Source organism: Oncorhynchus masou, chromosome 1 (genome assembly GCF_036934945.1).
Source record: "Oncorhynchus masou masou isolate Uvic2021 chromosome 1, UVic_Omas_1.1, whole genome shotgun sequence".
NCBI classification, from domain to species: Eukaryota; Metazoa; Chordata; class Actinopteri; order Salmoniformes; family Salmonidae; genus Oncorhynchus; species Oncorhynchus masou.
This window is the reverse complement of record NC_088212.1, coordinates 37755915-37828003: the sequence shown is the minus strand read 5'-3', so window position 1 is coordinate 37828003 and position 72089 is coordinate 37755915. Positions and strand designations below refer to the sequence as shown.

Genomic DNA, 72089 nt, shown 5'->3' with positions numbered 1-72089 from the left:
TTGTGATGCTTTTCTGAGCCTCAGCCTCTTATATGGCTGGCGTGGAAATTCCCTGCTCTGACGTCACTCAGAGTGTGTGTGTGTGTGTGTGTGTGTGTGTGTGTGTGTGTGTGTGTGTGTGTGTGTGTGTGTGTGTGTGTGTGTGTGTGTGTGAGAGAGAGTGAGAGAGTGTGAGAGAGTGTGAGAGAGTGTGTGCATAAAGTGGTGTGTTTGTAGTAAGCGGTACAGCAAGAGTGGCTGCGCAGCGTGTTTGTGTTATGGGTGGCGACCGAGCAACGTCATTGTACCTGCCGGCGTGCTGTGGTTCCGTTGTGTGGCACGCCTAAATTACCGCTCCAACATGAGAGATACAAATATTTGAGATAAAGTCTGTTAGCCTGGACTCAGACACGCGACTCTAACGCCGGACGTTTGTGGACTCCTCTGCCTTGCGTAGTGTAGTATATATCTCCAACTCATCTCATAGTCAGCACTGACTGATCTGATTACACTGCACCTGGCCTCCCTCCCCATTTTCTCTCACACACACACACACACACACACACACACACACACGCACGCATGCATGCACGCAGGCACACACACTCACACACACACACACGCACGCACGCTCACACACACACTCACACACACGCACACGCACGCACACGCACGCACATACACACTCACACACACACGCACGCACGTTTGAGTCATTTAGCAGACGCTTTTATCCAGAGCGATTTACAGTTAGTGTATTCATCTCACAATATCTAAGTGGGAGAACCACATCTCAGTCATAGTAGATATATTTTCCATCAATAAATGTGCTATTGGCAAAGTCAGTGCTTGCACACACACACGCACACACACACACACACAAAATCCCATCTGCTCAATGACATTACTGTAATCCTGTTGTATAAATAACCTCCCCCAACTCAATCTCAGCTAATTTCCACGTACTCTGTATGTCAGTCTCCCTCACCCCCACAAATGACAGATAACTGTTCTGGTAACCAGCACGTCACCATCTCCCTTACAACTTTGGTTACAACAAATTGAACAAGTGAAGCAAGAATGAGTGGTGTTCAGTCTGGTGTAACCGGGCTACCAACTCGGCAACCCTCCAATATCCTCCTCACTCACCCAGACCTGTGACAACCCACTCCCACTCCCACTCCCCTCTAGACTAGGACAAGAATCAGGGGGAGGGAGACTAATTACAACCACTTTAACAATGAGTTGTAAAAATCAGCAACTCACAGTGATGAGCGTAGGGGGAGGAGTGGAAAGAGGTGGCCGGCTGTAATTATAACACTATTAACAGTATTAATTAACTAACACTCTGACTTCCCACAGCCGTCCCCTCTGTCCTTCTCCCCTCCTGTCCTCTACTCTCCTGTACTTCTCCCCTCCTGTCCTTCTCCCCTCCTGTCCTCTACTCTCCTGTCCTTCTCCCCTCCTGTCCTCTACTCTCCTGTCCTTCTCCTCTCCTGTCCTCTACTCTACTGTCCTTCTCCCCTCCTGTCCTTCTCCCCTCCTGTCCTGTCCTCTACTCTCCTGTCCTTCTCCCCTCCTGTCCTCTACTCTCCTGTCCTTCTCCTCTCCTCTACTCTCCTGTCCTCTACTCTACTGTCCTTCTCCCCTCCTGTCCTCTCCTGTCCTTCTCCCCTTCTGTCCTTCTCCTCTCCTGTCCTCTACTCTCCTGTCCTGTCCTTCTCCCCTCCTGTCCTCTATCTCACGTCCTTCTCCCCTCCATCCTCTCCTGTCCTGTCCTTCTCCCCTCCTGTCCTCTACTCTCTTGTCCTTCTCCCATCCTGTCCTCTATTCTCCTGTCCTCTAATCTCTTGTCCTTCTCCCCCCTGTCCTCTACTCTCCCCTCCTGTCCTCTACTCTCCTGTCCTTCTCCTCTCCTGTCCTTCTCCCCTGTCCTCTCCTGTCCTTCTCCTCTCCTGTCCTCTACTCTCCTGTCCTTCTCCCCTCCTGTCCTTCTCCTCTCCTGTCCTTCTCCCCTGTCCTCTCCTGTCCTTCTCCCCTCCTGTCCTCTCCTGTCCTTCTCCACTCCTGTCCTCTACTCTTCTGTCCTTCTCCTCTCCTGTCCTCTCCTGTCCTTCTCCACTCCTGTCCTCTACTCTTCTGTCCTTCTCCCCTCCGTCCTCTGCTGTCCTGTCCTTCTCACCTCCTGTCCTCTCCTGTCCTTCTCCTCTCCTGTCCTCTACTTTCCTGTTCTTCTCCCCTCCTGTCCTCTACTCTCCTGTCCTTCTCCCCTCCGTCCTCTCCTCTCCTGTCCTGTCCTTCTCCCCTCCTGTCCTTCTCCACTCCTGTCCTCTACTCTCCTGTGATGTCCTTGTCCTGTTCTCTCCACTCCTCATGTCCTCTCTAAATGACCTACCTGGCTGATTTAGCCTCAGGTTAAATAAAAGTGGCAATAGACATATAAACACCATATGCATCTTTAAGTGTAATGTACATAGGCTACACTAGTCTTGCATGGCCTTCCTTACGAATTATAAGCCTGGCCTCCTGTGACTAAGGCAATAGAGGTGTAAACACCATGAGATGTGTGGTCAGACCTCGTGTCTGGAGAGGAGCATAATAGATGGAGATGATGGGATGTGGTTGCCAAGGCAATGGGCACAGCTGGTGGACCCACACAGGGGCCAGAGAGGACAGAAGAGGAGAGGGGGATGTGAGGAGAGGGAGATGTTCAACCTCTGCTCAATATAGTTCACCTAAAGAGCACAGCTACAGCTTCCTCTCTCTGTCTATCCTACTTACTGCTGGCCTAACCAATACAATCCTACACTGTAAATACAGTTGAAGTTGGAAGTTTACATACACCTTAGCCAAAAACATTTAAACTCAGTTTTTCACAATTCCTGACAATTAATCCTAGTAAAAATTCCCTGTCTTAGGTCAGTTAGGATCACCACTTTATTTTAAGAATGTGAAATGTCAGAATAATAGTAGAGAGAATGATTTATTTTAGCTTTTGTTTCTTTCATCACATTCCCAGTGGGTCAGAAGTTTACATAGACTCAATTAGTATTTGGTAGCATTGCCTTTAAATTGTTTAACTTGGGTCAAACATTTCAGGTAGCCTTCCACAAGCTTCCCACAATAAGTTGGGTAAATTTTGGCCCATTCCTCCTGACAGAGCTGGTGTGACTGAGTCAGGTTTGTAGGCCTCCTTGCTCGCACACACTTTTACAGTTCTGCCCACAGAATGTCTATGAGATTGAGGTCAGGGCTTTGTGATGGCCACTCCAATACCTTGACTTTGTTGTCCTTAAGCCATTTTGCCACAACTTTGGAAGTATGCTTGGGGTCATTGTCCATTTGGAAGACCAATTTGCAACCAAGATTTAACTTCCTGACTGATGTCTTGAGAGTTCTGCCCACACATTTGCTATGGGATTGAGGTCAGGGCTTTGTGATGGGCACTACAATACCTTGACTTTGTTGTCCTTAAGCCATTTTGCCACAACTTTGGAAGTATGCTTGGGGTCATTGTCCATTTGGAAGACCCATTTGTGACCAAGCTTTAACTGTCTTGAGATGTTGCTTCAATATATCCACATCATTTTCCTCTCTCATGATGCCATCTATTTTATGAAGAGCACCAGTCCCTCCTGCAGCAAAGCACCCCCACAACATGATGCTGCCACCCCCCTGCTTCACGGTTGGGATGGTGTTCTTCGGCTTGCAAGCCTCCCCCTTTTTCCTCCAAACATAACGATGGTCATTATGGCCAAACAGTTCTATTTTTGTTTCATCAGACCAGAGGATATTTCTCCAAAAAGTACAATCTTTGTCCCCATGTGCAGTTGCAAACCATTGTCTGGCATTTTTATGGCGGTTTTGGAGCAGTGGCTTCTTCCTTGCTGAGCGGCCTTTCAGGTTATGTCTATATTGGACTCGTTTTACTGTGGATATAGATACTTTTGTACCTGTTTCCTCAAACATCTTCACACGGTCCTTTGCTGTTGTTCTGGGATTTGCACTTTTCGCACCAAAGTATCTCTAGGAAACAGAGCGCATCTCCTTCCTGAGCGGTATGATGGCTGCGTGGTCCCTTGTGGAGGTCTCCAATTTTTGGAGGTCTTGGCTGATTTATTTTGTTTTTCCCATGATGTCAAGCAAAGAGGCACTGAGTTTGAAGGTAGGCTTTGAAATACATCCACAGGTACACCTCCAATTGACTCAAATGATGTCAATTAGCCTATCAGAAGCTTCTAAAGACATTACATAATTTTCTGGAAGTTTCCATACTGTTTAAAGGCAGTCAACTTAGTGTATGTAAACGTCTGACCCACTGGAATTGTGATACAGTGAATTATAAGTTAAATAATCCATCTGTAAACAATTGTTGGAAAAATGACTTGTGTCATGCACAAAGTAGATGTCCTCACCGACTTGCCAAAACTACAGTTTGTTTACAAGAAATGTGCACCTAAGTGCATGTAAACCTCTGACTTCAACTGTATATACTGAACAGAAATATAAACACATCATGTAAAGTGTTGGTCCCATGTTTCATGAGCTGAAATAAAAGATCTCACAAATTGTCCATGCACACAAAAAGCCTATTTCTCTAAAATGTTGTGCACAAATTTGTTTACATGCCTATTAGTGAGCATTTCTCCTTTACCAAGATAATCCATACACCTGACAGGTGTGGCATATCAAGAAGCTGATTAAACAGCATCATCATTACACAGGTGCACTTTGTGCTGGGGACAATAAAAGGCCACTCTAAAATGTGCAGTTTCGACACACAAACACACAGATGTCTCAAGTTGAGGGAGTGAGCAATTAGCATGCTGACTGCAGGAATGTCCACCAGAGCTGTTTTCAGAGAATTGAATGTTAATTTCTCTATCATAATCCGCCTCCAACTTCATTATAAGGAATTTGGTAGTACGTCTAACCGCAGACCATGTGTAACCTCGCCAGACAGGGACCTCCACATCCGGCTTCTTAACGTGCAGGATCGTCTAAGACCAGACACCCGGACAGCTGATGAAACTATAGGATTGCACAACCGAAGAATTTCTGCACAGACTGTGAGAAACCATTTCAGGGAAGCTCATCTGTGTGCTCGTCATCCTCACCAGGATCTTGACCTGACTGCAGTTCGGTGTTGAAACTGACTTCAGCGGGCAAATACTCACCGTAAATGGCCACTGGCACGCTGGAGAGGTGTGCTCTTTACGGATGAATCCCGGTTTCAACTTTACTGATGGCAGACAGTGTGTATGGCTTCATGTGGGCGAGCGGTTTGCTGATGTCAACGTTGTGAACAGAGTGCCCCATGGTGGCGGTGGGGTTATGGTATGGGCAGGCATAAGCTACGAACAACAAACACAATTGTATTTTATCAATGGCAATTTAAATGAACAGAGATAACGTGACGAGATCCTGAGGCCCATTGTCGTCATATTCATCCACCACCATCATCACGTTTCAGCATGATAACGCACAGCCCCATGTCGCAAGGATCTGTACACAATTGCTGGAAGCTGAAAATGTCCCAGTTCTTCCATGGCCTGCATACTCACCAGACATGTCACCCATTGAGCATGTTTGGGATGGATTGACGTGTTCGATAGCGTGTTCCACTTCCTGTCAATATCCAGCAACTTCACACAGCCCTTGAATAGGAGAGAGACCACATTCCACAGGGCACAATAAACAGCCTGATCAACTCTATGCGAAGGAGATGTGTTGCTCTGCGTGAGGCAAATGGTGATCACACCAGATACTGACTGTTTTTCTGATCCACGCCCCTCCCTTTTTTATGGTATCTGTTACCAACAGATGCATATCTGTATTCCCAGTCATGTGAAATCCACAGATTAAGGCCTAATGAATTTATTTCAACTGATTGATTTCCCCATATGAACTGTAACTCATTAAAACCTTTGAAATTGTTGCATGCGTGTAGTTTGTGTTGTCAAGGCCTTATGGTCTAATGCTTAAACACATACAGTGCCTTGCGAAAGTATTCGGCCCCCTTGAACTTTGCGACCTTTTGCCACATTTCAGGCTTCAAACATAAAGATATAAAACTGTATTTTTTTGTGAAGAATCACACACAAACACACATGTACACATACATGTACGTGCATACAATCACCCACCCCCTTTCTCTGTGAGGGGATTGTCAGGTTCAGACAGACAAGACATTAGTCACATATCATCTCTCACTCTGATCTCTCTAATCACACTGTTACCAGGGTGCAATGGTCTGTTTCTATGAGAAAGTCACCATCAATATCATATACAGACGTGCTCAAATTTGTTGGTACCCCTCCACAAAAAAATGAAGAATGCACAATTTTCTCTGAAATAACTTGAAACTGACTAAAGTACTTGGCATCCACCATTGTTTATTCCATATTTAATAGAAATCAGACTTTGCTTTTGATTTTTTTATTCAACATAATATTGTAAATAATAAAACTAATGAAAATGGCATGGACAAAAATGAGACCATTAACCTAATATTTTGTTGCACAACCCTTAGAGGCAATCACTGCAATCAAATGTTTTCTGTGGCTCTCAATGAGACGTATGCACCTGTTAACAGGTAGTTTGGCCCACTCTTCCTGAACAAACCGCTCCAGCTGTCTGAGGTTTGACGGGTGCCAAGTTTCAGCTCTTTCAATAGATGTTTAATAGGACTCAGATAAGACCACTTCAGAATAGTCTAATGTTATGTTCTTATCCATTCTTGGGTGCTTTTAGCTGTGTCTTTTGAGTCATTATCCTGTTGGAGGACCCATGACTTGCAACTGAGAGCGTAACGTTGTGCGCTAAGAGTCGGGAAGCAAGTTCAGGGAGTGAGTGTTTTAATCAAATAAACGGAACATAATACACAACATGAAACACTAACAGCACACAGACATGAAACTGAAACACCTGGGGAAGGAACCAAAGAGAGTGACATATATAGGGAAGGTAATCAGGGAAGTGATAGAGTCCAGGTGAACGTTACGATGGTGACAGCTGTGCGCCATAACGCGCAGCCTGGTGACCTAGAGGCCGGAGAGGGAGCACACTTGACAGAGAGAGGGTTTTCTGACACTGGGCAGTACGTTTCACTCCAGAATGCCTTGATCGTCTTGAGATTTCATTGTGCCCTGCACAGATTCAAAGCACCCTGTGTCAGGCGCAGCAAAGCAGCCCCAAAACAGAACCCAGCCTCCATGTTTCACTGTAGGTATGGTGTTCTTTTCTTTGAAAGCTTCATCTTTTCCATCTGTGAACATAGAGCTGATGTGACTTGCCAAAAAGCTCCAGTTTTGACTCAGCATTTTAACAAATTCCAGTCTGGCTTTATGTTTTTCTTTCAAAAGGGGAGTCATCCTGGGTCTTCTTCCATGGAGGCCACTTTCGCTCAAAAAAGTGACGGATGGTACGATCAGAAACTGACGTACCTTCATCTCGGAGTTCAGCTCATATCTCTTTGGCAGTTATCCTTGGTTCTTTTTCTACCATTCGCACTCTCCTTCTGTTCAATCTGGGGTTGATTTTCCTCTTGTGGCCGCGCCCAGGGAGGTTGGCTACAGTTCCATGAACCTTAAACTTCCTAATAATATTTGCAACTGTTGTCACAGGAACATCAAGCTGCTTTGGAGATGGTCTTGTAGCCTTTACCTTTACTATGCTTGTCAATTATTGTCTTTCTGATCTCCTCAGACAAATCTCTTCTTTGATTTCTCTGATCCATGTTCAGTGTGGTGCACACAATGATACCAAACTGCACGGTGACTACCTTTCTCCTTTTAAATAGGCTGAATGACTGATTTACAAGATTGGAGATATGTGTGATACTAATTAAATAAACTAATGAGCTTGAAATATTACTATAATCCAATTGTTTATTATCTTTTCTAAGGGGTACCAACAAATGTGTCCAGGCCATTTTAGAATATATTTGTTGAATAGGCAATAATGCATCTCTTTTCACAGCTTCTTTGCTTTATTCTATGACATACCAAAGGCATGCAAGTATACATGACAATATAGCTTTAAATGTCATTTACATTTACATTTAAGTCATCACTTTCCAGGAAGAAATAAGCATTATTTCAATGAGCTGTAAGGGTACAAACTAATTTGAGCACGTCTGTATATGCTGTTTGTCTAACTTTTAACTAGACCTAAACTAAGCAAAAAAAAGAAACATCCCTTTTTCAGGACCCTGTCTTCAAAGATAATTCGTAAAAATCAAAATAAATTCACAGATCTTCATTGTAAAGGGTTTCAACACTGTTTCCCATGCTTGTTCAATGAACCATAAATAATTAATGAACATGCACCTGTGAAAAGGTCATTAAGGCACTAACAGCTTAAGGCAATTAGGTCACAGTTATGAAAACTTAGGACACTAAAGAGGCCTTTCAACTGACTCTGAGAAACACCAATGAAAGATGCCCAGGGTCCCTGCTCATCTGCGTAAACATGCCTTAGGCATGCTGCCATGAGGCATGAGGACTGCAGATGTGGCCAGGGCAATAAATTGCAATGTCTGTACTGTGAGACGCCTAAGTCAGCGCTACAGGGAGACAGGACTGACAGCTGATCGTCCTCGCAGTGGCAGACCACATGTAACAACACAGGCACAGGATCGGTACATCCGAACATCACACCTGCAGGACAGGTACAGGATGGCAACAACTGCCCGAATTACACCAGGAACGCACAATCCCTCCATCAGCGCTCAGACTGTCCGCAATAGACTGAGAGAGGTTGGACTGAGGGCTTGTAGGCCTGTTGTAAGGCAGGTCCTCCCCAGACATCACCGGCAACAACGTCGCCTATGGGCACAAACCCACTGTCGCTGGACCAGACAGGACTGGCAAAAAGTGCTCTTCACTGACGAGTCGCAGTTTTGTCTCACCAGGTGTGATGGTCGGATTCGCGTTTATCGTCGATGGAATGAGCGTTACACCGAGGCCTGTACTCTGGAGTGGGATCGATTTGGAGGTGGAGGGTCCGTCATGGTCTGGGGCGGTGTGTCACAGCATCATCGGACTGAGCTTGTTGTCTTTGCAGGCAATCTCAACGCTGTGCGTTACAGGGAAGACATCCTCCTCCCTCATGTGGTACCCTTCCTGCAGGCTCATCCTGACATGACCCTCCGGCATGACAATGCCACCAGCCATACTGCTCGTTCTATGCGTGATTTCCTGCAAGACAGGAATGTCAGTGTTCTGCCATGGCCAACGAAGAGCCCGGATCTCAATCCCATTGAGCACGTCTGGGGGATCAGAGGGTGAGGGCTAGGGCCATTCCCCCCAGAAATGTCCGGGAACTTGCAGGTGCCTTGATGGAAGAGTGGGGTAACATATCACAGCAAGAACTGGCAAATATGGTGCAGTCCATGAGGAGGAGATGCACTACAGTACTTAATGCAGCTGGTGGCCACACCAGATATTGACTGTTACTTTTGATTTTGACCCCCCCTAATTTGTTCAGGGACACATTATTCCATTTCTGTTAGTCACGTGTCTGTGGAACTTGTTCCGTTCATGTCTCAGTTGTTGAATCTTGTTATGTTCATACAAATATTTACACAAGTTAAGTTTGCTGAAAATAAATGCAGTTGACAGTGAGAGGACGTTTCTTTTTTTGCTGAGTTTACAAAGCTAAAAAGGCAGCTACAGTAAGAGACAGAAAGACAGCTACATGTCAGTGTTACTATTACTATGGTTGAGACCCTAGCTACTGAACAGCAGGTTGAATAGAGGAAGAGTTCCCCTAGAGTTCACTGGTATAATCTATGGTGGCCATAAACATTCTACTTTTAACAACAATGGGACTGAGTGAGAACCTCTGGAAGGTCATATATCCAATCCATAAACACTAGCTGGGCTGCTTCTGTATTCCTCTCTGAGACAGATAGAAGATGTCCTCATGAGTATCATGTTAGATATAGCTGGACATTTCTACAATGTTAGGCTATAAAAATGGTATAGTCCCTGAATATGCAGTTACTAAAAGTGAATGCAAGACAATAAGTTAGGATAAATCCATAAACGTTAAGTTATTCCCACTCAGGACTACTGAAAAGTCTGGGTTACAACTCCTCTCCAAGAACCTCATCTTCAACTATGACCACATGTGAGGTCTAGGTAACCAATCACAGATTGGGACAGCGAGTGTCTGAAAACAAAGGGGACAGAGTGGCCGAGCAGGGGAGGGCAGTCCAGGAGGGAAGCCAAGATTTCCTGTGATTGACTGAACCTGTTCCCCCCTCCTCAGACCTTTCCCTCTGTCCCCAAGGCTGCAGGCCACCATGTCCTAACTGTCATCCATGTCCCTGTCTACAGAGTCATCCCCAAATCCTAAAACACACACACAGAGAGAAAAAGGCCTTCCCTAGCCAGTTCAGAGTTGTTCCTGAGCCCTCCTCCTTTCCTCCTCACTGCTGACTATTTATTTACATTCTTCCTCTCCTCCTGCCTTTCAGCCCCATCCTGTGTACGCACCGCACACACTGTCCCCGTCCCCCTGCCTCCCCTCCTCCCTCCGTGGCCCTGGACCTTAGGTCAACCCCCAACCTCCCTATCCCTCCTCGGCCCTGACCCTAAGGTCAACCCCCACCCTGAGTGTCAGTGCGGGGCCTCAGGGGTCAGGGGAGAAAACGGAGAGGGCGCTGGAAGGAATTCTACACTGCTGCTGTTTGTTGACTGGAAGGAGAAACCAAACACGACCCTCATCTCAATTATTCCACAAATAGAGCTAACGGAGACAGTTCTGGTGTTGGCATAAAACCTCAGTCAAACCACTGTAGAATGTTATCAAATCTTCTGTAATACATGTATATCAAGTTGTCTATACCCACGCATGCACATAGCGCACATGAACATATACCCACACTTCAGTGGATATCTCACCTGTTTCCATTACTTTTAAACAGGCTGGAAATCTGCTGAGTAATAATTCCTCCAACGGATTTACAATGTCTGTTTGGTGCAAGGACTGGTCTTCTAGTTGCTCAACAACTTAGTCTGAGTCCATTCATGCTATTTGGAGCATACTAAAGGCTTCTTCTGCATGCTTCGGTTCGGCTGGGGCTCGGCCGTAATCGGCTAGGCGAACCGAACGAGTGTGCTCCCATACTCCCTTAAAAGACCTATGCTTGAAAATTTTGAAAAATGCGGCAATAGTACTGTTTGTCCATCTTGAGACGCCGTAGCCAAAACAGTCTGAATTAATCTAAGATAACTCAAGCAATATGTCATTAATTTTGACGTTTTTGTTGATCTTAGTCACACAATTTTACATCTAACTAATATGTTTGGTACAGTACTTCTCAAGTGAAAAAATGTGCATGAGAACGAGTCGGCTATCATTGAATGACAACGAACACTTCATTGAAGAATCCCTACTGTTGACCAATGACCGATGAAGGGGCGTAGACTTGTGCACGAACAGCCAATTAAACCCTTGCCAAAGACCAAAACAAACAAAAACATCACAAACTGTTAATACATGCACAAACTGTTCCGAACTGTTTCGGATGGGAAGCATGCGAACGCCTTCAGGGGTCCCTATCTCCACCATTGTTTGTTCCTAGGTCAACTTTAAGGTATAGGCAAGATTAGGTGTACTGTATGTGTAATTTGGGTGGACTGTTCATTTAACCAGGCCTTGGGGTGATGCATGTCCAGATATGACAACTAAAGGATGTTCAAGGGGATCCAGACAGGGGCTTTAACGTCAGCTTGTCATGACTTTGGTGGTCTGATGAAAACCTTCTAAGACAGCCAGCTGCATGCACTTTAAACGTTAGCTGTTTTTAAATGAATGTGATTCATCAGTTATCGAACCCAAATACAATCCTCCTCTGCTGTGGTATGTACACATATGGTCATTATCTGTATACAAACTAAACCTAGAAACCCTTTCATGTTTAAAATGTTAAACTTATATGGGTCATGACACTTACATTTTAGGGCCATATATCTTAGAGAGAGATTTTCTAGTAAACATTTTCAACTTCAATTTCCCTCAATCAGCTCTAAACAGTCTCACACTGAACTAGGAGAAATAGCCACTGGGAATCAGTCTCACACTGAGCTATGAGAAATAGCCACTGGGACTATATCATGAAAATGTGCGTTAGTTAGAAGTTTGGCCCGTCATTTCCACTCACCTCGCAGTCCTTTTGTCCCTTCTTCTTCAGCTGGTCACATTTACGCAGCTTACAGATCTGCTTCCCAATCTTACGGTTCATACAGTTGCTGCAGGTGCCACAATTCTCCTTCTGCATACAGGGTGCACACGCGCCGCACCGCCTCCTCTTCTTACCCTGAGGGGCAGCGTGGGGCACTCCATGGGCGGGGGGCCCGAGAGAGAAGAGACCGCCTTGCTGGTGCTCAGTCTGGATATATTCGGAGTGAGGGGACAGGGGCACCGCTGGGCCCTCCATGGCTACCCTCGGGCCCCGCAGAAAGATCTGGGCCCCGGTCTCGTCACCGTCCATGGAGAATTCATAGATGTCCTGGAAGGGTGGGGGGCCAGGCCCTCCCTTGGCCCTGTGCATTCTGAGAGACAGTCCAGCCTAAAGCCTAGCTGCACAGTCCTGGTAGCAATATGAGGGATAAAAACAGAACAGCAACAACACAGAGTAGTGTAGTCTAATGGGAGAGTTCTGGAGTTGGGAAGGTAGTTGTTGTAAGAGCTGAGAAGTGCTGAGACATACGCAACTTCTAGATGCTAGTCTAGTCCATCCTGTCCTGTCAGTCTCCTGGTTGGCCTGCTGGATGAGATTGGTCGTTGGGGATAGGGCATCTTTCCCAGCTACCCAGAGGGACAGATAGGGGTCAGCCATAACCACAGCAGGGGAGGAGGTGTGAGAGAAGACATGGTCTGGTCTTGCCAATCCAGCAGTAGCCTACCTGGTTGCTATCTGAAAGTGGGAATAGACAGCATGGAGAGAAATGTGGAAGAGAGAACAGTTACTTACAATGGACAACAGCAATGTGTGTGTTCCATGTAGGCCAATAAACAGAGAGAATATGAGAATACAAATTCACCTGTCACCCCCCCCCCCCCCCACACACACACACACACACACACACACACACAAATGTATCAATTACTGCTTTACAGGGAAATACATAAATCTCACATCAGGATAGGTATTAGTAGTCTAGACCTGTCATTAGAAATGGCTTTGTCTGGGGATGCCAGTCTATTTTAATATTGTCTGGGAGTCTTACACAGGCAGATGAAATGCACATGGGTCGATATGGGCCTACGTGCAAATTGAGAAAAATGCCGAGTTCTATAATGGCGATCCCTCCCCACGAGGAGGGGGCTTTGTTTGTCCTGTATGAATGAGAAAGGGAGTTTCGTTGATGCCCGCGACCGAGCTCTTTGTTCTGCAGTCAGACTCATTAAACTGAAATGTTTTAACTGAGTCGATACACCCGGTGTAGCTAAATTGTTTCTCCACGGCAGCAGGCCTACGCCGACGTTGAATCACGCTCACGTTGAATCACTGCGGTAGCATTTTGTTTCATATTTTGCATATACAAAGATAGGATACACTCAGAAATGTATAATTATTCTTTCTAATTGAACGTGCTTTGACGACTTATCAGCCCCCCTAATATTGTCAACGTGTCTGGAATTCGAATGACATGAAGAAGATGCTTTTCAGTTGTGCAAATCCGCAGATGAGGTGAAGACTTTATTTTTGCGATAGGCAACCCACTAGTTACTTTCTTACTTTAGTTTTGCAATGTTGTCAGTCGTCCCAAACATGGTTACAAAGTCGTTATTATTGCAACATTAGTCACAACCACTATTCAGACGGAGCAGTGTGTCATTACGAGAACTTGGGACTAAGGTTCTATCTGCATTTTTAATTTAAAAAGTGTTTTTGGCATAGCCTTGTTTTATTCAATGTGCTCTACCTATATAGTACTTTAAATAACCCAATTCATGTTAAGTTCAAAAGAATACAATATATTTAAAAAAATGCTGACACCATTCAAACCAATGAGGGTTCGGTAATGTAAAGCCAATTATATGAGAATCATCGTTTTGCAAAATGAACCTTTTAGTCCCAAGCTCTCTGATACAAACCAATCACATGAAGTTTGACTTCATTTATTAGGCACGATAGAGACCTAAAAGTCTGGATATTGGGTGTCAATCTTCTACATCCAAGCCGAGGCTTCATCAACCCCTATTGTTGTCCAACAAAAATAAATACATCTACAACCTTTTTAGGAAGCCTATGCGTCATCAATGCAAATATATAGATGCCAAATGAAGTGCCTATGGACAGGTGTAACCATGCATACTGAGCGTAAATACAAGGTGAATTGTGAAATATTCGTTTATTTTTTTGTCTAGTTTGGTTGTCTGCAAAAAACAATATGCAACAAAAAAAAAAGAAATTATGCTGGAATGGAAAAATCGTTAAGAAAAAGCCTAAATATAGGCTATCCAATGAGACCTGACATGCTCGCTAATATTGGCCAAGCCACACAATTAGACACTATTTGGCAACGGGTATTAATTAGGCTACTTTCCTGTGAAAGTCTTGTGCAGAATCAGATGCAATGGCACGTTGCCACAATGCAACACGCGCTCCACTACCCTACTTCCCAAATAAGCACATGGCTTATTCAGCAATTTATACCGGGTGCTTTAACTGGAGGCAAACTCCAGCGCTGTACAAGACTGGTACACAGTCCCATTATTATAACCAACGATGGTTTAACTCGTGTATTAAACACTTTGTCAATAGTTTATTGAAGTGTCAGTTAAAGGGGTTGGAGGGGAAAAAATTTCAAATCGACTTTTCAAATATCAGCCCCGGGAGCAAATAGACAAGAACAATGATCAAAGGATAAAAAGTGAGACAAACATCAGATAAAACAATACACAATTGGATGGTATCAAAACATTTACATAAACCTCAATACCTGTCAAACAGAACACATCTGTTAAGGCATGTGTGAAGTCGCACACATTAAATAATGGGAGTTTATCAGTGGGCCCAATGTGTATTTGACTAATTGCTTTACTGATGAGATACTCACTTTCATTTGGTGGAATACACATCCAGATTTATTTCGACAACAAGCTGTTAGGCTATTGGAAAGGCTGATGGCCACAGAAAGGAAAGAGAGAAATATCTCAAGAGATAGGATACATACCACGTTTGACGGGTGGGTCTTTAAATCCCTCGATTTTTTTTTTATACCTTAGATAAAGTTTATAAAAATAAAACAGCATAAACTCCCCCTTCAAAGGCAAAGCAAAAGTCTAGATATTATTATTGAAAAGTTGTTCGAAGGTGAATTGTGAGAAAAATTGTGCAAAAATTGCAGTGGAACAGTAACATAAAAAGCAACTCAACTCCCAGAATAAAAACAAAACGTAGCCAATAAACTTTGAGAAAATGCGCGATTCTTTTGCACAGTTTTTCACTTAGTGACTCGTTGAAGGTCCGAGGTCTGGTTAGAGTTAAAAGACGAAGAAAATAATAGCAGAAAACGTTGTGGAGCGGTTAAAGTGATCAGCAAATTACGGAGTGGAGTTCGATACACACAGTGGAACAACAGGGTTAACGCTTCTCCCTATGACGCCATTCTCATCTCAGACAGTACACATTTTTACGTTTTACACACAAACCCTCAAAATGATGAAAATTGGTATTTGCCATGATGTCATTTCCCACATAATAGTAACTGGTGTGGGCTATTTATCGAACTGTTAAGTTTGGAATATCTGTGGAATTCAAAGATCGAATCATTTGAGAGGAATGTTCATTGTAGCCTACCCATGATGTGGGATAGAAAAGAAGCACAACCCACAACGTGTGTTTACCATTTAGTTCATCAAACCAAAAACATTAAAAGTTCCCATACATCTTCATTAATGGCCTCTCATAACACTCAAGATATCATGACAGAAATGTGTTTGAAGTTACAGACATGTAGAAACATGTGGCTCTTGAAGTTGGTAACAGCCATATCGATCTACACCGACTACATTGTAGTCGTTACAAAGTATCCACTAACTGAGAGGACCCAAATTAACCCGATAATTCAGGGTATATCATATCAATTCTTAAATCTTTAATATCATACCATTGTAAAACTCAAAAGTTTGAATTAATTTGACAGACACACAAACAAAAGCTGCAAACACAAACCTTTAACATTCATGACAGGGCAACCCATCGTTATCAAACGGTAGTATGTCAGTCAGTATGGAGTAATAAAGATCAATCTGTGCTGCATTATATAATAGGGCTATATAGTATAGGCTTGTGCTTGGATCAGGATTCAGTCCCTGATCAATCATTGGTCAATAAATAATCATTTAAAAAAAAAAGGTCATCAAGAGTGATTAAGGTGGACAAAACTTCAGGTAGGCCACAGCAAAGTGCTCAACATGACACCTGACGTGATATAAAGAGAGAAAAGCAGTAACATATCACCCGCATAACACAACCGTTAGATTTGATATGGAAGGACATGGTTACACATACAGTATTAACTGATGATAAAACAATGAATATGGTTGTGCATAATTCAGGGGAAGGGATTTCATGTCACATTCTCAAACTCTAATGTGTTGACTTCAGTGTTGATGACAGACAGGCAAACAGACAAATCCATAAACATGGTTCAGAGGACTGAGAAGAAAAATTCAGGAAACAGGGAGTTTCGGGAATAAGTGAGGGTAGAAAATACCAAGGGGGCCGAGGAATAACATAGGAATGTAATAGAAGTAGCACCAGGAGTGTTTCCAGGCCATGTGACCTGACCAGAAGAAACTCTGGGCAATGTTGATGATAAGGAATAGATTGAAGCATGAGGAAAAAGGGTACTAGCAGTAGACTGTAGTGACACATGAGGGAAGCACAAACTGTTTTGCCTGCCATTCTCACTCAGAAGAGGAACTCAAAAGGATAGCAAAGAGATTGGAAAGAGAACCAGAAATGACAACAGATACCCATTTTAGGCCTGCTACAAAAGCAGTAGCTACGCTGAGACTGGTAACCTCATAACTAACACATTTGACAGTGCAAACAACTCCATTAAAAACAGGATTTTGTGTGTCGTGTCACACATTCTGCAGTAGTTCAGTTAGACAGCAGAGCCTCCAGTTTGTGAGGATAAATCCTGAAATGCATTTACACAGGGAATGCATCATAGCCACACACAACCCCCCCCTATCCCCCCTCCATCTGAAACCACCTCCTATCTGTTGTACAGTAGTGGTGCAGAGGCCAGAGAGTGACGAGTCAAGCCTCTATGTCCGGACCTGGAATTTGCCAGCTTTGGTCATGTACTTGATGCCTTTGAATGGCTTGTACTTCTCCCCGTACATATCCAACCGATTCACCTTCAGTCCTGGAGAAGAACAAGGAAATTAAAAAGGAGAAAAGGTGTCACATTGCTATTCAAAATGTATTTCTACAGAAAGTCACATAAAATCGTTGATTTGGTCACTGCAAGGGTCGCAAGATACACGTAACCCCCTTTTGGAAACAGATACAAACCTCTGAAGATCAGATAGATTAAATAGAGATTGAGTATGTTGTTTCCATCTAATGGGAAAAGGTGTCACTGTGAATGAGCTGTGTGGATGTCATGTGATTGTCTGCTGAGCATGCTTTGTAATATGGAGTTAGTAGATCGAATATTAATAAGATCTGATCTAGGGTTAGATATCTATTTAGTCCCTGAAATGATTATGGGTCAAGTAAACTGATACTAAATCAGCTGCTAAGTGGCAACGTCTACTCTAGAGTGTAATAAACAATTATGATAAAGGTGTGTGTATATTACCAATCATCTGTGGGGGTTCTTATATTAGTCTGTTAAACACAATTGTGTAATGTATTTTTGTTGTTGTTGCATATACCAACTTCCACTGAGACACCTGCGGGGAGCGGGGTCACGGCCAGGGTCACCATTGTACAGCCCCTCTGGAGCAATTAGGATTAAGTGCCTTGCTCAAGGGCAGAGCAAATTATTTTTTACCTTGTCAGCTCCAGTATTCGAACCAGCAACCTTTCGGTTACTGGCCCAACACTCTAACCTCGAAGCTACCTGTGTGTGTGTGTGTGTTTTACCAGAGAGGGCCGACTGTTGGATCTTGAACTGGATGTTGATGGTGGGGTTCTCGTCTGGCTTGGAGGCCCCTGCCTGCAGGCTCATAGAGCCTTTTAGACTCGGTAGTTTCTGAGGGTTGATCTTACCCACGTCCCACGACAGGAGCTGCATAGGGACAACACAATATCCTCACAATGTTATTACCCCACATAGGGAGAAGGGTATAATTATGAATACACAGAGGTGGGTGGGGGGAGAAATCAACCATTCCATGGAATGTATGACCACTGACCCTTGTAAGTTTACAGCATACACCACCACCTGGTCGGGTTAATCCATATCGGCACACACGCACGCATACATGCACTCCCTTCCCCACCACCTTACCTTAGTGACAGGGTCGAAGGTGTATGTCCCCTGGGTGGGGTTGAGGTTGGTGTTGAGAACTCCGCGGGGCAGCTGGCTGCTGACCAGAACAGCCTCTACTCCCTTCCCCATGGTCTGCTTGGGGCCCAGGGTCAGCTCAAAGCGGCCCTGAGAACTACCCTCCCTGAACGTGATGTTGTGCTTGACGTACACTGGGATGGCCACCAGACTGAGGGGCAGACACAGAGAGTGTCAGAATAACACAGGTAGGACAGACACCGAGACAAAAACATCCCAGAGCACACTGAACAAAATGTGCCAGTGACTAGGACTAAATTAAACAAGTGAATCATTTGCTGCTCAGATGTCAGTTTGTTATTACAACTTTTAAAAAAAAAAGTGAAACTTCTTACTAAAAATGTGGAAATACAAATGTAAACTATCAGGGTCATACTGGCGTTGGTGACAAATATCGCAAAAACCAGAAGAGATAATGATCCAATCTATACCAAGACACGTACAGTACTGCACTACATTCCTAAAAACTATACTACTTACATCTAATGCTTTGTCAAATGGATGTTTTGAGAATAAAAAGATCCATTTAATAATTCATGTAAACATTCAACCAAACACGGGTCTTCATCTAGCTAACACTTTGAAACAACTCTAGTTTTGGGTCGAGTCACAACTACAATGTCAATTTACTTTGAAATACCTTGCTGACCTTAATGGGTGGAGACTAAAATTAAGACAATGACAAGAAAAAGTAAACATTCAGAAAATGGGAAGCAAGCAGACGTGTGTGTTATGCCTTAAGCACATGCACAACATGGCCAAGACTATGTGGACACCCCTTCAAATTAGTGGATTTGTCTATTTCAGCCACACCAGATGCTGACAGGTATATAAAATTGAGCACACAGCAATGCAACGTCCCATGACAAACTTTGGCAGTAGAATGGCCCGTACTGAAGAGCTCAGAAACTTTCAATGTGGCACCATCATAGGATGCCAACTTTCCAACAAGTCAGTTTGACAAATTTATGCCCTGCTAGAGCTGCCCTGGTCAACTGTAAGTGCTGTTATTGTGTAGCGGAAACGTCTAGGAACAACAACGGCTCAGTCGCGAAGTGGTAGGGCACACAAGCTCACAGAATGAGAACGCCAAGTACTGAAACGCATAAAAATCATCTATCCTCAGTTGCAACACTCTCTACCGAGATCCAAATTGCCTCTGGAAGCAACAGCAGCACAATAACTGTTCATCAGGAGCTTCATGAAACGGGTTTCCATGGCCGTGCAGCCGCACATAAGCATAAGATAACCATGCGTAATGCCAAGCGTTGGTTGGAGTGGTGTAAAGCTCGCTGCTATTGGACTCTGGAGCAGTAGAAACGCTTCACCATCTGGCAGTCCGATGGACGAATCTGGGTTTGGTGGATGCCAGGAGAACGCTACCTGTTCGAATGCATAGTGCCAACTAAAGTTTAGCGGGGGAGGAATAATGGTCTGGGGCCGACTTTCATGGTTCGGGTTAGGCCCCTTAGTTCCAGTGAAGGGAAATCTTAGCGCTACTGCATACAATGACATTCTAGAAGCGAGGTCCATACAGAATTGGTTTGTTGAGATCGGTGTGGGACATGCAGAAAGACAATGATCCAAGACACAATCAAGTCAACATGAAAATGGTCCAAAAGCAACAAATTTGAAGTTTTGGAATGGCCTAGTCAAAGTCCAGACATAATCCCAATTAAGATGATGTGGCAGGACTTGAAACGAGCAGTTCATGCTTGAAAATCCACAAATGTCAATGAGTTAAAGAAGTTAACTCATTGACAAGAGTGGGCCAAAAGTCCTCCACAGCGATGTGAGACTGATCAACTTCTACAGGAGGCATTTGGTTGCAGTCATTGCAGCTAAAGGTGGCACAACCAGTTATTGAGTGTAAGGGGCAATTACTTTTTCACACAAGGGAATTGGATTTTGCATAACTTTGTTAAATAAGTATCTTTGTTTTGTTATTTGTAAACTTATGTTCCCTTTACCATTACCACATCTTTTTGGTTGAAGATCTGATAACATCCAGTATAAAAAAATATATACATAAATGGAGAAAATCAGAAAAAAACGGGACAAATACTAGTTAAGGCACTGTATGTGGTATAATATTTTAAAGCCAGTGTAAAGCCTGAGAAACAGAGCAGAAGACTAGAGGAGAACAGAGCTACTGACTTCTGGGAGCTGACGTGGTAGGAGAGCAGCCGGAAGTTTCCATCTGGGGGGATGAAGGAGAGGATCCTCTCCGCTTCCCAGCGCTTGAACCTCACACACGGGTGGAAGCTCACATCATCCAGCAGACGAGGGTTCTGTGACAGGATCAAACAGGGGTATCAAGACAGAGAGACAGAGAGTGGGAGTGACAGAAACTGATAGGACCATTTTGACACAGTTAACTTCAGTATGTCATACAGAGAGGCAGAGAGTGATTGGCTATTTGCAGGGGACAGGATTGGAGATAAACGATTGGCTACAGCGGATCCGGCTCGCCAGCCCATTCAATCTGTTCAGCAGGAGGTTTGAGTAAAAAAATGTATAATAAAAAAATTCTAATAAATAAAATAAATATATAGTACCAGTCAAAAGTTTGGACACACCTACTCATTGCTCAGCATATGTGGGAACTCCTTCAAGACTGTTGGAAAAGCATTTCTCATGAAGCTGGTTGAGAGAATGTCAAGAGTGTGCAAAGCTGTCATCAAGGCAAAGGGTGGCTACTTCAAAGTAGAATGTCAAATATTTTTGGGTTACTACATTACTCCGTGTTATTTCATAGTTTTGATGTCTTCACTATTATTCTACAATGTAGAAAATAGTCAAAATAAAGAAAAACCCTTGAATGAATAGGTCTCCCCAAACTTTTGACTGGTACTGTACATACATTCACACTCCTCTGCGTATTTATTTTGACTTCTACATTAATATGGATGCTACCATGATTACAGATATTCATGAACAAATCCTGAATAACTACGAGTGAGAAAGTTAGAGGCATAAACCCCCCCCCCAAAAAAAAATGCTAACCTCTGCTGTTATTGGCTGGTAATGGTAGGAGGTTTTAGGGGCATGATACACTATATATACACAAAAGTATAAAATCAAGCACACAGCCATGCAATCTCCATAGACAATCATTGACAGTAGAATTGCCTTACTGGAGAGCTCAATGACATTCAATGTGGCACAGTCATAGGATGCCACCTTTCCAACATGTCAGTTCTTAAAATGACTGCCCTGCTAGAGCTGCCGCAGTCAACTGTGTGTGCTGTTATTGTGAAGTGTGAAAGTCTAGGAGCAACAACGGCTCAGCTGTGAAGAGGTAGGCCACACAAGCTCACAGAACGGGACCGCAGAGTGCTGAAGCGCATAAAAATGGTCTGTCCTCAGTTGCAACACTAACTACAGAGTTCCAAACTGCCTCTGGAAGCAACGTCAGCACAAGAACTGTTCGTCGGGAGCTTCATGAAATTGGCTTCCATTTCCGAGCAGCCACACACAAGCCGAAGATCACCATGCGTAATGCCAAGCATTGTCTGGAGTGGTGTAAAGCTCGCCTCCATTGGACTCTGGAGCAGTGGAAACGTGTTCTCTGGAGTGATGAATCACGCTTCACCATCTGGCAGTCTGACAGACGAATCGAATTGGAACGCTGACTGCGAGCCTGGCCTAATCGCTCAAGATCAGTGCCCGACCTCACTAATGCTTTTGTGGCTGAATGGAAGCAAGTCCCTGCATTTAGTGGAAAGCCTTCCCAGAAGAGTGGAGGCTGTCATGGCAGCAACTCTATATTAAATGTCCATGATTTTGGAATGAGATGTTCAGGAAGCATTTTGTCATGTAGTATATTTGTGCATCTGTACTTTCCACTGATCATTAAACATGACTCATTCAGAATTATTCATAATCATGGTAGCATCAACATTAATGTAAAGTGTTCAGAAATAGATTCTAAATCAAATTTGTAATTACATTTTTTTTTATATTGACATACAAATTGGTGGTTACAGTCTTGTCCCATCGCTGCAACTCCCGTAAGGACTCAGGAGAGGCGAAGGTCGAGAGCCAATGCCTCCTCCAAAACACGACCCTGCCAAGCTGCACTGCTTCTTGACACAATGCTCACTTAACCCAGAAGCCAGCCGCTCCGATGTGTCAGAGGAAACACAGTACAACTGGCAACCGTGTCAGCGTGCATGAGCCCGGGCCGGCCACAGGAGTCCCATCGCGCTTTAGCGATAAGGACATCCCGGCTGGCCAAATCCTCCCCTAACCCGGATGATGCTAGGCCAATTGTGCACCCCATCATGGGTCTCCTGGTCGTGGCCGGCCTCGACACAGCCCGGGGTCGAACCCGGGTCTGCAGTGACTCCTCAATACCACTGCGCCCAAGATATTCTATTCATATTTACAATAAAAGTGACTACAAAATGACAATATATAATTGACCACTCATTTCTATTGGGCCCAATATATCCCAAAAGTTCTAAAAAAAATAAGTGAATTTGTCCAAATACTTATAACATCCTCAAAAATGGGGACTAGATACAAAATGCATTCATATCTAAAATGGTAAAACAGGTATGAAAATAGCACTACAAAAAGAAGGTGACATTCTGTACTGTCGCCTCATAAATAATTTGATCTCAAATACAAAATTATGGTGTGTAGAGACACATTTAAATATTATTTGTGATTAAAAAAATTAAAATAAACACTCTTGAACATCTTAAATTATACTGAACAAAAACGCAACAATTTCAACAATTTTACTGAGTTACAGTTCATATAAGGAAATCAGTCAACAGAAATCAATTCATTAGGCCCTCATCTATGGATTTCACATGACTGGGCAGGGGCGCTGCCATGGGTAGGGCTGGGAGGGCATAGGCCCACCCACTTGGGAGCCAGGCCCAGCTAATCAGAATGAGCTTTTCCCCACAAAAATGGATTTCTTACAGACAGAAATACTCCTCAGTTTCATCAGCTGCCGGGTGGCTGGTCTCAGACAATCCCGCAGGTGAAGAAGCCGGGTGTGGAGGTCCTGGGCTGGCGTGGTTACCCGTGGTCTGCGGTTGTGAGGTTGGTTGGACGTACTGCCAAATTCTCTAAAATGATGTTGGAGGCGGCTTATGGTAGAGAAATTACCAATTATCTGGGAACAGCTCTGGTGGTCATTCCTGCAGTCAGCATGCCAATTGCATAGTCCCTCAAAACTTGAGACATCTGTGGCATTGTGTTGGGTGACAGAATGCCCGTAATGCATTTGACGAAACAAATTGCCCCCCCCCCCCAAAATACGGAATTTCAAAATCACGATGTGGCCCTCGAGACAAAATGACTGCCCGCCCCTGGGCTAGAGAGACTGAGCGCAAGAGAGGACTCACCATGAACGAGAGAGTGAGGTCAGGCATGCCTGTTAATTTCACACAGGCATCAATCACCCCCTGGATCTCTGCTGTGATAGTGGAGCCTAACAGTGTGTGAGAGAAACAGAGAGATGGAGAGAGAGAACGACTCAATCAGAAAGTCATATTCTGTGTAGGTTATTTTTAAACGGGTCAGGATAGATTTACAGGAGAGCGTGATGGGGCATTATCCCTACCATACCTGATTTATCGATTATGGCATCAATCTCCTCCACTACATCAAAGTAGGCCTCGTTGTTTGTGTACTTCACTCCAGTGCGTCGCCATGGCACCACGGACAACTGGCCAGTAGGGAGCTGCTCCCCTACATTGGTACTGCCTACAAAACAACAGTCAAATATAATGACACACAAACAGGACGCACACATTCAGATAGTTGTGAGCAGTGACATGGGTCTAGATGCAAAGTTTAAAAACAAATCATAGCCAACTCCCACTGCCAATAATCTGTAAATAAATAGAACTATTGATGAACACATATCTCATGACTAGGGGCCAGAGTTTTTCCTGGTCAAGTTGCGTGGTGTAATACTAGGGTGTTGAGGTTGTTATTGTCAGGAAAAAGTGACGACATAGTGACTGTGCAGAGGCAAACTTGGTCATCTTCAGGTACCTGTGATGGTGTTGACCACTGTGCGCAGGATGGTGGGCGGCTTGATGAGCTCTTTGAGGATATTGGACTCTGTGGCCAGGGGGAAACCATTGTCCAGCATCTCCTCTAGTAGCTCATATACTACCACCACATTGTCCTTGATCGCTGCCTCCGTGCACACCCCAAAGTAGTCCTGACAACAGGGAGGGAGGGAGTGAGAGGCCAGGGGAGGGAGGGATCAGTTGAGGGAATGGAGAGTGAGAAGAGATTTTTAACAAAATGAATTACAACATTTTAAAAAGTAACACTTTAACTTAACAATAAGACAATCAGTAACTCAAAGAAACAGTTGGATTACATTGCAAGGTAGACTTAGGGTGCATTCGTAAATTCCCTCTGGCCATCTACTCCGAATTCAAAGCACTCTCGTTTGAGTGTGCCAGAGCGCAGAATAACTGATGCATTTACGAACGCTCAACACCCGTTGAATATATGGCCGGTGTCAGTAAACGTCAGCAAAAAGCGTAATTAAATTGTTGCCAGCAGCACAGTTAGTCACCAAAGCTCTGGATAACATGAAAACAGACTAACCAGCTCTGCTAGGGTGAAAGAACTGGTCAGAGTGAGGTGTTCTCTCATTTATGTCTGGAAGTAGCTAGCTAACTTTAGTCAGTTAAAACCTCTACGGGATTAGTGTCCCTAACCCAGGACAGTTGTTGCTCAATTTGCGATAATGTGACTAGAATGACTTTGTAAACAGCTAATTCCGGGACATAGACATGTCTATGGGCAGAAAGAGCAAAAAAATGCCATGCTATTGTTTGAGGATAGTGCACAACAAAACACTTATCACGACAACTGGTTTGATACATTCACCTCTGAAGTTAAATAATGTACTTGCATTCTTGCTCTGATTTGTCATCCTGAGGGTCCCAGAGATAAAAAAATTAAACAGTTTTGCTTGATAAAATTGATTTTTATATTTAAATGTAGGAACTGGGTTCTACAGTTTGACCCCACTCCCCAAAACCTTTTGCACACACACTCTTGTGAACAACACCTAAATTACACCTAGAATGCTATCCCAATGCATGGCCTTTCTCTAGCATGTCAAAGATGATTGAACAAAAACAAAAAATATATAAAAAAATGTTTTTTGTTTGTTTGTATTATCTTTTACCAGATCTAATGTGCTATATTCTACTACATAAATTTCACATTTTCACAGGTGTTTCCTTCCACAAGTGTTTCCTTTCAAATGGTATCAAGCATATGCTTATCCTTGCTTCAGGTACTGAGCTACCGACAGAGTTGGGAATGTCATTTTATGCGAAAATTGAAAAAAAAAAAAGTGTGAGAGCAAAAGGCTCTGAATTTATGAACTGACAATCTGACAACTCTCTGAATTTACAAACGCCCTGAGCACATGGAGCGCACTTGGCACTCTAGAGTGAATTTAGGAACGCACCAAGGTGATTAACAACCTGAACATGTGAAAGTGAATGGACGAAAAGTAAGTATACCAAGTCCAAGTACAAACCTGGAATGTATCAACCACCCTGTGTAAGAACTCAATGACAAAGAGCGGCGGCACCTCGCTCTGAATAACTGCCACAAAGTAAATACGGTGCCTTAGCACACTGATGAGGTAGTGGTGGGGGGTCGGGATGACTGGGGGCACGTTCTCCGGCTCGCTGGCGCGCTCTTGCGCCTCGAAAAAGTAGTCGCACACCGAGCGGCTCACAACGCTCTTCCAGTGCTTCTCCAGGAAAATGTCCCCCGAGGAGTTCACGAGGAACAGGCTGTGGATCATTTTGGCTGGAGGGTGAGACAGAAAAATAACAAATATTTAGCTAGCGACTCAAACGATTCTAGCCATACCATCCTTGCAGTTGGAATACAATATAAATTTGAGTTACATAGCGCTTGTGGTACTCTCAATATAGACATACATCTATGATGAGTGACAATTTAACTTGTGATGTGGAGAAAGGGATAGGACAGGTCACAGGCGACACCGTTTCATTAAATATTCGGCTGTACTATCAGGTTCCGCCGTGGACGGCCGTAATATCAGTAGGCCTGCACACGAACCTGTGAAATAAGATGACTACAGAGGATTGTGATATATGGTGTTTTACTGGAAGATATGCTTGCCTCTGTATTCTTACAACATCCCCTCCTCACCGTTGTCTTGTGACAGCAGGCGAGCGCCGTCATACAGCGATGATGAAAACGGAATTATTCATGGCTTGCGCTCAATATTTTAGTGCTATTCCTTATATTTATAACGTGTAATTACTTACCGGTGTCAATCTATTTGTGTTTTCGTCTCGCTTTCGTCTTTTTTCAATGAAAGATTTAGAGAAGGCCGTCGCTTGTTCTCAGTTAGCTGGCCTGAATGACGAGAAATCTGACACCAGAAAGGACCAATCGGAGACGAAACAAAGCAAGAATGCCCTCCTCTTCCAAATAGTGATTGGTCCATAGTGCGGCTGTTCGTGCCTGTCAGTACCACTTGGAACTCAATTGTAATTGGACAACGCCCAGTACACACAGGCTGAACATGCACCTTGATTGGCTAAACGGCACCGTCGTGTCTGACATTTTGTGTCAAGACATCGTCCACGGATCATATCAGATTTCATTTTGTGGGTACATTTTGTGGATACAAAATATATATATTTCCAATTAATAAAATGTAATGGAAAATAATTTACTTGGTTACACTGAAACCACCATGTATCTAATCTATCAAACCCATAGGAGGGGTAAAATCTATATATTTTTTTAAGTGTAGGCTTTTTGAATATACATGTATATATAATTTACATCATTGGCACTTACGTACTGTATGTGAAATGGAGATAAATTGGCCTACTGTTAAATCAGAATATAATTGGTCCCTTTGGTAGTGTTTTCCATATGTGAGTCTGTAAATATGATACATTGGATAATGGACTCACTCATATTGAAGATGTCTTATCAAGTAGATAGCTGTTTATGGGGGTGATTGGCAATTTTCTTCAAATTGATCCTTTAAATGGATGCCAAATATGTATTTGCATTCAGTCTGACCTTTTGCAGTCACAGACTGGCAAGTCAGTTAAGAACAAATTCTTATTTACAATAATAGCCTACCCCGCCAAACCCGGACGGTGGGACTCCCAATCACGCCCGGATGTGATGCAGCCTGGATTCAAACCAGGTACTGCAGTGATGCCTCTTGCACTGAGATGCAGTGTCTTAGATCACTGCACCACTTTGGAGCCTAACATGTAAAGTGTTGGTCCCATGTTACATGAGCTGAAATAAAAGATCCCATGTGTTTCATATACACAAAAAAAGCTTATTTCTCTCAAATGTTGTGCACAAATTTGTTTACATCCCTGTTAGTGAGCATTTCTCCTTTGCCAAGATAATACATCCACCTGACAGGTGTAGCTTCTTCTTCAGTGGTGTTTATCGCCACCCTATGAGACTCCCAACCACGGCCGGTTATAATACAGCCTGGATTCGAATCAGGGTGTCTGTAGTGACGCCTCCAGCACTGAGATGCAGTGCCTAAGACCACTGCGCCACAAAATCCTGCCAGCCTGTCCCGTTTCTCTTAAAAAAGATAAAATATTCGAGACTGTCTAATGACGTTCTACTCAATATACTCTTTACACTCATTTCCTGTATCCCCTTCTCCCTCATACTAGATCTCAGCCTCTCTCTTTCTCTCTGATACTGCCCACACTGTATCAATACATGCTCCAATGTCTCTGTTTCCTGGCAACAATCACACTTTCCTGTTGGATGATTTCCTATCACATTTAAGGACTTATTCAACTGGCTGTGTCCCACCCTTAATGTTGTAAAAATAGCCTCCCCAACTTCCCTCTGTACTTTAAATAAATGCCTGCTCTTAGTTTCTCTATTCCACTGCTCCTGCCATCTCTGCAACATCACTGTCCATATCAGGCTTTTTGCCTCTGCCTTGCTTATTGAAACTACAACATCGCCACTTCTAAGTGCTTGTTTAGCCAGTACATCAACTGCCTTATTCCCCTCCACCCCCACATGGGCTGGGACCCAAGTAAATCTGATCTGTATATCCATCTGTCTAATCCTGCCATGGGCTTGTAGCACCTCACAAAGCAGGTCTTGTCTGCTACATGACCTAAAGGGCTGTAGATTCATTAACACTGCACATGAATCAGAGCAAATAACTTCTGGCTGGACTTCCTCCACCCACTGCAAGGCCAAGAGAGTGGCCATCAGCTCCACTGTATATACAGCCAGATGATCTATAAGACATGTCCTTACTTCCACCCCACATTCATGCACTACAAATGCTGACCCAGTACTTCCTGTCCTTGGATCTTTTGAACCATCTGTGTAAATGGCCACAAAATCCTGATACACAGTATCCAGATGTCTCTTAAACAAACCAGATGGATCAACACCGTCTCTATCTTTCTGTAGTCTCTCCAAGACAGGTGTGGCATATCAGGATGCTGATTAAACAGCATGATCATTGCACAGCTGCACATTGTGCTGGGGACAATAAAATGCCACTCTAAAATGTGCAGTTTTTTCACACAACACAATGCCACAGATGTCAAGTTTTGAAGGAGTGTGCAATTGGCATGCTGACTGCAGGAATGTCCACCAGAGCTGTTGCCAGAGAATTGAATGTTAATTTCTCTACCAAACAGAGTTGGGTAGGTTACTTTCTAAATGTAATCTGTTAGTTACCTGTCCAAAATTGTCATCAGTAACTCAACTTTTTGATTACCCAAACTCAGTAATGTAATCTGATTCCATTCAGTTATTAAGAAGCATTAGAAGACAAATGTATGTTACCAATTGAACGTCTTCTTTTGCAGGATAAATGCTGTCAATTAACTTCTGGGCCACATCCTGACTGATGGCAGCCCATTCTTGTCAGAATTTGTGGGGTTTTGTTTGTCCACCCGCCTCTTGAGGATTGACCACAAGGATGGGATTAAGGTCTGGGGAGTTTCCTGGCCATGGACCCAAAATATCAATGTTTTGTTCCCCGAGCCACTTAGTTATCACTTTTGCCTTATGGCAAGGTGCTCCATCATGCTGGAAAAGGCATTGTTCGTCACCAAACTGTTCCTGGATGGTTGGGAGAAGTTGCTCTCGGAGGATGTGTTGGTACCATTCTTTATTCATGGTTGTGTTCTTAAGCAAAATTGTGAGTGAGCCCACTCCCTTGGCTGAGAAGCAACCCCACACGAGTGGTCTCAGGATGCTTTACTGTTGGCATGACACAGGACTGATGGTAGCGCTCACCTCGTCTTCTCCGGAAAAAAGCTTGTCCGGATGCCCCAAACAATCGGAAAGGGGATTCATCAGAGAAAACGACTTGACCCCAGTCCTCAGCAGTCCAATCCCTGTACCTTTTGCAGAGTATCAGTCTGTCCCTGATGTTTTTCCTGGAGAGAAGTTGCTTCTTTGCTGCCCTTCTTGATACCAGGCCATCCTCCAAGTCTTTGCCTCACTGTGCGTGCAGATGCACTCACACCTGCCTGCTGCCATTCCTGAGCAAGCTCTGTACTGGTGGTGCCCCAATCCCGCAGCTGAATCAACTTTAGGAGACTGTTCTGGAGCTTGCTGGACTTTCTTGGGTGCCCTGAAGCCTTCTTCACAATTGAACCGCTCTCCTTGAAGTTCTTGATGATCCGATAAATGTTTTTTTTTTAGGTACAATCTTACTGGCAGCAATATCCTTGACTGTGAAGCCCTTTTTAAGCAAAGCAATGACGGCACATGTTTCCTTGCAGGTAACCATGGTTGACAGAGGAAGAACAATGATTCCAAGCACCACTCTCCTTTTGAAGCTTCCAGTCTGTTGTTCGAACTCAATCAGCATGACAGAGTGATCTCCAGCCTTGTCCTCGTCAACACTCACACCTGGGTTAACGAGAGAATCACTGACATGATAGCTGGTCCTTTTGTGGCAGGGCTGAAATGCAGTGGAAATGTTTTTGGGGGATTCAGTTCATTTGCATGGCAAAGACGGACTTTGCAATTCATCTGATCACTCTTCATAACATTCTGGAGTATATGCAAATTGCCATCATACAAACTGAGGCAGCAGACTTTGTTGAAATGTATATTTGTGTCATTCTCAAAACTTTTGGCCACGACAGTACACCACTGTTGTCATCCTTACCTCCAAGCATTTATTACAATTGGATAATCTTTGGATGCCGACGGGGGGGGGTTGCTGGTAAAGTAATGGATCAGTTACTGTTTTTTTGTGATCCGTTACTTCCCAACCCTGACAAACCACCTCCAACGTCGTTTTAGAGGATTTGGAAGTACGTCCGACCAGCCTCAACTGCAGACCACACGTTACCACGCCAGCCCAGGACTTCCACATCCAGCTTCTTCACCTGCAGGATTGTCTGAGACCAGCCAACTGGACATTTGGATTATTTCTGTCTGTAATAAATCCCTTTTGTGGGGAAAAACTCATTCTGATTGGCCCAGTCATGTGAAATTCATAGATTAGGGCCTAACTGACTGATTACCTTTTATGAACTGTAACTCAGTAAAATTGTTGTATGTTGTGTTTATTTTTGTTCGGTATATATAAGCCAGCTTCACATAGCAAATAAGATTTGAAATCAATTAATTTCTGGTTAAAGTGAGAAAATCACTGCCAAGGAGCATCAATTATTAAAAGTCTGAACAATAGATCAAAAAAATAACATGACAACATACATGGCTCAACATAATTTATTTTTGTTTTATGTTAAAATGTACAGAGTTCTTTGAAAGTACTTGCTAAGAAAGAAAAACAAATAAATGGAAATACATACAGGGACAAAGTAGAGAGACCGAGGCAGCAGGGCACTATCAACCATCGCTATGCACCCAGCAAGCCTCACCTCTATATTGTACTCTCTTAGCTCACAATGCACCATGTACAATTACAAAGGATACAAAAAGGGAAGCGATATAAACAGACAAATATACTGAGCTCATTTTTACATGCCTCTTAAAACGCAAGGAAGTTGTCCTATGCACACACACACACAAAAAATCAAAACAAAAGAACGGCTAAGTGGCCTTCAGATATGTTTTTTCCTTTTGTTTTAAAATAGCATTAATATACTACACAAAGATAGAAAACTCTAGAGATGAGATGGAATGGAGAGGTTAAAAGGCATCTTAAATTCACTAAAAGTGAGAAATTTTTTTGTTTTGAATTTCTTAATAATATTACCTCGAGTCGAGCTAAAAAATGTAGTTTTTTTCCTGAAACAGAAGTGAAAAAAATGACAGTACCAATGTCAGAATATTTCTTTTTTATATTATAGAAAAAACATTCTCTACAATAGGTTTTCTAAAGTCAAAAAGAGTCAGCTTGTGTCATAAAAGAAAGCTGCCCAGTCTGATAAAGTTCAGAGAAATTAAAAAAACAAATAATATATGAAAACATCAGGTCTGTAAGAAAAGTATCCTCATTTTGACTTTGAATACTGGAACATTGGGTCAATTCCTCCACCACCCGTCCCATCCTAACACAGTGACCATCCAGATGTCTGTGTGTGGGGGGGGGCAAGGCGTACACAATGCACAGTATTTGGCATTGGCCACCTCTCCGTATGTCGATGGTCCATAGAGCGCAGACATCTCTACTAATTAATGGAAGTGCACTGCAGACTTGCACAGATTGACTCATTTTAACAGAAAACAGTGTTCAGAGAGGATGCCTTGACCTCGGTTTGTGGGTTACTAACACTTGAATGAAGTGGCTCAGCTAATTTCCAACAGCTGGTTTTCCTTAAAGCAGTGAGTTACTCCACCTGGCAGACCGCATCTCTTTCCCTGGAAGGTAAACTGCATGGGGATGACAGACATACACCATCAACTGGGTAAAAAAGCCTAATAATAGCCTTCTGTAGAGTGTGACCAACATTATTATTATTTTAAATAAAATGTAAGTGCTGCAATGTCTTCTGCCTGCCACTGAGGGGAGACTAGCTGGCTCGCTGACTGACAATGCTGGACTGTGAATCGACAGGAAGTAGCAGAATATTTACATCTAAACATTCCAGAACGAACAGCTACAGCATCCTGGGTGGAGTGGTGCCCCCCCAGATACACACCCTCCTACCAGGAAGACAGACTCCTGACACTGTTGTGACACTTAGGACCCATGAATCTCAACTCTGAGACTGAAGTGCCCCGGCTCACCAAGTGGCAATGGAGAGGGGTGTGTGTGTGTGTGTGTGTGTGTGAGAGAGAGAGAGAAAGAGAGTGAGAGAGAGAGAGTGTGTGTGTCGGCGCTAGAGGGTGTACCACCATTTCAGTATGCCATACTTCAAGACCAAAGCATAGAGGTTGGACTGCACGCAAGTTGTTTTCAACGGTTGTCAAAATAAAAACAATGAAAGTATTCAAATATAATGAAAGAAAAGTCCATCTACAATTATAATCAGTCTCTTTTTTTCCAAGTTAAGGCTTCCTATGTCAATTACAATATTGTGTGCATGGTTTAATATATTTAGTTAACCTCTCAGTTTTGACAATGTAAGGTCCTCCAAAGTCCATGTTTCAGCCCATCTTCTTCCTCCTCCTCCTCCTCCCAGTAAACAGTGGAGGGGAGCCTTCCGTTAGCGTAGAAACTGTGCCAGAGAGGAGCGTGTCGTGTAGGTCTGACTAGACTAGTTCAGTCTGCCAGACAGTACCAGAGGTCCAGTTACACGTTATGTATCGTGCCAGCATACTCCCTACACAGCCAGCTTGGGGGTGGGGGATGAATCCAACTGAATAGAACAAAATTACACATACAAAACATTGAAAATAGTCTCCCCTTGCTCTCCCCTTATGCTCGCTCTGGCTTTGGAGAGGGTGGATTCAACACCAAGTAATACAGTAAAGAGAGGCGACAGCAGAGTCACTCCCTACTCATCTGCTCATGTAAGGCGACTGTTTGGGGACGCCGGCGTAACTGTGGTGGGTGGGGCCCGTGTACATCATGTTGCCGTGGTGATTGGGCTGCATAGGCTGCTGCGGGTACCCCTGCCCCCCCATCATGCCCATCTGCATTTGCATGGGGTACTGGGCGGGCTGGTTCATGTAAGGGGGGTTCCCATGGTAACCACTGTTCATCATAGGCTGTGGCATGCGGTAGCCGGCCGACATGGCGTTCAGCTGGTTCATGTTCATGGTGTTGTAACCGGCCGGCGTGGGCATCAGGTTGGGCATCATACTGCGCTGCACGGCCAGGGTACGGGGCGAGCCCTGCATGGCCACGGACCCAGAGCTGCGGCCGTACAGCTGCTGCTGGTGCGGGGAGGGAGCGGGGGCCAGCTGGGCCTTGGAGCGGATGGCGATGTGGCCCTTCACTGTGGCCATCTGGCCCTGTAGCCTCTGGGTGTGGGGCGGGGGAGGCAGGCCGATGTTGCCTGTGGGCATGTTGCACTGCAGCTGCAGGGAGCCCAGGTTCATGGAGCCAGAGCTCATTTGTGGAGGGGGGCTCATGGTGGCCTGGCCCTGGGTTAAGGGAGGGTGTGGGGAGGGGGAGAGCTGGGCCAGACCGGGGTTAGACAGAGAAACACTGGTGGCGTATGACGTGACAGAGGCAGAGTGCGAGTAGGGCATGGCGTGGGGGTCCATGATGGTGTTGGTGAGCTGCTGCAGCTTAGCCAGGCTGAACGTGGCCGAGGGCTGGGGGTAACCCCCTGCACCAAAGTCCTGGCCCATCCGCTCGTACAGGCTGCGGCCCCCACCCTGGGAGGCACTCTCAGGGATCTCCATGATCATTGGCGTGGAGCCAAAGCCGTTCCCCATACTGCACTGGGATAGGGGCTGCTGCTGCTGGGGCGTGTGGGGGTTTGGAGGGGCCGAGGGCTGGGGGTTGGGAGCCTGCTGCTGCTGAGGGGGCTGCTGCACTTTTTTCTGGGACTGCTGGCTGGCGCTGGGCGGCCTCTCGTTCACAAAGCTCTGAGGGGACTTGATGCCTTGGTGGGTGTTAGCAGACGGCGGACGGGGTGGCAGCGGAGGCTGAGACACACTGTTGTTGCCACCCATGTTGGCTCCCGGACCATTATTGGGCCCTGGCCCGGTCTGTTGGATGAGGCTGCAGCTGCCCATGGCGAGCTGTGATGTCACGGCGCCGCTGGGAGACGTGAGGCCGGGCGCCGGGACAAAGGAGTAGCTGTTGCCCTGTGAGGAGGGCGTGGCCGAGTTAGAGGAAGAGCCCGCCGCCGAGGAGGTCGAGGCGACCGCATGGTTACCACTGTTGTTCCCTCCCCCGCTGCCCATGGTGGAATCGTAGCTGCTGGGATTGTCATAGTTCTCTGTGGTGCTCTCGATGCTACCCAGGTCACTGAATCCACTGTCCACCACCTGCTGGGAGTGGTCCGACACCGACGGCACGTCCATCATGGGACTGGTCTCCATGTTCTGCAGGGACGGGGCTGACAGAGAGCTGGGGTGCTCAGGGGTGATCTGGGTGTACACCCCTCCCCCTGTTCCCCCAGTAGGGCCTGGCGTGCCCTCTCTCTGCTGCCCCAGCCCAGACTCCATCACCCCTCCTGGGGTCACGCCTGCTGGGCTGTTGACGGAGCGGACTGATTGGCTAGGTAAGGGGGTCATGGGGGGGTTGGTATGGGGTAGGGGGCTGCTGTGTTGGGAGGCTCCACACTCCTCCACCAAAGCCAGGTGGGTAGCCTCCTCCTCGGCCTCCCCGGCGTGGCTGTAGCTCTGCAGGGTGCGGCAGGCGGCCAGCGTCTCTTCACAGTCCTGGTAGGCTCCGTGGGAGACCCCGTGGCTTTCTGGCTCCTCGTCCTGGGCCTCTCCCTGGGTCAGAGACTGGACCGCCTGCACCGTCTCCAGGTCCAGCTCGTTGTTGTGGTGGTGCTGGCTGTGGTGGGACCCGTGGTGGTGGGTCAGCTCCTCCTTGAAGGAGTCGGGGTGCTGGTGGGGGTGTGGGTGCTGGTGGGGGTGCTGGGGCTCCATCAGCACCGTGACAGCCTTGTCCTCGGGGTGCAGCGGCTGCTGCTCTAGGGGCTCGGAGGGGACTGAGATGGCTGTCACAGTCTCCACCGCCGCAGCTGCCGCTGCTGACTCCTCCGCCTCTCGCCGCCGCCTCCTCTCGTCCTGTGCTGCGTCCAGCGGCCGGCACTTCACCTCCTGCAGCTCCTCCTCCGCCTCTTCGTCGTCCTCCTCTTCGTCCTCCTCCTCTTGCTTGCTGACATAGGCGTCTCTGGCCTGCACGCTTCCCTGCATGTCTAAAAAACCTTCACCACCCTGGGGTTCCTCTTTGACGGGCGGAGAGCAGGCGGGGGAGGCAGGCTCTTCCTCCTCCTCAGAGTCCTGGCTCTTCCTCTTCTTGCTGTTGCTCTTGTCCTCCAGGTGTCCGTCTCCTTCGTCGTCTGCATCATGGTCTTCGCTGCGTCTGCTCCCCGAGCCTGGCATTGCCACGGTCCTCCTGCTGCTGCTGCCCAGGCTCGCACACTCCTCGTCCTCCCTCTCCTCGTCTTCCTCATCCTCCCTGTCAGCCATGTCTCTGTTCTTGTCTGGCCTGCTGGGCTGAGGGGCACTGGGGCCTCCGGTAGAAGACGGGGAGAGCAGGGAGCGGGTCGGTGGATGGCTCGGTTTGTCCTCTACCCAGCCCCTCTCCGTCTCCTCCTCCTCCGAGACAGGGAGCGGCTTAGGGACGGGTTGTTGTAGCAGGGATGGGTTTTTGGGCGGTCGCCCCCGCCTCTTGGGGATCTTCTGCTCCACGGGCTTGGGGCGGTAGTCGTCCTCTTCATCAGAGTCTTTGCGTTTGTCGATGTCGGTAGCTGCAGCTTTGGAAGGCCTCTTGCAGGCTCGGTCCTCTAGCTGCTGGGGACGCTTGTCTAGCTGCTGCCCCCCTCCCAGACCCAGCCTCGGTCTCTCTGCCTCCTGCCTCTTGGCCTCCTCCTGGGCCCGCTGTAGGTCCCAGCTCCGGGGCTTGCGGCCCGGCTTCATCTTGATCTTGGGGGGCATAGGGTCGCCCGAGGTGGTCAGACTGGTGTCCCCCGCGTTCTGGTTGGCCCCGCTGCCAGGTGGTCTGCCCGGCCATTTCCTCAAGTGCAGGGGCTTGCGGGGCTTGCCCTTGGGCCAGCCTTTCTTCTTCTTGACGGGGGACTCTGGGGTGTCTGCGGAGGCCGTGGGCTCTGGGTTCCGTAGGGAGGCAACTGACTTCAGAACAGGAGTGGGTTCTATACGAGAACAGAGGGGGAGAGATATCCATTGTTACACATACATATCTACTCAAGCAAGTACTGTATATCAATGCCTAGCTACTGTACACCTATACATTGCTACATACAATGGGGCAAAATAGTATTTAGTCAGCCACCAATTGTGCAAGTTCTCCCACTTAAAAAGATGAGGCCTGTAATTTTCATCATAGGTACACTTCAACTATGACAGACAAAATAAGATTTTTTCTCACCAGAAAATCTCCTTGTAGGATTTTTAATGAATTTATTTGCAAGTTTCTCTCAATACTTTGTTATATACCCTTTGTTGGCAATGACAGAGGTCACACACTTTCTGTAAGTTTTCACAAGGTTTTCACACACTGTTGCTGGTATTTTGGCCCATTCCACCATGCAGATCTCCTTTAGAGCAGTGATGTTTTGGGGCTGTTGCTGGGCAACACTGACTTTCAACTCCCTCCAAAGATTTTCTATGGGGTTGAGATCTGGAGACTGGCTAGGCCACTCCAGGACCTTGAAATGCTTCTTACGAAGCCACTCCTTCGTTGCCCGGGCGGTGTGTTTGGGATCATTGTCATGCTGAAAGACCCAGCCACGTTTCATCTTCAATGCCCTTGCTGATGGAAGGAGGTTTTCACTCAAAGTCTCACGATACATGGCCCCATTCATTCTTTCCTTTACACGGATCAGTCGTCCTGGTCCCTTTGCAGAAAAACAGCCCCAAAGCATGTTGTTTCCACCCCATGCTTCACAGTAGGTATGGTGTTCTTTGGATGCAACTCAGCATTCTTTGTCCTCCAAACACGATGAGTTGAGTTTTTACCAAAAAGTTACATTTTGGTTTCATCTGACGAGATGACATTCTCCCAATCTTCTTCTGGATCATCCAAATGCTCTCTAGCAAACTTCAGACGGGCCTGGACATGTACTGGCTTAAGCAGGGGGACACATCTGGCATTGCAGGATTTGAGTCCTGGCGGCGTAGTATGTTAATGATGGTAGGCTTTGTTACTTTGGTCCCAGCTCTCTGCTGGTCATTCACTAGGTCCCCCCGTGTGGTTCTGGGATTTTTGCTCACAGTTCTTGTGATCATTTTGACCCCACGGGGTGAGATCTTGCGTGGAGCCCCAGATCGAGGGAGATTATCAGTGGTCTTGTATGTCTTCCATTTCCTAATAATTGCTCTCACAGTTGATTTCTTCAAACCAAGCTGCTTACCTATTGCAGATTCAGTCTTCCCAGCCTGGTGCAGGTCTACAATTTTGTTTCTGGTGTCCTTTGACAGCTCTTTGGTCTTGGCCATAGTGGAGTGTGACTGTTTGAGGTTGTGGACAGGTGTCTTTTATACTGATAACAAGTTCAAACAGGTGCCATTAATACAGGTAACTAGTGGAGGACAGAGGAGCCTCTTAAAGAAGAAGTTATAGGTCTGTGAGAGCCAGAAATCTTGCTTGTTTGTAGGTGACCAAATACTTATTTTCCACCATAATTTGCAAATAAATTCATTAAAAATCATACAATGTGATTTTCTGGATTTTTTCCCCCTCATTTTGTCTGTCATAGTTGAAGTGTACCTATGATGAAAATTACAGGCCTCTCATCTTTTTAAGTGGGAGAACATGCACAATTGGTGGCTGACTAAATACTTTTTTGCCCAACGGTAAATAACTGCTCTGTTAGCCCTGTGGACTCACCGTCCTCCTCAGATTCTGTGAGGCTGGCTCGTCGGCCCCGCTTGGCCGTAGGGTCCGTGTGTCGGAGGGCGGAGCGGCCCGGGGGGTAGCGCCTCAGGGGGGTCTCCTCCTCCAGCCGGGGCATTGGCCTCTCAGAGTCAGAGTCCACGAAGGGCTCATCTAGCACCTCGGTGGTCTCGGAGATGGTCTCGGTCACCACGCTGCTGTGGGCGTGGCTGTGGCTGCGCTGACGCATGCGCCTCTTCCTCAGCGGTTTCTGGGGAGACATGGAAAAGCTATTGAAAACAGTAAAACGTTGCAGGCAGAAAGTGTGAATTTCTTATTTTGGAAGAGGTCAACACATGTCACTAATGTTTCTTTCGAGGTCACAACGTTCTTATCATTTGGAGTGACCTATATATCAAGCAGTTCAGCAGATCCAGTCTTTCCATTCACCTTGCATTTGAGCCCCAGGGTGGGTTTTGTGAGGATAGGTGGGGAGTGATCCCCAGTCTCCACGTCATCGTCACCATCCTCTTCCTCGCTGCTTTCACTGAAGCAGCTCCGTCTGACCGGCGACAGGTCGCTGAGCCTGGGTGACAGGGGCAACTGGGGCAAGGCCTCCCCGGGCCCCTCACTCAGCCTGCGCTCGGGGCCCGTCTTCTTCCTGGGAGGTCTCCCTCTGCTGCGTGGGGGTGGGACAACAGATTGCCTGCCAAGCATCTCTAGGGGCCTGATGGTGCCTGTAGAATCTGCCTGCTGCCTGTCTGAGGAGAAGAGGGAGGGTGGGCTGCTTCCGAATGTGGGGCTGGCATTAGTGCCCTCAGTTCTGTCCTCCTCCTCATCATCATCATCATCCTGCACTTCCACCCGGCTCTTTGGGGGTCGTCCTGGGCCCGGCCGCCTCTCGGCCCGCGGCCCATCCTTCACCTTGCCCCAGGGCCAGTTCTTGGGCGGGCGGCCCCTGCCCCGGCGCTCTCCGTTGGCGGGGGGAGGGGGGCGGTGGTCGGGGATGGGCAAAGGGCAGCGGACTGGGGAGGAGGCCGGAGAGCTTTGGCTAGCGGGGAACCCCGGGAAGCACTTTCTCTCTTCTTCCTCGCCTCCTCGGATGAGCCAGGAGAACGGAGACACCTTGTGGCTAGGCTTGATCTGTTTCAAAATATCAAATTAACTCCATAATTTACCACCCTAATACACACAATATTGTAATTTTTTTTAGAACCTGAAGCGTCATTTTCCTCACCTCCTTGCAGGTGTCCTCCTCTCCCTCTTCCTCCTCCTCCTCGCCCTCTCCCTCCACAGTGTTGGTGATGATGACGGGGGTCCAGCGGAGAGAGTCAGGGTCCACCTCTAGCAGCCGGGGCCTGGCGGTGAGACGAACCATGTGGGTGGACACCAGCTTCTCCTTGCGCACCAGGACTAGCCTACAGGACAGGGGGACAGAGACAGGGGAGGTCAAGGTGTCGTTCAGACAGATGGGTAAAACCTCACAGAGAGGGAAGAACCACTCTGAACAAATAACTCCCAAACAGACACGTGTTCCATGCTGTAGAAAAGTCTCGTCAGCTTTCAAATGGCCTTGGTAGTCAGCATGTCATTGCTCATTTCTGCGTCGTTGAATTTGTGACGGCATCGTGGTTACGCCTCTGACGGTGCAAGCGCATGTCTCACCGCTCCCCTCTCTGCTCCAGCATGTTGAGGTGGTGCAGCGTGGCGGTGATGTCCTGGGGGCAGATGCCCGTGATCTTGCTGAGGCGTCGGATGGTGAGCTGGCGGTCGCGGACCTCATGGAGACACTCCAGCACCACGCTGCGCCAATAGGCCGTGTAGGACAGCCGTCCCAGGTCTGACAGGGGCTTCTCTGGGGAGCCTGGCTGGCCCTCCCGCTTGGACAGCAGGTAGCCTAGAGGGGAGAGGAGAGAGAGACGGGAGCGGGCAGAGAACAAGGTTAATTTTAAAAATCAGTCAGAGGCACGAGGCGCATTTACATTTGACGGGCATTTCAGTCTGACTATTGGTGTATACGATTCAGTCCGACCGTGTGAAATAAATTCATGCTACCTTTTCTACCACTACTTGCCCTGTTACTACATGATAGTGGTCCAGCTTTTCCTCAGAATAACCATCACCTTCTAACCCTTCCAATTCAACCAGCTAAGCAGAGTAGGAAGGGGCCAATGCGGTTTTGATTATTCAGCTCAACAAGGAATTGGACCGTTATTCATTACAGGCACTTTGAGTCAGATTCCAACATGTTGCTAGTTCAATTGAATGGGATTGACTGCTATTCCGATGGCATTGACCAAGAACTCTACAGCAGCTTAGAACCCCTGGTTCGGCATCAGAGAGGTTTGGGGAGCGGAGGTATGAGCCTAGCTGAGAGCCTGAGTGGAGCTCCTTACTGAAGTCGATGAGGAAGCGGCCGTAGCCTTTGCGCTGGTACTGGGGAAGAATCATGATGCAGGACACGTTGTACTTCTGTTGACAGTGTTTCTCCTGGAGAGGAGAGAGAGAGGTAGAGAGAGTAGGCATGGAAACACACTCAGAGCAAGCCTGTGCTAGTACATACAGCAGGAGTCTTGTGTGTGAGCGTGGTAAGATAATTGCTGTGTTTTGGCCGATTCCAGGAGCACCTGCATCCGTAGACAGACAGACAGGAGGGTGAGACAGCATCAAAGCAACGGTGGTTTCTCTGTATACAGAGGGATTCACCGGAGTAGAAGGAAGGTGCGTCTTGACCAGGGTTCCCCGGAGAGCTACCGACCAATTGGTTATCACCAATCTAGCACAGCTGATTCTAATAATTAGCTGGTTGATAAACTGAAAAAAAATCAGGTCAGTTACATTGGTTTGGAGCAAAAAACCTACAGGAGGGTAGCTCTCCAGGAACTCCAGGAACAGGGTTGGAGAGCCCTGGTGTAGACACCGACCTAAAGACACATTATCGTTAAATTTGTGATGGCGTCATGATTTTGACTGTGTGTGCGTCTCACCGCTCCCCTCTCTGCTCCAGTATGAGGTGGTGCAGCGCGGCGGTGATGTCCTGGGAGCAGCGCAATAGTGTGTGTGTGTACTAAGATAATTGCTGTGTTTTGGCATGCAGCCTATGTGAAGAAGAGCCCCTGCATCCATACAGACACTGGGGAGACAGAAATGCGTCAAAGCAGCCGTGGTCGTTGCTCTGCACACTGAGGGATTCACCAGAGTTAAACGAAGGTGCACCTAGACAGTGATCTACAGACAGTTTGTGCTTTTCCACTCGGAACGGTTAAGGTTAGGATTTTTGGGATGGTAAGCTGCTCCTAGATCTGTACCTAAAGAAACGTGTGGGTTCACCCTGTTGTGTTTCCTAGTGTTTCCTAATGTACAACTTCCTCCAGGACTGCCGCGCAGAGACGCAAGAGGTGGAGTTCGCCCCATTAGTTTGCGCTACATAAATCAATGTTTTTTTTCTGTGATCGAATAAACATTGCATCTCGGCCCCTTTTCAATGCAGCAAAATGAAGTTGGATTATGTTGTAGGCAGAGCCAGAGCACACGGAGTAGAATTCTATTGACGGGGGCTAGTCCACCAGAGGTCTTTCAAGCACCCACAAGTGAATACGCTTTTCAGATCAGTGCAGTGCGAGTGCACAATTGTTGCTATTCTTTGCAAGTCTGCGCGTTATAAAGCCCAGTTATAGATAAGTATAGGTCAGTAATGGGGAGTTACTGCTTCCTACAAGAGCACAAAAGTGTCGGCCACATTTCAAGCCGTCTATGAAAAGCCAGTCAGGCCAACTTAAAAAAAAATCTTGTGTCTTAATTAAAGGGGCAGTGTTGTATTTTGAGACCGGCTTGAATATGCAAATAAGCCAATAGGCAAAGGGTAGCTTACGTTGCCTAATTCTCTGTATGGTAACAGTTACATTTTGTTGAATGGGTTTTTTGCATCATTCAATAAAATGCCATTTACAGTCATCTATTTGGCCCATGGTGTTACAGACCAAGAAAACAAAATCATTCATCAATGCCAAGCCCTTCATAATATACAAACGTTTTTAAAGTCTCACGTAATGTAGGCCCGCATTGACCACCGCATATAGGCTACATGGAGAAATCAAAAGCTACAGTATTTCCCTATGAAAATGTTATGGGATTTGCTCCTTTGGTTTTATTGGTAGGTCAGTCTGATAGTCCTACATTATGCTCAAATAGCCTATTGGCTACTGTCTAAAATTGTAAGGGTACAGCCTCAGTGTTCACTGTAAACGCGCGCCGGGAAGTTACGCAAAAAAAGTTTCCACTCACAAGACCTCAAATTTGCTCATTGCCCCCCAAGAAATTTAACGGAACGTTGCTTATGTGTGTATATAAATCTTCATTTATTTGGTGGTTAGACGTACCTTGGAGAAATAGCCCACCAGGTGGCAGCCCTTGCTGTCGTTCTGTGTGAGAACGTAGAAGAGGAAGGGCTCCACGTCGTAGTACAGCGTCTTGTGGTCCAGGAACAGCTTCGCCAACAAACACAGGTTCTGACAGTAGATTGTGCTCATGTTCCCATCCACCTGAGACCACACACACACCATGAATGAAATGAAAACCTATATTTCCTAGAAGGGAATTTGATTTGCACATCATGAGCACAGACAGCAACCACCAATCTGACAAAGACAATTATTCACAATTGACTACAATGACCCAAGGTCAAAAGGGCAGTCTTCACTGCACCATTCAGCCCGTTTCCGAACCGCAACGTCAGTAACTCTGAGACACTCATGGGATACGGGAGGGGAGTCGATTGCTTTTATAGCCTCAGACAATGATGCCAACGATGTGAAGCCATGGCATCCCTGGTGTCCCAGGCTGGGCGAGCGAGGGGCTCCCTGGCAGGCAGCCAGACCTCCCAGCTATTCTACTCTGCTGCTGAGTGAGGACAGGAGGGGACGAGGCGGGCTGGAGAGGCAGCGAAACTGCAGACGCTATCCTACAAGACAGGCGGACGGCCATAGACTGACGGGCCCTCAATTAGAGGCCTGCAGTATGTACTGGTACAGCGGTTCTCAACCTTCTGCACATTGGATGTCACTGACCAGGAACTCCGATGGTTAGCTGACACCACGGTAGTTGGTTCCGAAGTGATAGTTTTTACACAAGCAGTCCCGGTTCCAGGTACAACAAAACAAAAAGACTAGCAGTAGTTGTACTAGATAACAATCTAGGTACAGTAGCTTCACATAAGGCGGTGCTCTCTGTCAATATTATAACAAGGTGGTTTTGGGAACAGTTGACGCCTCGGTGGGGGAACGAGAGTCTTTGTCAAATGCCTGTGTGACACTGCCACTCTTGGCAGAGGACGTAGAAGGAGCAGGGTGGTTTTGTGGCGGGGGGAGGTGACCTCGCCCCCCCCCCCCATCTTGTATCCCTCTTTCAGTCTCACCTCGAACACGGAGACGTCGTCCTTCCTGTAGATCTCGTCGGCTGGAGGGTGGAACCAGGCGCACTTCCTCATGTGCTGGAAGAGGATGCTGCGACTCTTGACGTAACGCAGGCAGAACTCACACAGGTAGAGCTTAGGCAACCTGGGCCAAGCAGAGGAGGGAGAAGATTGAGGGGGAAAGGGTGAGACATCCCGTTACATGAGGGCAAACTAACAGTGGACTGACTCAGAGTGGAGCGTGTGGGGAAAGCAGCGTGGGTGGTGTCGTTCATTACCTGCTGTACTCTTGTGGGTACGGAGAAGAGTACCAAGTCTGGATCTCAAACTTGCCGAACTCGATGACAGACGGGCAACGCATTTGGGGATCTGGAGGGCCGGTCACCCCGACTTTCTGCAAAGGCAAAGAAATATAGACCAAAGAAGACAAAAAAGAAAGGGAGACAGACACACGGAGCGAGAGAAAGAGAGGAGGGTTCAGTTTTGGAGCTACAGCATCAAGCGAAGGCCAGGTTTTCCAACAGGGTATTAAGAAGAGCATGGAGCAGACAGATTACACACCAGGGATTACTGGGCTTTCTGACTGCCCCCTGCCTAACCCAGCACAGCGTGTGGTTGTGTTTGCCTGACACGCACCAGCACTCAAACACACACACTTAAGTGACAGGAAGACACATACTCACACAGGCACAGTAAAGCAGAAACAAACTGGTCTCCTGTGCTCATAGGATTATTATTAGCTCTCTGGTCTGTCTTGAGTGGAAACTCTAGGCATCTGCCACTGGGTTCTGTTGACACGCTGGTAACCACACGCTTCCACACACACAGAGAGGCCCCTCACCCATGCCTACAGTGTCAGGTCTTTTTCACTGACTGCCATGACAGGGGAGAGAGGATCCACTCTAAGACAAAAGCGAGCAGTACCAGAATGCGTCTATTCTACACCATTTGTAAACAAACCACAACACAAAAAAGGAAAGCCATCAATTATAAAATCCAAAGTGGACATTTTAAATCGCTGAGTGTGCACCTCTACCTTTCACCTGCCTGTCCTATTCTCCTACCGAGCAAGACTAGAGAAAAGTCTGACGGGAGGAGGAGAATAAAACAACGTTGGCAATGAGAGTTTCTCCTGTGATGTACAGCAACGCGTTGAAGCTCTGCAGCGTCTGTACCAGTGAGGAATCACAACGGAATAGACACTGATAGAAAGATATGGAGGGCAGCTGATCTCTCACACACACAGAGAGACAATCAAAGAGACAGACACACAGAGCGAGAGAGACAGACAGACAGGACAGAGAGCAAGAGACAGCGAGAGTGAGACGGACAGCGAGACTTTCTTTCCTTCTCTGTCTGTGATTACCTGTAGTGCCAGCTCCTGGATGCGTCTGAAGAGTTCCACGTCTTTCTCGGTCAGGTTCTCATGTCCTGGCAGCTTGTCCTCATCCTCACGCCAGTCACTACTGTCCTGATTGTCTGTGGAGGGAAGAAACAGCCGGCGGGACACTTACAGAAAGGGAACAGAACAGTCGTGTCTTAAGGTTCTGACAGACACAAGGTGCTGGAACTTGTAAATGGTATTTGGGCTTTTATTAGGATCCCCACTAGCTGTTGCCAAAGCAGCAGCTACTCTTTCTCGGGTCCGCACCAAACACGACATAATACAGAACATTAATAGACAAGAACAGCTCAAGGACAGAACTACGTCAATTTTAAAAAATGGCACGCGTAGCCTACATATATCAGCACACACACAAGCTATCTAGGTCAAACAGGGGGAGAAGCGTTGGGCCGTGAGGTGTGTGGACAAACGTCTGGACAGTAAGGAAGTTCTGCAGGTGTTGAGTCTGACTGAGGAACATCGTATGAAGTGCATCGTTTGACTGACAAATAAAGCCACTACAGCCTCTCCTTCACCCTCAGTATTCAACGCATTATTCCAGCCTCCCCTCCTCACCTGTCCTGTCGTCGCCCTCTCCCTTACGTATGGCCTTCTTACGGATGCGGTACTGCTGGGAGTAGTCCACCTCGTGCCGGGCCTTGCGTCCGTCTGGCGAGGGCGTGAAGAACTTGGTGAGGGCATCAATCAGGCCCTTGGTCTTCCTGTTGAAGCGCAGGCCGCCTTGCTCCGACGAGTCCTCCCGCAGGGAGAACAGCAGCCGATCGTCGCCAGGGTAACCCTCGCAGGACGAGCTGGACGACGAGCGTGGGGAGGAGCACTGCGAGCGACGGTCCGCCTTCCGCCGGCCACGCCCACCTGGCCCACTCAGCTTCTTGAAGGGCCGGCCTGGTCTGCAACGGGAGAGAGGATTGGTCAGAGACCCAGCAGGAAAAATCAACACACTACACAGACGACTAAGGACTAGAGGTCGACCGATTAATCGGAATGGCCGATTAATTAGGGCCGATTTCAAGTTTTCATAACAATCGGAAATCTGTATTTTTGGACACCGATTTGGCCCCCAAAAAATACCTTTATTTCATCTTCATTTAATTGGGCAAGTCAATTAAGAACAAATTCTTATTTTCAATGACGGCCTAGGAACGGTGGGTTAACTGCCTTGTTCAGGGGCAGAACGACAGATTTTTACCTTATCAGCTCAGGGATTCAATCTTGCAACCTTACAGTTAACTAGTGCTTCTACACCTGCATTGCTTGCTGTTTGGGGTTTTAGGCTGGGTTTCTGTACAGCACTTTGAGATATCAGCTGATGTACGAAGGGCTATATAAATACATTTGATTTGAACTAGTCCAATGCACTAACCAACTGTCTCTCATTGCACTCCACGTGGAGCCTGCCTGTTACACGAATGCAGTAGAAGCCAAGGTAAGTTGCTAGCTAGCATTAAACTTATCTTATAAAAAACAATCAATCATAATCACTAGTTAACTACACATGGTTGATGATATTACTAGTTTATCCAGCATGTCCTGCGTTGCACATAATCGATGCGGTACGTATTCGCAAAAAAGGACTGTCCTTGCTCCAATGTGTACCTAACCATAAACATCAATGCCTTTCTTAAAATCAATACACAGAAATATATATTTTTAAACCTGCATATTTAGCTAAAAGAAATCCAGGTTAGCAGGTAATATTAACCAGGTGAAATTGTGTCACTTCTCTTGCGTTGATTGCACGCAGAGTCGGGGTATATGCAACAGTTTGGGCCGCCTAATTTGCCAGAATTTTACGTAATTATGACATAACATTGAAGGTTGTGCAATGTACCAGGAATATTTAGACTTAGGGATGCCACCCGTTAGTTAAAATACGGAACGGTTCCATATTTCACTGAAAGAATAAGCGTCTCGTTTTCGAAATTATAGTTTTCGGATTTGACCATATTATTATTATTTATTTTTTTACCTTTATTTAACTAGGCAAGTCAGTTAAGAACAAATTCTTACTTTCAATGACGGCCTAGGAACAGTGGGTTAACTGCCTGTTCAGGGGCAGAACAACAGATTTGTACCTTGTCAGCTCGGGGATTTGAACTTGCAACCTTTCGGTTACTAGTCCAACAATCTAACCACTAGGCTACGCTGCCACCCTTAATGACCCAAGGCACGTATTTCTGTGTGTTATTATGTTATAACTAAGTCTATGATTTGATAGAGCAGTCTGACAGAGATGGTAGGCACCAGCAGGCTCGTAAGCATTAATTCAAACAGCACTTTCGTGAATTTTGCCAGCAGCTCTTTGCAATGCTTCAAGCATTGAGCTGTTTATGACTTCAAGCCTATCAACTCGCGAGATTAGGCTGGTGTAACCGATGTGAAATGACTAGCTAGTCCGCGGGGTGGGCGCAAATACCGTTTCAAACGTCACTCGCTCTGAGACTTGGAGTGGTTGTTCCCCTTGCTCTGCATGGGTAACGCTGCTTCGAGGGTGGCTGTTGTCGATGTGTTCCTGGTTCGAGCCCAGGTAGGGGCGGAAGCTATACTAAAATGACTATAAGAACATCCAATAGTCAAAGGTATATGAAATACAAATGGTATAGAAAGAAATAGTCATATAATTCCTATAATAACTACAACCTAAAACCTATTACCTTGGAATATTGAAGACTCATGTTAAAAGGAACCACCAGCTTTCATATGTTCTCATGTTCTGAGCAAGGAACTGAAACATTAGCTTTCTTACATAGCACATCGTGCACTTTTACTTTCTTCTCCAACACTTTGTTTTTGCATTATTTAAACCAAATTGAACATGTTTCATTATTTATTTGAGGCTAAATTGATTTTATTGATGTATTATATTAAGTTAAAATAAGTGTTCATTCAGTATTGTTGTAATTGTCATTATTACAAATAAAATAAATCAAATTGCCCGATTAATAGGTATCGGCTTTTTTTGGTCCTCCAATAATCGGTTTCGCCATTGAAAAATCATAGACCTCCACTAAGGACTGGTCATTTGGAAGCGTCAAGAGCCACTGAACACAGCCAAAACGTAAAAACTAAACTAATGATCGATTGTACAGATCGTCATTCATGTTTCCAATGATCGAATAGTGTCAACAAATGAGTAAGGCTCGGTCCTCGACTCCCGAAATTAAAACGTCGATCGGTGAGTTTCATATTTAGATTCTTATGCTCCGATAAAGCTTCATTTCCAGCATGAAACACAGCAGACTTTTTTTTTTGTAGCTATTAGGCCCTGTCATTAAACAGTTTGTGGTCATGGGAAATGGTCTACTCCGGCCAGTGAAACTGTAGCGGGGCCGATCTGAAGTTGCCTGCTGTGTTTCACGGGTCCTGCGACACGCCGTGCCCGAGTTGCTGGCCCCCGGATGGTGCTGCCGGGCAGCTGCCCTCTCCGTCGCGTTACCAACCTGTTCTTGGGTCGTCCCAGTGGTGCGTTGTAGCGCCGTTTGATTTGTGCCGCCTTTTCATGTAAGAGCTTTCTGCCCTTTTTCCTGGGCTGACACATCTGACAGATCCACATGCCTGGTGGGAGAGCAGAGCAGATCAGAGCATTGTGTATTAGCTTAGCTGGCATTAAACCTCTTCGGTACTACTACTATTCTATGACATGCACCGACCACACAGTACTAGCAGCATTAGAACAGCAACAAAAAAAAGGATATGTTTCATTACACTGCCGGAAAATGGGTTTGTGGTCCTTCTGAGCTTTGTCATTCGTTACCAATTACCTCGTGGCCATAGTCGTTCAGATGCACAGTGGATCCATTTACTGCAGAGAGGCGCAGGTCTTTCCAGGGACTGTGTATGTTTAAGTGGTTTTATTGGGTACGTTAGACAGGTCAGGGGTGGGAGAGAGGGGGGGGGTTTACCTTTTGGCATCCGCATCAGTGGGGGGTCACAGCACTCCATGTGGAAGCCCCGGTCACAGGAGTCACAGAACAACATGTTCTCCTACACACACACACACATATACAGTACATATTTGGTCACTCACTGCACATCATGTTTATGCTGATCTTACATTTCCACCATTTGCCGTCCTGTACTTGGACGTTCAGAAGAGAGAGAACCATCTGTAGCAGTCGTCTAAAATAGTTCTCAGTCAGTTGAAAAACACAAAAAACGATCCGAGTACCGACATACTGAGCCGAAGCACAACCAGGCACACAAGCACTCACCGCGTTTTTGCCTTGATCCTGACAGTTGCTGCAGGTCTTGCATTCGATGCACTGCCACCACAGAGCTTTGACTCGCACCGTGAGCTCCGGTGAGAACTTCAGACAGGACGGGTGGCCTAGGGGACACAGATCAACAACGTCGAAACACTCACAAGCCTGACAACCACACGAGATCAAAACACCACTCCAAAAGCTGTATAGATCCAGCTCAACCATGACGACAAACTGAAAGATTCAGACATCTAACAGAACAGCCTGTCGAAACATACATTTAGCCTAGTTCGGCGAATCAAAAACTACATCTGACCTAGTATTCAAATGAAACCCGAGACATAAATCCAAGGTGCAGGCAGGGAGGGGAAGTAGCAGGCAGTGCTTCATTGTCCCAGCACATATAAACCGTGCTGCCACAGTGCTACTCACCGCTGTTGCCACAGTCTGCACAGGAGATGAGCTCCTCTGGCTTCTTGTCGCGGTTCGACTCCTTGGTCCCCAGGCAGAAGCTGCAGATAGGGATGGGCTCTGCCACAGGCTGAGAGAGCGAGACAGACAGAGAGTGAGATATATAGATAAACGGGAGTCAGACAGGGGGGGGGGGGGTGGAGAGTGGAAGGACAGGGACACAGAAAGAGAGTCACAAAACAGCTCCATTCAACTGCTTCATTGTACCAGACAGGAGGGGGAGGGGCAGTAATTGCTGTGTCCACATTCAGATCACTGTCAATGTGCCACAGAGACAGCAGTCACAGTTCACTCAGACAGCAAATGAATAAAGAATTTGTCAGTCAGATTAAGTGAACGGCAGAGGCAGCAGACTATTCCCTGGTGATGACGTTGTGACCTCACAGATGACCATTAAAGGCTATGATGATGATGACAGCCTGCCTATACTCTCAGGTTATAACTGACGATCTAGGAGACGGTTTTGCCTTTTAGATTAGAATGTATGGACACGGGGACCTGATCCTAGATCAGCACGCCAACTGAGACGCTTGATACATACGAGCCCAGAGGTGATAGTTACTACACTACCCAGGGGTCTTTGTTCCACTCAACTGGATTCCCATATCATTTCCAGAGCAGCTCTGTGGCGTGAGCACCACTAAAGGCCCTGTTCTGTTCCGATGCTTATTCTGTAGCACACCGTCTTGACATTCACTTCTGGGGCACCATAAATCTTTTAGCATGGAGCAGGAGGAGAAGAGAGTGACCCATGAACCTGTTTGAGACACACACAAACATACATAGACACACACACACACAAACTCTCCCTCTCGCAGGGCAGCTACACAGCGCCCAGGGGGGTTGCCAGTGGTGGAGGGAGGCTGATGACCAGGCCTGGAATTTTGTGATTTTAGGCCGTTTGACCTTCAAGGGAGATGCCCAATCTGCTAGGGCACCAAGGCCACTAACCAAAATTGCCAATTAAATTGATTTGAAAACCCCGAAACAGTAGCTATTCTGTTAAGAAAAACACAAGTGTATGTAAATGTACATAAAGAATGAGCCTAAATGTCGAAGTGTAGGTGATAGCCTTTGGCTACAGCCTGTCATGTACAGACCTATGCGGACATGAGGGAGGCGCCTGAAAATGGTACAATAACCCATTCTTGAAAAAATTTGTATCTGCGAGAGCTAAGCCTTGCCTCATGGTATATTTTAGCAATAATGACACTTTTAATTACACATACTTTTGTATATAATGTGCATGTGTGCGTATGTGGACACCGCTTCAAATTAGTAGAGTCGGCAATTTCAGGCAGACCCGTTGCTGACACCTGTTGCTTACTGAAGAGCTCAGTGACTTTCAACGTGGCACCGTCATAGGACACCACCTCAGTTCGTCAAAAGTCTTCCCAGCTAGAGCTGCCCCGGGCAACTGTAAGGGCTGTTGTTGTGAAGTGGAAACAACGGCTCTGCTGCAAAGTGGTAGGCCACACAGGGTCAAAGAACAGGAGCGCCGAGTGCTGAAGCGCGTAGCATGTACAAATCATCTGTCCTCAGTTGCAACACTCACTACCAAGTTTAAAACTGCCTCTGGAAGCAAAGTCAGCACAAGAACTGTTCATCGGGAGCTTTATGAAACAGGTTTCCATGGCCGAGCAGCCGCACACAAGCCTAAGATCACCATGCGCAATGCCAAGTGTCAGTTGGAGCGGTGTAAAGATTGCCGCCATTGGACTCTGGAGCAGTGGAAACGAGTTCTCTGGAGTGATGAATCACACTTCACCATCTGGCAGTCTGTCAGACAAATCTGGGATAGGTGGACGCCAGGAGAACGCTACATGCCCAAATGCATAGCGCCAACTGTTTGGTGGAGGAAGAATAACGGGATATGCCTCTTAATGCTACAAAATACAGTACTATGACAGTCTAGGCAATTCTGTGCTTCCAACAGTTTGGGGAAGGCCCTTTCCTGTTTCAGAATGACAATGCCCCCGTGCACAAAGCGGGGTCCATACAGAAATGGTTTGTGGAGGCGAATAAAGCATAAAAGGGGTACCAACTCCTTATTAACACCCATTATTTTGGAATGAGCTGTTCGATGAACAGGTCTACACATACTTTGTCATTACTTATACACATACATACGCACACACAATCCTCTGTTCGGACCTCCACCCTGGACATGGGATCTTATCCCAGAGGCCGATCCAAAAACAATGCGGTCGCCGCAGGATTGGCAGAAGGTGAGCATGTCATACACCACTTCCGAGCATGTCATTCACCACTATCTAGACAACAAGGTGGACAAAATTATGGCACGAGTTGCCTTCCAGAGAGACAGAGAATGTAACATTCTCTTTCGCAGAAACATGGCTCACCCAGGATATGTTGTCAGAGTCGGTACAGCCACCCGGTTTCTTAGCGCATTGCGCCGACAGAAACAAACAACTCTTTGGTAAGAAGAAGGGCGGGTGTTGTATGCCTTATGGTGTAATCATGACAACAAACAGGAACTCAAGTCCTTTTGTTCACCTGACCTAGAATTCCTTACAATCAAATGCCGACCGCAGAGAATTCTCTTCGATTATAGTCACAGCCGTGTATACTTTAATAATGTCAACATATCCTACATTACTCGTCTCATATGTATATACTGCATTCTAGAGGTCGACCGATTAATTAGGGCCAATTTCAAGTTTTCATATCGGAAATTGGTATTTTTGGGCGCCGATTTGCAGATTTTTATATACCTTTATTTAACTAGGCAAGTCAGTTAAGAACACATTCTTATTTTCAATGACGGCCTAGGAACGGTGGGTTAACTGCCTTGTTCAGGGGCAGAACGACAGAGTTTTACCTTATCAGCTCAGGGATTCAAACTTGCAACCTTTGTTAATTAGTCCAAAGCAATAACGGCCTGCCGCTCTCTCGTTGCACTCCACAAGGAGACTGCCTGTTACGTGAATGCAGTAAGCCAAGGTAAGTTGCTAGCTAGCATTAAACGTATCTTATAAAAATCAATCATAATCACTAGTTAACTACACATGGTAAATGATATTACTAGATAGCGTGTCCTGTGTTGCATATAATCTGACTGACCATACAAGTATCTAAGTATCTGACTGAGCGGTGGTAGGCAGAAGCAGGCGTGTAAACATTCATTCAAACAGCACTTTTGTGCATTGTGCGTCAAGCATTGCGCTGTTTATGACTTCAAGCCTAACAACTCCCGAGGCTGGTGTACCACAAGTGAAATGGCTAGCCAGTTAGCGTGCGCTAATAGCGTTTCATACATCACTCGCTCTTAGCCTTCTGGTAGTTGTTCCCCTTACACTGGATGGGTATCGCTGCTTCGATGACGGCTGTTGCTGTTGTGTTGCTGTTTCGAGCCCAGGGAGGATTGAGGAGAGGGACGGAAGCTATACTGTTACACTGGCAATACTGAAGTGCCTATAAGAACATCCAATAGTCAAAGGTTAATGAAATACTAATGGTATAGAGGGAAATAGTCATATAATTCCTATAATAACTACAATCTAAAACTTCTTAACTGGGAATATTGAAGACTCATGTTAAAAAGGAACCACCAGCTTTCACATGTTCTCATGTTCTGAGCAAGGAACTGAAACGTTAGCACATATTGCACTTTTACTTTCTTCTCCAACACTGTTTTTGCATTATTTAAACCAAATTGAACATGTTTCATTATTTACTTGAGGCTAAATTTTATTGATGTATTGTATTAAGTTAAAATAACTGTTCATTCAGTATTGTTTTAATTGTCATTATTACAAATGTAAAATTATCCGATTAAATTGGTATCGGCTTTTTGGTCCTTGGTTTATCGGTATCGGCGGTGAAAAAAATCATAATCGGTCGACCTCTACTGCATTCTATACCATCTACAGCATCTTGCCTATGCCGCACGGCCATCGCTTATCCATAGATTTACATGTACATATTCATCCCTTACATTTGTGTATAAAGTAGTCTGTGAATTTGTTAGCGTACTTGTTAGATATTACTGCACTGTCGGAACTAGAAGCACAAGCAATTCTCTACTCTCGCATTAACGTCGGCTAACCATGTGTATGTGACCAATAAAATTTGATTTGACACACACAGTCAAAAGTTTTAGAACACCTACTCATTCAAGGGTTTTTATTTTTACTATTTTCTACATTGTAGAATAATCATGAAGACATCAAAATTATGAAATAACACATATGGAATCAGGAAGTAACCAAAAAAAGTTAAACAAACCCAAATATATTTTATATTTGAGATTCTTCAAAGTAGCCACCCTTTGCCTTGACGGCTTTGCACACGCTTGGCATTCTCTCAACCAGCTTCACCTGGAATGCTTTTCCAACAGTCTTGAAGCAGTTCCCACATATGCTGAGCACTTGTTGGCTGCTTTTTTTAAAATTAATTTAATTAATTAAATTTATTTCAATTGACCGATTTACTCATATGAACGATAACTCAGTAAAATCTTTTGAATTTGAATTTGAAGCATGTTGCATTTATATTTTTGTAGGCTAAACACCAGTCATGTTTTATAAAAGTAATGAAGGATAACTATTAATATGTAAAGGCTCGATTCTGTGACATACATGAGACACTGTTCGTTCCGATAGGAGAAAAAGGCCAATGCCTGTTTTGCACTGCAACATCCCCCACCTTGCAATCGGAGTGGAGGCAGCCAACATTTTGAAACTATTAAACCATAAACGTAATTACTTAAAACCTCAATGTTTTGTCCTTTTATGTAGGCATGTCTTACCATGTTCCGGCCATAGGAATGTTAAAAGTATTAAACACTTCCTCATATGCCGTTGAAACCAGCAATTCTCTCATGTTCCCAACTTTCTTTCGTTGTCCAGCAGCCAAAGACACAATCCTAGTCATATTAAAAGGCCATGCTTGTGGTCGCTTCTTTAGATCTTCCCTCATTCTACATTTTGTTTTGATAATTTCATCTCAGTCATATCAAACCGCTTGCATTTGCGGTGTACTTTTGAGAACTGCGTTTTCCCGCTAATTGCATTTGGGAACATTCGCGCTTATACTGCCATGTGCGCATTGCGACCTTTATAAAATGTGAGCAAATAGCCTAATAGTTTAGCAACATTTTAAGCTAAACGTTCTGATCTGTTGCATCAGCCAGTTATTTATGTTTTTATTTTTTATGTACAGCGGTAGTATTATTTGGGATCTATCGCATCCCACAATTGTCCCAGTGTATGTTTGGAATATTTATATTTTGCACAGAAGGTCAAGCTGACCAATAAAATAGGTCAACTTTTGTACTGTGGGGGATAGTAGATTAACATAGGCTAGTGTTTTTACTGTTTGTTAGACCTTCTCATCTTATTGGCCGAAGAAAAGTTAACGTGGACCGTTCTATCATCTTCAACATGCGCCTCGAAATTCAATAAGGACGTGCACCGTTCCATCCCCAATGTGTCTGGCTTCACTTGTAGCCTACTTCGGAGCTGCAATGCCTGTGAGAAGGACCCGATCACGTGATGGGTATTGGCTAATAAGAATTGAGATATTGGAGAGAGCCATGCGAGTGTGAGGTGCTTCGGAGTAGGCTACGGCGATTGGCAGCCGGGAAAAGGGAATTATGAATATTATATCCAGTCCAAGGGAACAATGGCCACAAGGCATGATTTTTTCTTTTATCGGGGGGGGGACATATCGGCCACAAAGCGGCATCGATGGCCATGGCCGCCGAGAAATTCGAGCCCTGCTGATGACTAAAGGGGGCTGGGAGGTAGGGGGCCTGGACTGGGGCTGGGGTTAGGCTATAGGGCTGGCGCTAGGGTACAGGTTTGGGGCAGGGTGGGAGGGACTCGGTGGGCTGGGGCAGGTACAAAGATATTCCTGGCTGGCTGGCCATAGCTCAACACGGGGAGGGAAGAGGGAAGGAGCAAGTCCAGGCAGGGAGTAAGGAGAGACGGGCTGAAGAGCTTGATTTAATGAGTTCATTTATCTCGGACTCAGGCTCCCACTTTCCATACAGGGACACCTCTCATCACACGACAAACACACAGAGACACAGAGAGAGAGAGAGAGAGAAAGAGAGCCAGAGGAAGAGAGAAAATATGTCAGCAGCCCTTTGGTGCAGCCTCCCAATCATTCCTGCCAGTTCAGCGGGAGGGAAGGGATTGACCTGTGTCTGTGAGCTCTCACACTCGTTTGCTTTCTCCGCGAGTAACCAGCGCAGGCAGAGTCCAGGCATCGTTTTTCATACAAACATTACAGTGCAGGGTTTAATTTGTGACATGACTAATTACTGTCTGACTGACTAAAATAATCCAAAAGATACAAAAGAACTAATTGTTTTCCAAGATATGTGTGGGAGAAATGGAATAGGCCTACATTTCATTTAAAATCCTCATGAGATTTGCTTTCTTTATTTCAAAAGCCAACATTTGTCACGTTAGTCTTAGGTTTCCCTCCTTTTTTACTTTACTAACATCGGACTACTGCTGGGCATATTTTTAAACCTCTGTCTCTGTGTGTCTCTCTCTGTGTGTGTGTGTCTCCTCTATGCACACTAGATAAGAGAGATGATTTCAACAGGAAACACCAGTTAGTCACAACACAGACACGCCTATAACGTCTCACCATGCCAACAGAGTAATCTACCCGCTCGACTTGAACAACAACTACAGACAGAGACCAAAACACGTCCTTCAGGTTAGAGTGAGGGCTCAGGTCCTTTATACTGAGACGGGCAGGGAGAGTCTCCATCTCTATCCTGACACGTCTAACCCTCTGTATCACTAAGGGCCTACACTTGAGCAAAAACAGAGCCTAGTTGATAGAAAGGTTTGTAGGACTGCATTTTCCACAGATTAGATGTGAAAGATACACTGGCCCATGTTACAGGGGCAGATGTGTGGGGTGTACAATACACTAGCTGAGAGATGTACTGTGAGAGTGGCCTGGTTTCTCCTTGTCCATTTGCAGTGGTACTGGGTGTAATAGAGGTGGAGGGAGATAATGAAAGAGAGAGCAATGAAGAGAGGACGGGAGGATAAGGATGAAGGGGGGGAGGAGGGGAATAGGATGCGAGTGTGCAACAGAGGGGGGGGGGGGGGGTGAATGGGAAAAGCTGTCCTGTTGTCCTTGTCTCCTCTCAAGTCAAGGTTCTCATTAACATGTGAAACCCATCTCAATGTCCAACCAGGTGGTGCCGGGCAGCCACCTCCCCAACACAGACCCAAACCTCTTACCACAACCTCATTGATCATTGTTACACACTGCTAACTCGCGCACACTCACGTCACGAGAAATACACACACACACGAGAAACACACGCCCACTTGGCCATAGCAGGAATATGGAATGGAGGACTACTTAACATAGAGATGAAGTCGCAGGTTTACATACAACTTAGCCAAATACATTTAAACTCAGTTTGTCACAATTCCTGACATTTCATCCTCGTTAAAAATTCCCTGTCTTAGGTCAGTTAGGATCGCCACTTTATTTTCAGAATGTGAAATGTCAGAATAATAGTAGAGAGAATGATTTATTTCAGCTATTGTTTCTTTCAACACATTCCCAGTAGGAGCTTACATACACTCAATTAGTATTTGGTAGCATTGCCTTTAAATTGTTTAACTTGGGTCAAACATTTCAGGTAGCCTTCCACAAGCTTCCCACAATAAGTTGGGTGAATTTTGGCCCATTCCTCCTGACAGAGCTGGTGTAACGAAGTCAGGTTTGTAGGCCTCCTCGCAAACACACTTTTTCAGATCTGCCCACAAATATTCTATGGGATTGAGGTCAGGGCTTTGTGATGGCCACTCAAATACCTTGCCTTTCTTGTCCTTAAGCCATTCTGCCACATCTTTGGAAGTATGCTTGGGGTCATTGTCTGTTTGGAAGACCCATTTGCGACCAAGCTTTAACTTCCTGACTGATGTCTTGAGATGTTACTTCAATATATCCACATCATTTTCCTCCTCATGATGCCATCTATTTTGTGAAGTGCACCAGTCCTTCCGACAGCAAAGCACCCCCACAACATGATGCTGCCACCCCCGTGCTTCACGGTTGGGATGGTGTTCTTCGGCTTGCAAGCCTCCCCCTTTTTCCTCCAAACATAACGATGGTCATTATGGCCAAACAGTTATGGCCAGACATTTCTCCAAAAACTATGATCTTTGTCCCCATGTGCAGTTGCAAACCGTAGTCTGGCTTTTTTTATGGCAGTTTGGAGCAGTGGCTTCTTCCTTGCTGAGCGGCCTTTCAGATTATGTCGGTATAGGATTTGTTTTACTGTGGAAATATATACTTTTGTACATTTTTCCTCTAGCATCTTCACAAGGTCCTTTACTGTTGTTCTGGGATTTATTCACACTTTTCGCACAAAAGTACATTAATCGCTAGGAGACAGAACGTGTCTCCTTCCTGAGCGGTATGACGGCTGTGTGGGCCTATGGTGTTTATACTTGCATACTATTGTTTGTACAGGTGAACGTGGCACCTTCAGGCATTTGAAAATTGCTCCCAAGGATGAACCAGACTTGTGGAGGTCCAAAAGAAAATGAGGACTTGGCTGATTTCTTTTGATTTTCCCATGATGTCAAGCAAAGAGGCACTGAGTTGGAAGGTAGGCTTTGAAATATATCCACAGGCACACCTCCAATTGACTCAAATGATGTCAATTAGCCTATCAGAAGCTTCTAAAGCAATGACATTTTCTAGAATTTACCAAGCTGTTTAAAAGGCAGTCAACTTAGTGTATGTAAACTTCTGACTCACTGTAATTGTGATCGATTATTTCACTTATAAATCACTGTCTGTAAAAAAACTGTTGGAAAAATTACTTGTGTCATGCACAAGGTAGATGTCCTAACCGACTTGCCAAAATGATAGTTTGTTAACAAGAAATTTGTGGAGTGGTTGAAAAATGAGTTTTAATGAGTCCAACCTGAGTCTATGTAAACTTCCGACTTCAACTGACGGTGGAGTAATAAAACGTGGTTCGATGGCTCAGTTGGTTGAGTGGAGAATGCTGTTAGGAACACCCGAGTAGTGGGTTTGACTCCTGCACGGACCAGTTGACCACATTCTGAAAAGCTGTAAAACGGACAAAATCTATTTGGATGAACTCCATCACCATATTATTATACATGTTGGGGTTTCAGTTGAAATAGACAAGCTTCCTGCCAGTCTAGCCATTGGAAGCAGTGGGGCACCGTACAGTAGTGAGATTAACGAGGTAACAAGGGTAAATCCCCTGTATCGAAAAGTTACAAGTTGGCCATGTGTGGTGTGTGGGGCAGCAAAATACTTCCCAGATGGAGAACACATTGACCCCATTTGCTGGATTATAGGTCCAGTCACTCACAGCAACAAACAAACATTCTCATCGCTCTCTCCCTTCCTAACCACTTTATCTTCAGTCAGTCTGATAATGGCTCTCCGCCAGACTATTGTCCAGATGATGTGTGTCTGGGTGTTAATGTCAGCACCTCTGGTGTGAATGTGGAAAGTCAGAACACCTAGCCAGTGAAATATGAGCTCTGTTAGATTATAATAGTGACACACCATCACTAACAACCTGTTCATAATACACCCCTATTTAAAGTCCAAGCATAGGCTGAATACGTCCATAAGAAAATATCATTGCCCGAGTGAAGAATAGGTCAATGGACGTGGACTGAGCACAGAGTAGAAGCATATTCAAATTTTGAAAGCAGCATACCACCCATACATATCACTGCTGGCTTGCTTCTGAAGCTATGCAGGGTTGGTCCTGGTCAGTTCCTGGATGGGAGACCAGATGCTGCTGGAAGTGGTGTTGGAAGGCCAGTAGGAGGCACTCTTTCCTCTAGTCTAAAAAAAATATCCCAATGCCCCAGGGCAGTGATTGGGGACACTGTCCTGTGTAGGGTGCAGTCTTTCGGCTGGGACGTTAAACGGGTGTCCTGACTCTGAGGTCATTAAAGATCCCATGGCACTTATCGTAAGAGTAGGCGTGTTACAACTTCTTATGGTATAGGGGGCAGCATTTTCACTTTTGGATAAATAGCATGCACAATTTCAACTTCCTGCTACTCATGCCAAGAATATAAGATATGCATATTATTAGTAGATTTGGATAGAAAACACTGAAGTTTCTAAAACTGTTTGAATCATGTCTGTGAGTATAACAGAAACTTATGTAGCAGGCAAAACCCAGAGGACTAACCGTTCAGATTTTTTTTTTTAGGTCTCTGTCTGTTCAGTGAGTTCTCATTGGGAAATTATATTTCTTAGGCACTTGTTTTCAGTTCCTACTGCTTCCACTGGATGTCACCAGTCTTTGGAATTTGGTTGAGGTTATTCCTTTGTGCAATGAAGAAGTTTTCCCATCTAGGAAATGGGTAACACTGTTGAGACTTGCGCAAGACTTGAAAAGTAGCGTTAGTTTCCTCTCGCCCTCTATTGAAAACAGATAGACCCATCTTCAATTTGATCGATTATTAATGTTTAAAAATACTTAAGTTGTATTACAAAAGTAGTTTGAAATGTTTTGGCAAAGTTTACAGGCAACTTTTGAGATATTTTGTAGTGACGTCGCGCAATTTGGAAGCTGTTTTTTCTGGATCAAACGTACCAAATAAATTTACATTTTGGATATTATTGGACAGAATTAATCAAACAAAAGGACCAATTCTGATGTTTATGGGACATATTGGAGTGCCAACAAAAGAAGCTCGTCAAAGGTAAGGCATTTTATTTCTGCGTTTTGTGTAGAGCCTGCAGGGTTGAAATATGCTACTCTCTTTGTTTACTGTTGTGCTATCATCAGATAATAGCTTCTTATGCTTTCGCAGGAAAAGCCTTTTTAAAATCTGACATGTTGGCTGGACTCACAACGAGTGTAGCTTTAATTGAGTATCTTACATGTGTGATTTAATGAAAGTTTGATTTTTTTTAATCATTTTATTTGAATTTGCCGCGCTGCATTTTCCCAGGCTTTTGGCCAAGTGGGACGCAAGCGTCCCCTATACCATAAGAGGTTATTAACCCCGGTGTCCTGGCTAAATTCCCAATCTGGCCCTCAATCCATCACGGTCACCTAATAATCCCCAGTTTACAATTGGCTCATTCATCCCCCTCTCCCCTGTAACTATTCCCAAGGGGGTTGCTGCAAATGAGAACGTGTTCTCTGTCAACTTACCTGGTAAAATAACAGATAAATAAAATAAAAAATTACACCTCAAGATGGGGCGACCAAGCAATGTTGCTGTGTGTATAAACAGGTATGTGTGTAGATGTATGCGTGCGTTTGTTAGACTCAAACTCAAATTAAAACCTTTCAATGGAGGATAATTTTTTTATTACTGGGAGTAATATTTTTCCTGCTAAAATAAAATATTGTAAAAATAAAAAAGTGATGTCTCCTTTAAGTACACCGGGTGATGCGTTGGTTAAAAAGGTAAACAATGGCTGCCTCCAAAGTAAATCAACCTAAACTTCCCTAGACTCCATACACCTCCCTATAAGATGGTTTCGTCCACTAACAAATATCAGCCCTGTACTGGCTGTGAATGTTTTCCTCAAACCTACTTGTTCCATTGGTTTACTAGTCTGCTAATATATCTGCTCTATTGTCAACCACTACCCAAAAAGGCTTCAAAGGCATTGCCATCACGGCCCTGAAAGATGGTCCTCTCTCTTGACCCCAATGGTGTCCACTACTAAGAGAAAATGCTTTGTTCTTAACTGACTTGCCTTGTTAAATAGAGGTTGAATAAAGTACTCTGCCCGGCCACCTCTCTGACCTGGACGGCGCCACACACACACACACACACACACACACACACACACACACACACACAGAGAGAGAGAGACAATGACGTAGTGGTGGGGAGACTGCACTGACCCAGGGCACATAATCAATGTTTACTGGTATTTTGTATTCATGTCCTGTGTAGCGCTCTTCCTTCACCTTGAGCAGAAAGAAAACACTAGAAAGAAAACACTAGATGGTTGTAATGTTCGCTAAAAAGGGAAAGGACAGCTAACATCTATGCAAGAGGTTTCAGTAATTAGCCTACCCTACACAGGGCGAGCAGTACATGCGTATGCCATTACGTTTTGAAAGTGACTGGGATAAAGATCAAATTAGGCCTAACTACAGTACAGCTCATTCATAGGTAGACAGCCACCATGCTAGCTGACAGAACAAAGCCCACGTGGTCACAGAACACCATCTCCCCGGTCAGTGTTGTTTCAGTTGTTGTCCCTCCCGCGACACGGCAACGTCAGTGAGGAGAACTCTGCTTCTCCTGGGTCCAGCTGCTGTGAAAAGGGCAAACGCAGGGCCATAATCGCTCTTCACCTCACCGCTCTTCCCGACAACAGACTCAGGCCCATCCCCATCATATCCCCGTCCACTAGCCTCCTAATGGCCCACTAGGCTCATAACTACAGACAGCTACGGGTGGCTCATCTCAGGAAAAGCAGAGGTTTCCCATGTATATATCCGTGACCCTTGGATGACTCCACACACCCCTCGCCTCCCCCAATCTGGCCCGCCAGTGACCTCCTAATAGGGCGAGAGCGAGTGGGTCTGCGATCCTGTTTGAATGGAGCTGGGCGACACAGTCATTCGGGTGTCGAGTACACAAATCTCCCCTGCAATGGGGTCAAAGCCGAGGCTTATTCATTTGTTTTGCTTTATTTCCCCTCCTTTCCTCCTCTCACCCACCCCTTCCCTTTCTAAATCACAACCCATAACAATCATGCAGGCAATATGGCACTGATGAGACTTCGCCTGAGTGAGAGAGTGAGAGAAGTGTGAGTGTCGCGTCACACCCCACCAGCCACACACAAACACAGTGGGGCTAGCTAGAGGACAGGAGGTGGAGAGAGAGGCTCTATAGCTGAGATATGGAGAGACGGCTACTTGAATACTGCAAATAGCAGCATAAGAGGAACAGAGCTGTCTGGAGTGGAGGTTGTGTGAATGACAAAGAGAAACATTCAAATAACTCTCCGCCAGACTGGCAGCTGTTGTAGTAGCAGTACACCCACGGTTCACCATGCAACGCCTCCAAGCAACACATGAACACTACAACGAAAGAGCCCGTTAACTCACTACGAAAGTCATTCGACTAAGTCAAAGACTGATCAGTCTTCAGCAGAGGCCCATCTGTGCCAGAGGGTCTGTAGTGCGTTAGCCTACACAGCCCTCGAGCCAGCAAGCCAGCCAATCAGTCAGCCAGCCAGGCATATGACTCCTGGCTGCTCACACCACTCTAATCCCAGGGTGCTTCCCAAATGGCACCCTATTCCCTTTATTGGGTACTACTTTTGACCGGGGCCCTTAGGGCTCTGATCAAAAGCAGTGCACCGTGTAGGGGATAGGGTGCCATCAGGACCCAACCCTGCAGAATGAACCCGAAGCCCACACGAGACAAGCCACCTTGCACGGCAGAGTAGAGATTTACAACACCCCCAGTCACAACAAAGTCTGTCTGGAGGGGCAAGGGCAGGACCTTTCAAATCACTATACACTACATCCTGGGTGGGACATTAACACCAGACACATGCTGGTAGATTTTGACATCCCCTGGTAGAATGTCTATTCCTCCCAGCGACACTGACAGTTGGTCACACAGAGCAGTTATTTTATAATTTTCTTATTAAACAAAGCCCCCCATGTAAAAAAATAAATAATAATAATTTGAAAAACTGTGTGTGTGTCAGTTCTGGATGAGATAATCTCAAATGGTACAGTGGTGAAAGCAGGATGGGGTACAGCTGCAGCATAGGTTCAATATTTGGTTCAAACAATAGAGAGAGAAAGGTGGCGCTCTTGCCCACTGAAATGGGTCAATAACACACACTGATATCCACTTCTGTCTGTCATGTTCTGGCTTTCCCTTTGAAATCCCTTTCAATCAATCAAAAAAAAAAAAAAAATTCATTAACTGTTGTTTTAATGTTACAAAACATGTGCGTGCATTTTCTGTGATTTAGCGTCATAATTTATTCACCTGCTGAAAAACAAATGTGAGTGGCTGGTAACATTTGGTCGTGGACCACCCGCTGCAGCAGCTGGACCAAAAAGTTAAATTTCCACCCTTCCACAATTCCAACTGATGGCTGATGTGTGTGTGTGTGTACTGTATGCGTTACTGTAGGGGTGCATGTGTGTGTGTACAGTATGTCAGCTTGCACGCGCTTGTGTTGGTTCACAGTGCATGCCATACGTTTATATGTGTGCATGAACGCATGCAATGGGTGTTATGCATGTTAGCTATGTGCGGTCCTGCCCCTGGGTAGTAGGAGAGGTTAGTGCCCATCCGGCTGCGGACTGTCAGGTTACCCTGTGGGTGTGTCTTCTGGCACCGTACTGGCCTGCATGTCTGCTCCTCTGCCACTGTCTCAGTCTCTTTTCTCTCAACCCCCCCCCCCCCTCCCTCTTCGTGACTGGGTAAGGTGGCCCAGAGCATGCGTCAGCCAGGCCTCTTCCTCTGCTCGTCCTGTTTTTTTTTTCTCTCTCCCACACACGCACACTCTCTTCCTCTCATCTCCTGACAGCTCCTGACAGGGAGCAGCCCTGCAGCTGGTCGCCAGTCGCTCTCGCCCCAGCAGGACGCTCGCTATGGCGCCATGTGAATCTTCCCTGACCTCCTCCTCCCCTCTCTTTCTCCTCTTGCTGCATGCCTGAGACAGAAGGTTGGAGAGCAGCCCTCGCCCCTGGCAGCCGACCAAAGAGCACTAAGCTCATCCGCCTTGCACGACGCTCCACTCACTCCTGCTGCCTCCTGGAGCATGCGACACGCCACCACTACGCCCAGACCCACCGCTGGCCCCCTGAAAGAGACACTGAAAGCCCTGGTACTCTGTGCCCAAGCCAGGGCTCCGAATACACACAGGTCGAATCGACCCACTGACTGCCACAGCGATGATACGCTTGTCACCCCCCCCTCCCCTCCCTCCCTTATGGAGCTACATGTGGACCAACCTCTTGTACGCTCACATAGGGATTAAAACAGACTGCTGTCTAAGGTCTCTCTCTCACAGCTCTCCGACGGTCTTCCGGGTCAAGCGTCTCAAAACTGGGAGTCAATTTAGCAACAGTGTGTGGCTTTAGGGTCATGTTAATCACACAGAGACATGCAAAACATCTCGTCTCGTCCCTTGCCTATATTCACGCTCCTATCTACGAAAATGATTTGACCATTTGACACCAGTGACCACTCACTCCAGCAACGACATTATCAGTCAACCCACGGCGTGCAAACATATTGCTCATGCAATCTGTAAGTTATTGCCATAAAAAGGAGCAAGAGATTTTGTGAGAGTACAGTGCACTGACCGGGTAAAAATGAAACTAAGTTCCAGGCTTGGCTTTGTGGGTTGCCAAACTCTACTGCCTGGCTGCCTGACCTGGCTACTAATTACACGTGATAAAGTAACATTTTAGGCGTCTTCCCTGGCAGCCTTACCACGACATGGAATCTACTATTCAGAATAAAAGGTTGAGCCCTGCTAAGATTGATCGTGTGGTGGGTGTTCTGCCTTCAGCCTTGATTGTTTATTTCTTCCCACTGCCACAAAGGACAAATAAATGACCAATTGCTCTTTTAACAGTTAACCTTTTACACTTACACTGCATGTTTAAACAGAGACATTACATTGAGGAAGAGAATGTAGATGTATGGGACGGTGTGTGGCTTACCTTGTCCTTCTCGTGTGGCAGGAGGCGGACGGGTGGCAGGGAGTCCAACACCACAGTACCCGTCCCATCTGACTGGGAGCTGCGGCTGATGAGACGGAACAGCAGCCCATTCTTGGCCACTCTACCGTGGGCACACGCCCGCTTCAGCGCAACCCTCAGCTGCTGGTGGAACAGGCCGGGCCCCATGGAGCCACTGCCGGACAGGTAGGCCGCCACATCACCCTGGCACTTGAGGAAGCGCTCAACACTCTTTAGGGTGGAGCCCCCTGGCTCATGAAGCCCCTCCAGGGAACGCTTGATCAGCTTGTTCCAGTCCAGTCCTGGTTTCTTCCCAGAGTGATGGTGGCTTCCCCCATGACCCCCATCCTCATGATGACCATCCTCTCCGTCTCCTTCCCCTTCACCGCTGCCCAGGCAGGGCTTGGGAAAGGCCAAGCGGCCAGGATTCTCTGGGTCCTTGTAGGAGTTGAGCCCCTTGTTAGACACTTTGAGAATAGTTCCATCCTTGACGCTGAGCTCCAGCTGTTCCAGTACAGTCTTGCGGTCCAGCCCGTGGGACATGGACACAGCGTTGCATATCCTTTCCTCCGACGGCCGCTGCTTCTGCTTCTTCACCTTCTTGATGGCCTCCAGGATCCAGGTGGTGTACATCGGGTTGGCCAGCTTCACCATGGCTGTGGCTGGAGGTCACGATGACGACACACACGCTAACACCCGTGGCGGGCAAAAGGTAAGCGTCCTGCGGCCTAAGCCGCCGCCTCCTCCTCCTCCTCGCCCCTCTGCCCAAGGACTATCCTTTGTCCCGGGGCTGCACAGAGTCCCTCAGAGCCTAAGCACGAGCAGCACGGCAGGGAGCAGCTCACCATAGCATTGCCCACCCCACCCACCCCCCCAAAAAATAAAACCTGGTCACCCACTACCTTCTCCCGGTTGGGTCAGTTAGCCTGAGGGAGAGCAGTGTCGTGGAGCACCAGATACTACACTAACTCTGGAGCTGTGGAGGACTGACTCGCACACTACGGCGGCTTTCACAATAACACTTAGGTATCTCCAACTACTGCCTGTTTCAAAAGGACAGAGGGAGAAACAGATAGAAACCTGTTGATTCAGTCTCCAATCAATGTAAATAACAGGCTCTCAATGTGATGTTGAAACTGTGACCGTCATCTTGAGTTCAAGATCAGTTGTAGTGTTTGGGAAGTCCAGGAGGATTTAAATGTCCTTCAGCCACGCGGCTCCAGTCGTTCTCTAGTCGTTCTCTAGTCGTTCTCTTTCCTCTCTCCCTAGTGGTATCCACCTGTTCTAAGGCCTGGAAGGGAACAGATATCATGCCCCATGGAGCAGCGAGGGCTAATCACCTTCATGCCAATTGCACTTCAACAGGAAACGCACTCTGCAGAAAAAAAGGACACACATATGGCAGGGTCAGAGAAACGATGTGCAAGAGGGACAGCAACAAGACTGGGTCACAATCGGTAGACAAAAATTGTAATAATATTTTTTTTTAAGTGTTTTAAAATGAGTTTTATATTGGAGTTGATGTAATACTGCCGTTTCAAAACATTTGCTTCATTTAGAGCTTACTGAATGCAACCTGTCAGAACACATGTACAAACACACTTCTCAAAACAACAGCAGCACATAAACACGACAGTTATCCCACATGCGTTGTATGTGATAAATACATGCTACCTGAAGTCTAGATCAACATTACAGGCAGGACATGTGCAAAATAAAAAGCTAAAAGATTAAGGTTAAAGATTTGAGAAACAAAACACATTTAGGTGGGGAAGAGAAACCCCTGAGCAAAGAGGGCATAAACCCAGATCTAAACATTGTCTTCCTTCACCAGTAGCTCCGGAGAGTCCCAGACTAGTGTCTGTGAGTAGGTCAAGCTAATCAACTGTGATAATGGAGGTAACTTTACAAAGTCTGGTTGACTATGTTTTTGTCTAATCCCCAAAACCACAGTAACTTTCATAACTGTGATGATAGTAACACAAACACTAGTGGAGAAGGCCACACCACACTTACATGCTATATAACTAGTACTAGTAACTAGTACAGTATCTTCATATACTTTTCACAACATCATTGTGATCAAGTGCCTTATATCAGCAAGCATGCAAACGTTAGCTAGCTAGCTTTCTACTCCATGCACAACATAAACATGATCATTTATTACATATGTATGATAGTCAGTAACTGATGAAGATAAATCGTTTAAAAACTATGCTGTGACTTAGTAGCTGTGTTCGTTATCTGGTTAACATTGAGCATGTGTCTATCGTTAGTTAGCTAACGTTAGCCATGTCGGTCAAAACAGATTGGTGGTTAACGTTCCAGTTAGCACAGCTAGTTACAGTAACGTTAGCGATCCATGAAACAGCCCCAAGTGCCTAACTTTCTCAATATTTACTGCTCTGGCTCTTTATGTCACTCTAGTACTGATATGAATTGTCAGGCAATTATGTGGTTACAAACCTTCCCGCGAACTGAAGTTATTTGCTTGGGAGGAGTGACGAAATAGCTCAAAATAGTAACAACGTGTAGTCTCCGTGAAGGAAAACCGTGTTTTGACACAATCAACAATGACAGATTCATACAACGCCCGAGGCTTCAAACAATAACACATAGCCATCACAAGGAATAATCCCATTTAGAATGTCATGGATGATATTCACGGTGAGATCACGGCCTACAAAGCCGAGGCACAATGTAAATTACAAAACGGCCATAACCGCTATCCGGCAAGTGCAAACATGAAGACCTCAAAGTGCTTGGAGAATGTTCCATTAACATGACATGTTCTATGGCCGCTCGGCCTGCGCCTCGGCTCTGGGTGAAAATATTTCCCCGCAAAGACGCGTCCCTACACACCGCTAGATAACTCTCACCTCTCCCTACTTCCTTCCTCCATCACCCACCCTCCCACCTAGTGCCTGCGGTGAAGCCAAGGCCGTTGGAGCGAAGTAGGCCTCGGCTCACTCACTCACTCGCCCCCTCCTTCCTTCCATCCAACCAACCAACCACTGCCCCCCCTCGCGATCTTCATCTCCCGTACCCCTTTCCCTCTACCTCTCGCGGTTCCCAGAAAGCTAGGACGGATCCAGTTCGGGTTTTAAAGGGAAGCACGGAGAACTTGTAATATCCTCTCCCCACGAGCCGCTACTCACCGTAATTTCGTGTCGAGTTGCCGAGTAGAATGTGCCAAAATTCATTCGAATCAGAGACAACAACAAGCCCAAAAATGCAGCCAGAGACCAGAGGCTCCAAAGCTGACGCCATCTTTGAGTGGAACAGGAGCTCAGCTAGTGGGGGAGGGGGGAACAGTCGGGGCAAGGGACCGTCTGCATCGTTCAAACGCAAACCCTAGTGGACCGGACAGGAAAATACACTGCAAGGGGAGAGGGGGGGACAACAGAGTTGAAGCTGTGAGGGGTGGATATTGGTTGAACACATGAAATGGAAGAAAGGGACAGATGGTGAAGGGATAGGTGTTCTTGCTTTCTCCACTGGGGCGCGCGCACACGGATATTGCCGTTTAGGGGAACGTCTGAATTTATGCCTTACAGCTGGCTCGTAAGAGAAATCAAAGCAACTGAGTGTGGTTTTAATGTTAGAGGGTATTTAAAGATCAAACAAGAGCCCTCCACACAGCCAGGTAGGTTCTGCAATCTATTGCAGCAGCTCTGTTATTTATTAGAGCAGGAGAATGAACCAGCAACTTATACAGTGCTCGAAATAGGCCTAAATGTTGAGGGCTTGTTACTATATATCCGACCATGCTTAGTAGGCTATCACTTGACAAAGCCTATCTGTTTATGTTGAGCGCTTATTCCCCGCCAGTCAGATTATGATACGTGGGCAGCTATTATCCTCACACAAAAAAAAAACGATTATGTAAATTGCCCGCAATGCCAAGCAACAGTAAACCACACCATAATAATAGAATTTCGGATTTCAACCTTCAATAGCTCTTACACAAAGCTTGCCATGACTATGTAAATTATATATTCTGAATCAGGGTAGGGTGGACAAAAATACACAGCTTTTTTTGGTTGGAATTTCATTTTTTTCCTTATTTACAATCATCGATAGCTCCTACACAAACGTCCATGACTATGAAATTATATATTCTGAGTCAGGGGAGGATGGACAAAAATATAAATATTATACATGTTTTTCTTCAGGCTTTCAATCTTTAATATTTCTTGCATAAAGCTCTTACACAAATGGCAAGCTTTTTTATATATATATATATTTTTGTCCATCCTCCACTGACTCAGAATATATACTTTCATAGTCATGGACGGGCAGTTAACAGTTAACCCACTGTTCCCAGGCCGTTATTGAAAATAAGAATTTGTTCTTTACTGACTTGCCTGGTTAAATAAAGGTAAAATAAAAAAATACATTTTAATAACTCTACCTACATGTACATATTACCTCAATTACATCGACTAACTGGTGCCCCCGCACATTGACTCTGTACCGGTACTTCCTGTATATTGCCTCGCTATTGTTATTTTACTTCTGCTATTTAATTATTTGTTACTTTTATTTCTTACCTTTTTAAAAAAAATATTTCTTAACTGCATTGTTGGTTAAGGGCTTATACAGTGGGGCAAAAAAGTATTTAGTCAGCCACCAATTGTGCAAGTTCTCCCACTTAAAAAGATGAGAGAGGCTTGTAATTTGCATCATTGGTACACTTCAACTATGACAGACAAAATGAGGATAAAAAAATCCTGAAAATCACATTGTAGGATTTTTAATGAATTTATTTGCACATTATGGTGGAAAATAAGCATTTGGTCACCTACAAACAAGCAAGATTTCTGGCTCTCACAGACCTGTACCTTCTTTAAGAGGCTCCTCTGTCCTCCACTCGTTACCTGCATTAATGTTACCTGTTTGAACTTGTTATCAGTATAAAATACACCTGTTCACAACCTCAAACAGTCACACTCCAAAGTCCACTATGGCCAAGGCTAAAGAGCTGTCAAAGGACACCAGAAACAAAATTGTAGACCTGCACCAGGCAGGTGAGACTGTATCTACAATAGGTAAGCAACTTGGTTTGAAGAAATCAACTTGTGGGAGCAATTATTAGGAAATGGAAGACATACAAGACCACTGATGATCTCCCTCGATCTTGGGCTCCATGCAAGATCTCACTCGTGGGGTCAAAATGATCACAAGAACAGTGAGCAAAAATCCTAGAACCACACGGGGGGACCTAGTGAATGACCTGCAGAGAGCTGGGACCAAAGTAACAAAGCCTACCATCAGCAAGGGCATTAAAGATGAAACGTGGCTGGGTCTTTCAGCATGACAATGATCCCAAACACACCGCCTGGGCAACGAAGGAGTGGCTTCGTAAGAAGCATTTCAAGGTCCTGGAGTGACCTAACCAATCTCCAGATCTCAACCCCACAGAAAATCGTTGGAGGGAGTTGCCCAGCCACAGCCCCAAAACATCACTGCTCTAGAGGAGATCTGCATGGAGGAATGGGCCAAAATACCAGCAACAGTGTGTGAAAACCTTGTGAAGAATTACAGAAAACATTTGACCTCTGTTATTGCCAACAAAGGGTATATAACAAAGTATTGAGATAAACTTGTGTTATTGACCAAATACTTATTTTCCACCATAATTTGCAAATAAATAAATTAAAAATCCTACAATGTGATTTTCTGGATTTTGTTTCCATTTTGTCTGTCATAGTTGAAGTGTACCTATGATGAAAATTACAGGCCTCTCTCATCTTTTTAAGTGGGAGAATTTGCACAATTGGTGGCTGATTAAATACTTTTTTTGCCCCACTGTAAGTAAGCATTTAACTATAAGGTCTACATATTCGGCGCATGTGACAAATAACATTTGATTTAATTTTTGATTTGAATGCACAGCGATATCATGACAAGACCCTGAGGCCCATTGTCGTTCCATTCATTATTATTTTTTATTTAACCTTTATTTAATTAGGCAAGTCAGTTAAGAACAAATTCTTATTTACAATGACGGCCCACCCCGGCCAAACCCTAACCCGGTCGATGCTGGACCAATTGTGCGCCACCCTATGGGACTCCCAATCACGGCCGGATGTGATACAGCCTGGAATCGAACCCGGGCCTGTAGTGATGCCTCTAGCACTGAGATGCATTGTCTTAGACAGCTGTGCCACTAGGGAGCTTTGCTGCCTTCACCTCATGTTTCAGCATGATAATGCACTGCCCCATGTCGCAAGGATCTGAACACAATTCCTTGAAGCTGAAAATATCCCAGTTTTTCCATGGCCTGCATAGTCACCAGACATTTCACCCATTGATCATGGATCGACATGTATGACTGCATGTTCAAGTTCCCGCCAATATCCAGCAAATTCACACAGCTATTGACGAGGAGTGGGACAACATTCTACAGGCCACAATCAACAGCCTAATCAAACTCTATGCGAAGGTATCTGT

The 72089-nt window shown here is 45.7% G+C and overlaps 2 protein-coding genes across 2 annotated transcripts; both read right to left on the bottom strand.

Annotated features, from left to right (window-relative positions):
- Positions 1-15836: 15836 nt before the first annotated feature.
- Positions 15837-26958, bottom strand: ap3m2 (adaptor related protein complex 3 subunit mu 2). Its single transcript, XM_064970859.1, has 9 exons — positions 26837-26958; positions 26071-26348; positions 24552-24723; positions 24120-24257; positions 23897-23982; positions 20688-20821; positions 18474-18681; positions 18107-18251; positions 15837-17381 (listed from the first exon to the last, which is right to left on the bottom strand). Exons 2-9 carry the CDS (start codon positions 26341-26343, stop codon positions 17281-17283), a joined length of 1257 nt encoding a protein of 418 aa, XP_064826931.1. The 5' UTR covers positions 26344-26348; positions 26837-26958; the 3' UTR covers positions 15837-17280.
- Positions 26959-31273: 4315 nt separating this feature from the next.
- Positions 31274-66480, bottom strand: LOC135543499 (histone acetyltransferase KAT6A-like). The gene is made up of 16 exons (XM_064970815.1): positions 65616-66480; positions 49883-49991; positions 49460-49575; positions 49151-49232; positions 48689-48803; positions 45804-46138; positions 45210-45322; positions 44122-44237; positions 43847-43988; positions 42813-42974; positions 40830-40923; positions 40099-40330; positions 39671-39851; positions 38884-39576; positions 38449-38704; positions 31274-36751 (listed from the first exon to the last, which is right to left on the bottom strand). Exons 1-16 carry the CDS (start codon positions 66285-66287, stop codon positions 33468-33470), a joined length of 6702 nt encoding a protein of 2233 aa, XP_064826887.1. The 5' UTR covers positions 66288-66480; the 3' UTR covers positions 31274-33467.
- Between the last annotated feature and the right edge of the window lie 5609 nt (positions 66481-72089).

Excerpts from the sequence above, each read along its gene's own strand:
- ap3m2 (XM_064970859.1), bottom strand. The coding sequence starts at position 26,343 with ATGATCCACAGCCTGTTCCTCGTGAACTCCTCGGGGGACATTTTCCTG. Across the intron at positions 23,983-24,119 it reads TGCCATAATCGATAAATCAG|GCTCCACTATCACAGCAGAG; the intron begins GTATGGTAGGGA and ends ACACACTGTTAG. Across the intron at positions 17,382-18,106 it reads CCAACAGTCGGCCCTCTCTG|GACTGAAGGTGAATCGGTTG; the intron begins GTAAAACACACA and ends GTTCTTCTCCAG.
- LOC135543499 (XM_064970815.1), bottom strand. The coding sequence starts at position 66,287 with ATGGTGAAGCTGGCCAACCCGATGTACACCACCTGGATCCTGGAGGCC. Across the intron at positions 49,233-49,459 it reads AGGATCAAGGCAAAAACGCG|GAGAACATGTTGTTCTGTGA; the intron begins GTGAGTGCTTGT and ends GTGTGTGTGTAG. Across the intron at positions 39,852-40,098 it reads CTGGAGCAGAGAGGGGAGCG|GCTAGTCCTGGTGCGCAAGG; the intron begins GTGAGACATGCG and ends CCTGTCCTGTAG.